Source organism: Panicum virgatum, chromosome 4N (genome assembly GCF_016808335.1).
Source record: "Panicum virgatum strain AP13 chromosome 4N, P.virgatum_v5, whole genome shotgun sequence".
In the NCBI taxonomy this organism is placed as follows: Eukaryota; Viridiplantae; Streptophyta; class Magnoliopsida; order Poales; family Poaceae; genus Panicum; species Panicum virgatum.
The window spans coordinates 35,984,020-36,055,102 of NC_053148.1; the positions used below are offsets into that span (position 1 = coordinate 35,984,020).

General features: G+C 44.3%; 3 protein-coding genes and 2 long non-coding RNA genes across 20 annotated transcripts; 3 read left to right on the forward strand and 2 right to left on the reverse strand.

Moving 5' to 3' along the window:
• Nucleotides 1-15,568: 15,568 nt before the first annotated feature.
• Nucleotides 15,569-17,310, reverse strand: LOC120670789. The gene is made up of 3 exons (XM_039950936.1): nt 16,724-17,310; nt 16,382-16,655; nt 15,569-16,224 (listed from the first exon to the last, which is right to left on the reverse strand). Exons 1-3 carry the CDS (start codon nt 17,219-17,221, stop codon nt 15,860-15,862), a joined length of 1,137 nt encoding a protein of 378 aa, XP_039806870.1. The 5' UTR covers nt 17,222-17,310; the 3' UTR covers nt 15,569-15,859.
• LOC120670790 lies at nt 16,065-17,843 on the forward strand. Its single transcript, XR_005673370.1, has 2 exons — nt 16,065-16,205; nt 16,276-17,843. It is a non-coding gene; the product is annotated as an uncharacterized LOC120670790 (long non-coding RNA).
• A 3,542-nt stretch (nt 17,844-21,385) lies between these two features.
• LOC120670792 (disease resistance protein RGA2-like) lies at nt 21,386-50,467 on the forward strand. Of its 16 annotated transcripts, XR_005673376.1 has the most exons (12): nt 27,438-27,588; nt 30,673-30,736; nt 30,814-30,955; nt 31,220-31,481; nt 31,553-31,775; nt 31,877-32,027; nt 33,813-33,998; nt 35,225-35,644; nt 41,030-42,165; nt 43,183-45,816; nt 45,931-46,036; nt 50,129-50,463. XR_005673376.1 is itself a non-coding variant. In XM_039950948.1 (10 exons), exons 4-10 carry the CDS (start codon nt 30,854-30,856, stop codon nt 41,339-41,341), a joined length of 1,656 nt encoding a protein of 551 aa, XP_039806882.1. In that variant the 5' UTR covers nt 27,477-27,588; nt 30,469-30,575; nt 30,673-30,736; nt 30,809-30,853; the 3' UTR covers nt 41,342-41,488. The 16 variants fall into 16 exon arrangements, 12 of the variants coding, with proteins under 12 accessions (XP_039806879.1, XP_039806883.1, XP_039806881.1 ...); XM_039950948.1 differs by lacking the exons at nt 43,183-45,816; nt 45,931-46,036; nt 50,129-50,463 and adding an exon at nt 30,469-30,575 and having other exon boundaries at nt 27,477-27,588; nt 30,809-30,955; nt 41,030-41,488; XM_039950950.1 differs by lacking the exons at nt 43,183-45,816; nt 45,931-46,036; nt 50,129-50,463 and adding an exon at nt 30,469-30,575 and having other exon boundaries at nt 27,477-27,588; nt 41,030-41,488.
• Nucleotides 50,468-54,451: 3,984 nt separating this feature from the next.
• LOC120670616 lies at nt 54,452-55,415 on the reverse strand. The gene is made up of 2 exons (XR_005673273.1): nt 55,256-55,415; nt 54,452-54,625 (listed from the first exon to the last, which is right to left on the reverse strand). It is a non-coding gene; the product is annotated as an uncharacterized LOC120670616 (long non-coding RNA).
• Nucleotides 55,416-55,837: 422 nt separating this feature from the next.
• LOC120670513 (patatin-like protein 3) lies at nt 55,838-57,643 on the forward strand. The gene is made up of 2 exons (XM_039950631.1): nt 55,838-57,034; nt 57,278-57,643. The coding sequence occupies exons 1-2, from the start codon at nt 56,764-56,766 to the stop codon at nt 57,337-57,339; spliced, it is 333 nt and encodes a 110-aa protein (XP_039806565.1). The 5' UTR covers nt 55,838-56,763; the 3' UTR covers nt 57,340-57,643.
• The last annotated feature ends 13,440 nt before the right edge of the window (nt 57,644-71,083 follow it).

A 71,083-nucleotide genomic window follows, 5' to 3' on the forward strand; every position in this document is an offset into this window, starting at 1 on the left:
ACAAAACGCTCCTCGGTCGCAGCCCGCTCTTGGGCGGCCTCTCTCTGTATAGCAGCAAGCTGAGCCTCATGGGCTCTCCTGGCTTCCTCCTGTGCGAGCCTGTCCTCTCTCTGCTGAGTCACGAGCTGCTGTAGAAGTGCGGTGAGCTCGGACGGCTGAGACACCTGGGACTCAGAGACTGTAGCAGGTGCTGGTGACTCTGGAGCTGGCTCTCTAGACCCCCCCTGCCTCGTGGTCGTGACTAGCTGGGGCTGCTGTAGGGAAGTACTCTACGTCCTCGGAGGAGTCTGACTCAAGCTCAGACCAGTGTATCTCATCCTCTCCTCCGGGAAGCTGTGCCTCGGCGGCAAGCAGTGCCTCGTCCTCCTGTGCCACACGGGCCTGTGCCTCTGGTGACAACTGTGCCATGGCAGCTCTCTCTGCCTGTCTGCCCCTCCTTCGGTCCTGTGGAGCTGTCGGTCGGTAAACTGGGAACCGGGGAGCCTCGTCGTGACGGTAGGGAGCGCTGATGGGTGACTCTGCTGGCACAATCATAGAACATATATAGCTGATCCAGTGTGCAAAGGGAAACTGTCGCACCACACCCATCCCGTCTGTGATCACATCCTCTATCTCAGCCAGAATAAAGTCAACTATGTCAAACGGCTCGTGAGTGAGGATGTGTAGAAGCAGGAGCTGCTGCAGTCCTGTAAACCCCTCTGGGTAGCCACTCCTCGGTAGCAAAGTCCTCCGGAGTACCATGTGTACTGCGTATGCCTCTGGGGTCAGCAGGCTGGGAACTCTGGCATAGGAGGCAGGGAACGGCTGGCGAAAACACTGAGAGATCGCCTCATGAGAAGGTGCAATCCCGCCAATCATCGCTCTGCGCGGTGGATCTGCATCTCCGTAAACCATCTCGTGCAGGGAGACGTCAACTAAGTCAACTCCGAGAATCCCTGCTATCGTCGCTCTCGACAAACCAAAGACCTGGCCTCCATAAACAAAGTGTACTGCTCGACGCTCGGGAGCAATCCAGGCCGTGGCATAGAAGACTCTGACCCAGTCCTCAATATATCTATTCTGCTCAATCTGGAGTAACCTGGGCAGGCCCCTGAAGTGAGCGAAGTGCTCTCTGACATCTGCTCCTCCTGCGGCTGTCCTCAGAGACACCCAGTCAAGCACTCTGTGCGGGAAGATCCTGTGACCCCGCCTCTGGTAGGTCTCGTAGAAACTGGCCTGAAGAAGCGTCCAGAACCTACGGTCGACTCGGCTGTCACGGGTCACGGGGAACCAGTCCTCCTCCTGAACACTCCACCTGAGCCTCTTGACCTTCGCCGCATTGGCCTTGGTCAAGTTCTGGAGCAGCACACCTGGCTCCAGACGCACAACAGTGTCCATACGGAACACTGCGCGCTCGGCCTCTAGGGCCTCGGCTCTACGAGCTGCTGCTGCAGCAGCTGTGGACCTGCGAGGCTCCTGTGGCTGGTGACCTCCTCGCGTCCTCGGTCCAGTGCGACGCTCGGTCGCTGGCGAAGTCTCTGCTACTGGGGACGTCTGCCGAGTGCGGCCAGACCGTCGTAGAGTCGGTGACTCCTGTGTGCTCTGCCCCTGAGACTGCTCAGACTGCTCTGCCTCTGAATCTGAATCTGCAGCTGTATCTGACTGATCTGACTCTGCTGCTGCTGCCGTCGCGGCTCTGGTGGCCCTGGCACCTCTCACTCTGCCCATACCCCTGCCTCTGCCTCTGCCTCTACCTCTGGGGTCCTCCCTGATCTGGAACGGACGAGCACGGCCTGATGCCTGCTCCTCGGCGGCCTTGGCCACCATCTCGGCCCTCTCGGCCTCCTTCTCTGCACGAGTCCGCTTGCGAGCGGGCTTCTCGACAACGAATTCCTTTCCCTTTCTCTTCTCGCGACCCATCTCAAACAGGCAATTTGTCGAGCACTTAGCGAGCGCCTGGCGAGAAGATGCAGCGGATGCGGCTGCGGCGTGGGTCTGCGGCGTGGATGGCGTGGAGGCGTGGAGCACGGCGGCGCTGGAGCACGGAGGCGCGCGCGGGCGGAGCAGGTGCGCACGGGCGGCGCTGGGCGAGCGCGAGGGCGCGCGGCGGCGGCTTAGAACGGCGGTTGGCGACCGTGGCGGCGAGCAAGGAGCGCGGCGGCGGCGGCTCGGTCGTGCAGGCGAGCGGCGGCGAGTGATGGCGGCGTGGAGGCGGCTGCGGAGTGGCGGCGGCGTGAGATGGATCGAGTCGGGCGGTGGCGGCGTGAAGGGAGAAAAGAAGCAGAGACCGGCAGCGCGGGCAAGAGACATATATGACAGATGGGACCCGCGATTTTCTTTAACACCGGTTGATCCGACGCATAGGGTTTGAACGACGGTTGATTGCGTCGGTGCAGTTTACCCGAGACTTCACTAGATATGTTTTTGAACGTCGGTTGAACTGATGATGCCAAAAGTGAACTCGTCGGTTGATTGATCAAAACGCCGGTTGATTGCTAGGTCTGGTCTGCATTAATGATCACCGGTTGATCCGATGCTCTGATTTTTGAATACGTCGGTTGAACGCCTAAAACTGCCTGAGTTGAGACCCATCTTTAGTAACGCCGGTTAAACCGATGGGTATAGATCCTTTGAACGTCGGTTTAACCGGTGAAGCCAAAAACCCCACACTCAGCTCACTCTTCTATGCTAAGTCCAATAAACTTATAAGATTCAAATAAACTCAACTTAATGGACTTGCATAGGTGACTTTACCCCTCAAAATAAATAGGATAGCACACTAGCTTAAATAATTTTTCTTTTCAAACACAAGGAAAAGCCGCAAGAGAGACAAAGCGCCAAATAAAATGTATGAGCCATGTCATAGGAATATTGAAGATAGAAAGCTTCAAACTCATCATGACATTGCTCACTAGGCAATAACGCACCTAACACTTTGCTCTTTTCACTTTTCATGAATTAAGATCTTGTATATGAAACAAGTCTCATTTTCATCAAGTGATCTCCTTTGTGACCCTTACGCATGCAATGATAATGCAAACTACAACCACATGCGAAAGTAAAATAAACATGAAGTGCACATCTATATGACAAGAAATGCATAACAAGAAATTAAGATCTACTTGTCAAGTTTGAACCCACGGGAAGCTTCTTCATGATGAGCCTTTCTACAAGCCTAGAGGAAAACAAGTGGACCACCACCTCTAGCTAAACCCTTGCTCATCACTATCTTACCATGGTTAGACAAGTGTCCTATATGTATGCATTTTTCTATATGACATGGCAACTTACATGACGTTTGCCGCATCTAACACATTAAGCTCATTCCTTAGCCTAACAAAGGTACTCTCGTCTAAAGGTTTTGTGAAAATATCCGCCAATTGCTCCTCGGATCTCACACCTTGAAGGGAAATGTCCCCCTTAGCTTCGTGATCACGCAAGAAGTTATGGCGAATATCAATGTGCTTTGTGCGAGAGTGTTGAACCGGATTCTTGGCAATTTTTACGGCACTTTCATTGTCACAAAGGAGTGGGATCCTATCTAGTTTCACACCAAAGTCCAAAAGGGTTTGCTTCATATATAGGATTTGGGCACAACATGCACCGGCCGCTATATATTCCGCTTTCGCGGTGGACAAAGCCACGGAATTTTGCTTCTTACTCGACCAAGAAACTAGAGAACGCCCAAGCAAGTGGCAACCCCCGGAGGTACTCTTGCGATCCACATGGCTTCCGGCAAAATCCGAATCCGAGTATCCCAAGAGATCTAAGCTAGCGCCTTTGGGGTACCACAAGCCTATGCTAGGAGTGTGCTTGAGATACCGAAGGATCCTATTCACAGCCGAAAGGTGTGATTCCTTTGGGTTAGCTTGAAAGCGAGCACACAAGCACACACTAAACATTATATCGGGCCTAGATGCGGTAAGGTAAAGCAAAGACCCTATCATAGAACGATAGAGGGATTGATCAACCGATTTACCGTCTACATCCAAGTCGAGATGCCCATTGGTTGCCATGGGTGTCTTGATTGGCTTGCACTCATCCATCTTGAACTTCTTCAAGATATCTTTAGTATATTTTTCTTGATGGATGAATGTCCCTTCCTTCATTTGTTTGACTTGAAAACCAAGGAAGAAGGTCAATTCGCCAATCATGGACATCTCGAATTCCCTAGACATCATGGTAGCAAACTCATGGCTTAGTAAATCATTAGTTGAGCCAAAGATAATATCGTCAACATAAATTTGACAAATAAAGAGATCCCCGTTGACGTCTTTTGTGAACAACGTGGTGTCCACCCTCCCGATCTTGAAGCCTTGCATGATTAGGAAGTCACGAAGCCTCTCATACCAAGCCCTTGGAGCTTGTTTGAGCCCATAGAGTGCCTTGTGCAACCTATAAACATGGTTAGGATTCCTCGGATCTTCAAACCCGGAGGTTGCTCAACATAAACAAGTTCGTTAATAACGCCATTTAAGAATGCACTTTTCACATCCATTTGATACAACTTAATGTTATGATGTGAAGAGTAAGCAAGAAGGATACGGATAGCTTCAAGTCTTGCGACCGGAGCAAAAGTTTCACCAAAATCCAAACCTTCGACTTGAGAAAACCCTTTTGCTACAAGTCTTGCTTTGTTGCGTACCACCACCCCATGTTCATCTTGCTTGTTCCGGAAGACCCACTTAGTGCCAATGATATTCTTGTCTTTCGGAGGAGCTTCGAGGACCCAAACTTCATTGCGGGTGAAGTTGTTCAATTCTTCTTGCATGGCCATCACCCAATCCGAGTCCTCAAGTGCTTCCTCTATGCTAGTGGGTTCAATACAAGAAACAAACGAGTGATGTTCGCAAAATGAAGCATGCTTAGAGCGAGTTCTTACTCCTTTGGAAGGGCTACCAATGATTTGTCCAATTGGATGATCCTTGGAGATGCGACCATGCTTCACTAGCGGTACTTGCGTGGATGCTTGTTGGGGTGGATCATGGGTGACTTGTGCTTGTGGTGGAACATTTTGCTCTTCTTGTTCTTGGACTTGGGGTGTTAGCGTTGGCACATCTTCTTGAGGTAGTGGATCATCTTTTTCTTGATCTTTATCCGCTTGGGGTGCCGTGGAGGTGCTTGGTGTAGATGAGGAAGGTCCTCCCCCTTGATCATTGCCTTCATGCACCTCTTCCGGCTTGATATCACCAATGGACATATTCTTCAAGGCTTCATCAATCTCCTCATCACCTACATTTTCATAGCCAACAACCTCCTCTTGGGAGCCATTAGATTCATCAAACTCCACATCACATGTTTCTTCAACTAACCCGGAGGTTTTATTGAATACTCTATATGCTTTGGAGTTTGATGCATAACCAAGAAAGAAACCTTCATCACATCTACTCTCAAACTTACCGAGCCTTTTCTTCTTATAGATGAAGCATTTGCAACCAAAGACTCGAAAGTATGAGATATTTGGTTTCCTTCCGGTGATGAGCTTATATGGAGTTTTCTTGAGGAGTCGGTGAGGATACACTCGGTTGGATGCATGACACGCCGTGTTGATTGCTTCCGCCCAAAACTTCTCGGACGTGCCATAATCATCCAACATTGCTCTTGCTAGGGTGATGAGTGTCTTGTTCTTTCTTTCCACCACTCCATTTTGTTGTGGCGTGTAGGTGGTGGAGAACTCATGCTTGATGCCCTCTTCATCGCACCATTCTTCAATCCTCATATTCTTGAACTCGGTGCCGTTGTCACTCCGGATCTTCACAATTGGGGAGTTGTACTCCCTTTGAGCTCTTCTTGCAAATGTCTTGAAGATTTCCGGAGTTTCACCCTTATCGCCTAGAAACATAACCCAAGTGTAACGTGAAAAATCATCAACAATTACTAGGCAATAGAGGTTACCACCAAGGCTCTTGTATGTAGTTGGACCAAAGAGATCCATGTGTAGAAGCTCGAGCGGCTTGGAGGTAGACAACATCGTCTTGATGGGATGATGTGTTGCTACTTGCTTCCCGGCTTGACATGCTTTGCATAATTTGTTCTTGTCAAATGTGACATCCTTCAAGCCGGTGATCATCCCTCTCTTGTGGGCTTTCTTGAGGTTGCTCATGCCAATATGAGCAATTCTTCTATGCCAAAGCCATCCAAGAGAAGACTTGGTGAAGAGGCATGTCATGGTGCTTGTTTGCTTTGAAGAGAAATCCACCAAGTAAATGTTGCCATGCCTAAACCCCGTGAATACCAATGACTTGTCTTTTTCATGAGTTACTACAACACCATTCTTGTCAAAGGCACACGTTAGTCCAAGATCACACAATTGAGCAATTGAAATAAGATTAAAACTAAGTGCTTCTACAAACAAAACATTAGAAATAGATAAATCTTTAGAGATTGCTATTCTACCCAAACCTAAAACTTTTCCCCTTGAATTATCACCATAGGTGACATGTTCATGATCTCCGGGGTCTTCAAGAGTGGTGAACATGCTATCATTGCCGGTCATGTGTTGAGAGCAACCGCTATCAAGTACCCAATGTTTTCCACCGGCTTTGTAGTTCACCTACACACATGAGAATCACTTTTGAGTTTTAGGAACCCAAACAAGCTTTGGGCCTTGCACATGTGTGACAAGAGCTTTTGGGACCCAAAGTTGCTTGGGGAGCTTATTCTTTGACTCCTTAGTGAGTTTGCCAATGAATTTGGCCTTCACCTTGCCCTTCACTTTACTCAAGAGAAAAATGTTATTTTGAAACATTGATGAGTAATTCTTGGGTAAATTAGGAAGAGGATGTGATGGTAAAGTGCACTCCCTAGTGTGGTGCCCGGTGACTTGGCAATGTTGGCAATATGAACCAACTTCCTTGATGAAGCTAATCTTGATCTCCGGAGAAGGAGTAGTAGCTATGTTTGGCTCCGGAAATGAACCAAGACCTCTCTTGCCATAGTCACGGGCATTGTTGAAGAGAATCTCCTTGTGGATGTATTCTCCTCTAGAGAGCTTCTCCACACTACTCTTGAGGCTTGCCACTTGATCCATCAATTCCTTTTCCCTAGGAGGTGCAAGCTCGGGCAAAGCATTAGTGGCATTTGCATTAATGAGTAGGTCATCACATGAAGTAGAAGCATTGACCTTCTCAATAGTTTCATGAGCAAAGTTCTCAAGACTTGGGTCAATTGCTTCATAGGCAAATTCATGTTCTTGATACTTGTGAGCCAACTCCCTATGCTCTTGTTTAAGCTTTTTGTGGCTCTCTTCAACTTGCTTAGCAAGTACAAGTGACTCATTGTGCTTTTTGAGCAAGTCATTGTACTTGCCAAGCAAATCGGAGTGGGCAAGCTCTAACTTGGCATGAGTGCTCTCAAGAACCTTGACTTTGCCCTTTTCCCTCTTGATGACGGATGTATACTCATTAATGAGGTTAGCAAACTCATTAGGGTCAAGCTCATCATCACTATCATCTTCAATCTCACATACCTTAGAGTTACCTTTGGCCATGAGGCACATTGGAGGTGGAGGTAGTGATGGTTCTTCATTTGTGAGGGCGATGGTGACGATGTCTTCTTCATCACTTGAATCTTCGCTTGATGAGACATCGGTCACCCACTCTTGTTTTTCCACCAAGAAGCTTCTCTTGGTGTTGCCCTTTTTCTTTGGGAAGAGCTTTGTCTTCTTGTCATGGCTCCTCTTCTTCCCAAGCTTCTTGTTCTTGTTTTTCTTCTCATCCTCTTCATCATCGCTTGAATCATGGCGATGCTTGCTCTTGTTATCCTTGTTTCTTTTGTCCGGCTTGGGGCAATTTGGACGGATGTGGCCTTTTTCTCCACAATTGTAGCAAATTTTGTTCTTGACATCCATTGGCCGGAACATTCCCCTTTTAGAGTCAAAGTTGAAACCCTTCTTGTTGATCTTGTCATTCAAGCGTGTGAACTTTCTCATCATGAGAGCAAGTTCTCCATCATCTTCAACATCGGATGAGTTTTCATGATGATCATCTTCTTCATTGCTTGAGCTTGAATCTTGCTTGATCACCTTGAGCTTGCGGGATTTGTTTGCCTTGGTCTTTAGAGCAATTGATTTGCTTGAAGTTGGCTCTTCGGACATACCAAGGATACTCATTTCATGAGCGCAAATTTCGCCCACAAGTTCTCCCACTTCCATTGTGTCAAGATTCTCCTTTTGAAGCATAGCATTGATGATGTTATACTTGGGCTTCGGGAGGAGCATGAGAATCTTGCGATTGATGGAGGCACTGTCAATTTTGGATATTTCAAGTGCATTAATGTCCTTGACAATGACATTCAAGCGAGAATACATATCATTGCAATTTTCATGAGCTAGCATTTTAAAGGAATCATACTTAGCTCTAAACAAGTGATATTTTTGCTCACGAACTTTAGTGGAGCCTTCATGAATTTCAATGAGCTCCTTCCAAATATCACTTGCTAAGTCCATGCCATTAACTATAGCAAAGACTTCCTCACTAATGGCTTCGAAAATTGCATTTCTAGCCTTGGCATTCCATTTTAATTGTTCAGTGGAGGGAGTACCGGTGAACCCGGTTTTTGTGGCCAACCACACCTCGGGGGCAATCGCATCAAGATATGCGGCCATGCGAACTTTCCAATAGGCAAAGTTCTTGCCCTCGAAGTGAGGAGGCGAACCACCCATCTTGGCCATAGCTCTAGGCGGTGAAGCCTAATGATCCAAATGAGCAACGAGGCTCTGATACCAATTGTAAGGATCGATGGACCAAAAGGGGGGGTGAATTGGGCCTTTTTCAATTTCTAAAACGAAGTAAAGCAATCTTAACCTATGCAATGCTAGTAAGGCACCAATTCACCAACCGGATAACTAAGCTACCTACACAAGCTAAGAGAGATAAAAAGAGAAGTGAAGCCTAGCAAGGTAGAGCTAAGTTATGATCTCTAAGTCAAGCACATGAATGAATTGCATGAAAGAAAATGCTTGAATAAAGAGAGTAGACAAGAGACGACCGGATTTTTTTCCGTGGTATCGATGTGTTGGCACACACCCCTAATCCACGTTGTGACACTCACAAAGAGTCTTGTCACCTCCCAAGTCACCGAGACGAGGGCGCTCACTAAGAGTCTCCGTTCACCATCCCGGCGTGGTGGAGATCAAGCCACGTACAATCTTCTTCTCCGGGCTCCCACAATCCTTGGCAAGCTCCGCGAGAAACACCTCGATCACCAAGATCGCCTAGGTGATGCCAATCACCAAGAGTAACAAGCTAAGGCCTTCACTTGAGCAAGAACCGATCACCAAGAACGGATGCACACTAGCTTCTCTCTACTCAAGTCCTTAATCTTGCTTCTTGATTGATTGAATGCACAAGTATGTGAATGATGAAGCTCAAGGTGGCTCTTGACTATATTATGAGTGTATGGATGTTGCCTGGTGTCAAGAGTGGGCGAAATGACCCATTGGAGGGGTATATATAGGCAGCTCACACAAATAGAGCCGTTGGAGAAAAGCTGCCAGAAAACTACGTAGCGCCGGTTAATCCGACGTCCCTCCAATAGTCATCGTCGGTTTAACCGGTGAATGTAAACTGCCCCTTCTGAAAACTAGCCGTTACAACTTGGGCAGATTAACCGACGTATCATCGGTTTAACCGGTGAGTGTAGTTGTCCACTGATCAACTAAAAAATCAAGTCTCTGGACAACTGCACCGACGTTAACTCAAACCTATCGTCGGTTTAACCGGTGAGTACAACTTCTGAATTCCTTTGGAAAACCATCTCACTGGTCAATTGCACCGACGTCCTGATTCAAACATCGTCGATTTAACCGGTGTATAGAACTTGAAATACCCTAGAAAAACCAACTCTGGACTAATGCACCGACGTTAAATTCAAACACGTCGGTTTAACCGGTGTATTGAATTTGTCCAGACTCTGCTGACTTCGTTTAACCGACGTATAGAAAATTGAGAGCGTCGGTTAAACCGGTGTATAGACTTTTTCTGTTTTTGTCTTTTCTGATTTGAGTCTTGAATGAAATCCAAATATTCTTGAGATATAGTTTGAGAACCACTTATTTGAACTTCTAAAAACCTGAGTGACCATAGTGTGCATCCATTTTCAAATGACCATGTCCATGCTCAAGTTACTTAGCCTTAACCCCTCTTAATAGTGCGATCACTACAAAACTATAAAACCTATACTAACCTAAGTGTCCTTCTCAACCTTATGACACTTAGGACTAGAAAGATCCTTAGTCTTGACATATAATTGAGTTGAATACCGAGATCGCCTTTTGAATAATGAAATTGAGGGGCCTCTTTTGACATATGACCAAATGAGCGATAAAGATCTATTAAGCTGCACAAACTCATTAGTCACAATAATGGTTGTCATTAATCACCGAAACATACCTTGAGGGCCTAGATGCTTACAGTAACCCTGGCTCAGTTTTGTAACTTTAGCTTGAGATGATGTGTACTCTGATGGTAGCCTATGGGTTAGATATATAGGAGATCCATAGGACCTCCTCAACTTCCCCTAGTAATGTGGGATTAAAGGTTTGCACCCTAGCTCACTTCCTTTATGCACCATGGGCCTTTGAGATTTATTTGGAATTTCTGAAATTATTCATGGGCCTAGCCCAAATTCCATCAATCCCCCACAGATCTCAAATACCCATCAAAGATTTTGCCTGTCTCTCACTACTGTTTATATACCAGTCTTTCAGCAAGGACTGTTAAGTTGAACTCTCGCTTAGAACTTCAAGCTACACTCATTCACAACTGGAACAATGGATTAAGCCTTGAATTGCAAGTTTTGTGTGAACAAGATTCACTCAAAGCCCGAACCAGTACACGACAGCCAGTAGCCTGCTCCGGGATTGGAGCATATACGTCGTACTCCCTGGTCTCTTCATGAGTTTACTAGAGATCACCCAAATCTCACAAACTGCGACGTTAGACAGTCAGACTCATATAGGTGTGGTCTTTCAAGAATGCTCTATAGGACAACACCTTTGCTCATTAGAGCCAACAGAAACACATTAAGTCAAATAGCCAACCTGCATTACAGCAACTGAGAGTATTGCATCTTTTCTTAGAGAGGGTTTAACCATTACTCTCCTCAGTTCACCATCAGCTTGTTCTCCCCAAGTCCTAATTCACGGGATCACCGATCACATAGGTTGGGTTACCACTGTGGCAACTTATACGGGTCTCATACCCATCTCCCTTGATGCACTATCTATAACATTCCGTGATAATCCTTTTGTAAAGGGATCTGCCAGGTTTTTGTCTGTTTGAATATAAGTCACACTTATCACTCCAGAGTTTCTCAACTTCCTGACAGACTTCAGTCATCTTTTAACATGTCTTGATGACTTTGCATTATCCCTAGCACTGTTCACTTTGACTATCACCGTTTGATTGTCACAGTTCATAAGGATGGCCGGCACTGGTTTCTCAACCACAGACAAGTCCATCAAGAGCTCATGCAGCCACTCTGCCTCAACAGTGGCTGTGTCCAAAGCATTAAGTTCTGCTTCCATGGTTGACCGCGTCAAAATGGTCTGTTTGCAAGACCTCCATGATATCGCACCACCTCCAAGGGTAAACACATACCCACTCGTGGCATATAGCTCATCAGCATCAGATTTCCAGTTCGAATCACTATATCCCTCAAGCACAATAGGGTGCCCAGAATAGTGAATTCCATAACTCATAGTACCTACTAGATAGCGCATAACCCTTTCAAGTGCATGCGAATGATCAGTACCCGGGTTTGACATGAACCTGCTCAATTTTCTCACAGCAAAAGATATGTCAGGTCTCGTTGCACTAGCTAAGTACATGAGTGAACCAATAATCTGTGAATATCTCAGTTGATCTTTGGCAATTTTCTTGTTCTTTCTCAACATCACACTAGGGTCATAAGGTGTTGGAGAAGGCTTGCTGTCGATATAGTCAAAACGGCTCAAGACCTTTTCCACATAATGGGATTGTGAAAGAGTAATCCCATTCTCAACCTTAATAAGCTTGATGTTAAGGATAACATCAGCTTCTCCCAGATCCTTCATATCAAAGCTCTTTGATAGAAAGGATTTGACCTCATTGATCACATCAATGTTTGTGCCAAAGATCAGTATGTCGTCCACATACAAGCATAATATCACTCCTCCACCCCCACCATAGTGATAGTACACACATCTATCAGCCTCATTAATGATAAAGCCCGCAGAAGTTAAAGTTCTGTCGAACTTCTCATGCCATTGCTTAGGTGCTTGTTTCACCCCATACAAAGACTTCAAGAGCTTACACACCTTGTTTTCTTGACCTTTCACTACAAATCCATCAGGCTGATCCATGTAGATCTCCTCATCCAACTCTCCATTTAAGAAAGCTGTCTTAACATCCATCTGATGAATGATAAGACCATATGAGGTAGCCAAGGAAATTAATGCTCGAATAGTGGTCAATCTAGCGACAGGTGAATAAGTATCAAAGAAGTCTTCGCCTTCCTTTTGTGTGTACCCTTTAGCAACAAGCCGAGCCTTGTACTTGTCAATAGTACCATCAGTCTTAAACTTCTTCTTGAATATCCACTTACATCCTACAGGCTTGCAACCATAGGGTCGTTCAGTGAGCACCCATGACCCATTAGAAAGAATTGAGTCCATCTCACTTTGGATTGCTTCTTTCCAATCATCTGCATCTGAAGATGCATATGCCTCTGCAATGGACGTGGGAGTATTGTTCACAAGGTACACAGTGAAATCGTCACCAAAGGATTTTACAATCCTTTGTCTCTTGCTCCTTTTAGGAGCTTCACTGTCATCCTTCTCTAGGACATGCTCATGTTCATCGGATTGTTCAGAAGACTCGATAGGTGATGCAGGTTGAGGAGTTATCTCTGTCGAAAATCTAGAATTGCTATGCATATCTTTCATAGGAAAAATATTCTCAAAAAATGTTGCATCACGAGATTCCATAATAGTATCAACATGCACATCTGGTATCTCAGATTTAACCACTAAGAATCTATAAGCAATGCTCCTCTGAGCATATCCTAGAAAGACACAATCCACTATCTTAGGTCCCAACTTGCGCTTCTTTGGAATAGGTACATTAACTTTCGCTAAGCACCCCCACGTGCGCAGATAAGAAAGTGATGGTTTTCTCCCATTCCACATCTCATATTGAGTTTGATCTTGATTCTTGTTTGGAACTTTATTCAAGACATGACACAAAGTCAATACAGCCTCCCCCCACCATGCCTTAGAAAGACTAACTGTGTCTAACATGGAGTTAACCAAGTCAGTCACCGTGCGGTTTTTCCTCTAGGCAATCCCGTTTGATTCGGGAGAATAGGGAGGCGTCCTCTCATGAATAATTCCATGCTCCTCACAGAATTCATCAAATATTTTGGGAAAATACTTGCCACCACGATCTGACCTTAGACGCTTGATCTTTCTCTCTAGTTGATTCTCAACTTTAGCTTTATAGATTTTAAAGTAGTCTAACGCTTTGTCCTTAGTTCGCAACAAATAAACATAGCAAAATCTAGTCGCATCGCCAATTAACGTCATGAAATATCTTTTCCCACCTTTTGTCAACACACCATTCATCTCACATAGATCAGAATGTATGAGTTCTAGAGGTGCCAATTGTCTTTCCTCAGCAGCCTTGTGAGGCATCCGAGGTTGCTTTGATTGCACACAACTATGGCACTTAGAACCTTTGGCAATGGAGAATTTCGGAATTAAACACATGCTGGAAAGCCGAGATATCAAACCAAAATTAACATGACACAAACATGAATGCCAAACACTCGCATCATGGCTAACGTTGCCACAAATATGGTTCACCGACTTATTACAAAAATCAGCAAGAAAAAAGCGGAACAAGCCACCGCAATCATAGCCTTTACCAACAAATTGTCCATGTTTCGACACGACAAACTTATTGGACTCTAACACTACCTTAAACCCGTCCTTGCATAGGACTGACCCGCTGACCAGATTCTTATTGATAGTGGGCACATGCTGCACGTTCCTCAGCTGCACGATCTTCCCCGAAGTAAACTTCAGATCTACCGTGCCAACACCATGAACAGAAGCATGTGAGCCATTCCCCATTAGCACGGAGAAGTCCCGGACGGTCTGGTAAGAAGAAAACATAGAGATGTCAGCACACACATGAACATTAGCACCCGTATCAAGCCACCAACTCGTGGATTGAAAAACTGAAAGAACTGTAGGTAAATTACCGTACCCATCTCCAGTGTTGCTCATGGTCACCATGTTGGCATCCTTGGACTCATTTGCTTTCTTGGCCCTGCGGTCTGCCCGATCTGGGCACTCCTTGGAGAAGTGTCCAAGCTTACCACATGCATAGCACTTTTCCAAAGCCTTGTTCTTCTTCTTGAAGGTAGTGGTCTTGTTAGGCTTGTTGTTCCCTTTGTTCTTGCCACGTGGGAACTTCTGGACCAGGTTGGCGCTGGACTGACCTTGATCTTCTTTCTCAGGCACGTCCTTCTTCCGAGCCTTCTCCTCAACATCAAGAGTCGCTATCAGATTTTCAACTGATATCTCCTGTCTCTTGTGTTTCAGAGTTGTGGCGAAGTTCCTCCACTGGGAAGGCAACTTTGCAATAATGCATCCAGCCACAAACTTGTCGGGAATAGAACACTTAAGGAGATCAAGATCCTTGACAATGCACTGCACCTCATGCGCCTGTTCCACCACAGAACGGTTATTCACCATCCTGTAGTCATGGAAACTCTCCACGAGATACAGTTCATTACCCGCATCTGTTGCATCATACTTTGCAACCAGAGCATCCCACAGCGTCTTCGCCTCTGTCTCATCAATGTACACACGGACTCATCCGTCTGATAGATTGTTAATGATACATCCAACAAAGAGATTGTTGGCCTCATCGTACTTCTTCTGCTCTTCAGCAGTAAGTACGCCCTCACGCTTGCCAAGTCTCATGTCCCAGATGTGCATAGCAGTAAACCAGAGGCGAACCTTGGACTTCCAGATCTTAAAGTTCACGCCAGTAAACTTTTCTGGCCTCAGTGACTCAGCGAAACCAGCCATTGTTAAATCAACAGATTGCCTATAATAAGGTTTTTGGATTGTTGGAGAAATAGACAACTGTAAGTTTAAATTCCGAACTAGATTTATCATGACGAGAATTAAACCTAGCATGCATGACTCTAACATACTAGAAAATACGTATATCATAAACATGATCTTAGAAAACATGATTATGAAATAGATCTGATCACAAAATGCGTACTATGCGGGAGCCGCCGGGAAGACGAAAGGCGCAGACGAGACAAAGATGGTGCGTCGAACGGAGCGCAGCAATCGGCGTTGCAGACGACGGTACGCCGCAACTCCTGACTTGGATGGAGGACGAGCCGTGGCGAAGAAGATGAGCAGTCGCACTCAGCGCTTCCCAAAAACCTTATTCGCCCTCTCCTGGTACAAGATCACAAGAGCGAGCGGTTCCGGAGACCTGCTCTCCTATTCGCCGGTGCACGCCGTCGTTTGGGATGGATTAGACTATGATGGTGGCGCAGCAGCGAGAAAGAGGCAAAACTCTAGGTTTGTAACCCTAGCTCAGTTTTGTAACTTTAGCTTGAGTTGATGTGTACTCTGATGGTAGCCTATGGGTTAGATATATAGGAGATCCATAGGACCTCCTCAACTTCCCCTAGCAATGTGGGATTAAAGGTTTGCACCCTAGCTCACTTCCTTCATGCACCATGGGTCTTTGAGATTTATTTGGAATTTCTGAAATTGTTCATGGGCCTAGCCCAAATTCCATCAGTTCATGCCTCAGCACCTTGCTCTAAGGCATCAACAATCTTGTCGGCCACATGCTTCACCTCCTCAATAAGAGTAGCAAACTTCTCTTCGTCGCACTCGAGGGGCATACCTTCTCCAAGTGGCTTCAAGTTCGCCTCTGGCCAATAAGATTTGACTAAACCTAAAACATGCGATACTGCCTGGTGGTCTCCGAGAGTTGGTGATCTTTTGTGGAGCTGCCTGCAGTCGCTCCAACAAAGTCCTACCCTCTTCAACACTCCCCTCAGGAGGATCCACCATGTCGACCACTGCCTGTGCAGCAGTCTTCAAGTCGGCAAGTTCCTTGTTGCAGATATCTTTTTCAGCTACCAAGTTTTTGATCTGCTGCATGCACTGCACCAGCTGCACATCTGCATGCTCCATGATCTTGGTAAGCCTCTCTACTTCACCTGGGCAACGGTACACAAGAATCTTTAAGTTAGTCACCGGTTCTTTTTTAGTTACAACTTTTTTAGCTCTGCGTGGTTGCGACAAGTATAAGTACCAAGACAGATGTACAGGTTGCTACTCGACTACAGTCAAGGGCTAGCAAGCTAAAGGAGTTACCTTTATGATTCTTCACAATCGACTTGTTTTTCTCTTGCAAAGACTGATTTCTCTCTTTGAGAGCTTTGTTGTCCTTTGCCAGGGACTCTATCTCTTTCTTCAGCAGCTCCTTCTCCTGGCGGCGCTCAAACTCGATCGTGTCATGTTTGTTCCACAAGTCATCGACCTCTTGGGTCTTCTCCTTAAGCTGGCTTTTCTTGTCGACCATCAGCTGGAGCCCTTCTTCAACTTCTTTTAGCTTCTGGGACTTCACAGTTGACTGGTTGGCAAGTTCCTGCACACACGAGGACATATGAACTACGGTGCCAAACACAAGATAAGTACTCGATGAAAGGCACTTACGGTTAAAAATGTCTGACATTCCTTTATATTATCTTGAAATAACTTCATTTTTTCCGCCAGCAGCATAGAGTCTTCATTCAGATTTGCATATATCTTTGGCAGACGCTCCAGAATTTCTTCAGCACTTGCAGCACCTTGCTTTTCAGATATTGATTGCTGCATGGCTACAATTTCTACTCCATCAGTGTTAACGAGTCGAGCTATTGGGAGATGGCAATCTGAAAAAGGCCACAGAATTGGCTCACCTACTGAGATCTCTGATGCATCAATCAGAGCATCATCACCTTCAGGCGCTGCTGGTGCCCCTCCTTGGTCACCTCGATCTGCTCCAGTTCCAGGAGTCTCCTCAGCAGAAGCCTCAGGCAGAATCTGATCTACTTCAGCTAGAGACTGCGTCGTGGGTACTCCTGTGGCTGGTGCAGGCCTGGGGGCTGGCGAAGCGAGGGCCTGTGCAGGCTTACCCAATCCTAATTCAGCTGCTACGCTGTACATGCTCATAGCAAAATCAAGCGTACACACAAGAATGAACGACGAATCAAGGCAACATAAGTGGCTTGTTTTTCAAATTGAAAGATAAGTAAAGATTTGGAAGATAATGATTGAAGACTGATTTGACCGTCAGCCTGATTATTCGATTCAACCTAAGGCTCGGGGGCTACTCCATATGGAGCGCGAGTTCATCGCGCACCATACAAAAGAAGATGATTTAGGGCTTGAGCACCTCATAGCCTCGACGCAGCCAAAGAAGTACTCGGAAGACTATTCGAAGCACCCGAAGGACTCCAGAAGCACTCGAAGATGACTTCAGAAGTACTCGACGCCTGCAGTACTTGACTACGAAGAGCTCGGGGGCTTGTCAGACCCAGGACAGCGGGACTGCTCACAAGCGTAGAATGTTCTAGAGTAAGGGATAGCACATGACATGTACCTTATCCTCTTGTAACTACCCGATTAGGCGTAGAACTAGTCGACATACGAGGGAAACTATTCGACTCAGCTCGAGTAGGACTTCAGGTTAGTATTCGGCTAGGATTTTCATATAACCCTATCCCCGAGACTATATAAGGGCGGCCAGGGACCCCTCCAAAACATGCAATCTCTAAGGCAATACAAACCAACACACATGACGTAGGGTATTATGCTCTCGGCGACATGAACTTGTCTAAAGTTTCGTGTTCCTTGCACGGCGACATGAACTTGTCTAAAGTTTCTTGTTCCTTGCACCTTCGAGTTCAGATCTCGGTGAGCCCCTGCCTAAATCCTACCAGTTCGGGGGTATGCCTCGATGCGCTTAGCGGTTAAACACCAACATATAATCTCCTGAATTGCTGAAAAAGATAATGTGTCTATTGTCAACTTCTTTGAGATGTTCCTGTCTGTATTGCTCCTTAAACCAATAACTGTAATAATTTGCATCACATTACATGTCAATTTCTGCAAGTAGTAGTGCCATTTTAGAAGATATTATTCTCAGCAAAATTATAAATTTTAGCACCTATTTTAATCTATCTTTTAAACTATTACCGAAGCGTTAGCACGGGTAGTGTACTGGCCAGTTTAAATGGACGGTGAACATTGAGAGAGAATGTGTAGCATTATTAGTTGAAAAAAGAAAGAGATGAGGTACAGCTCTACTGGCCCACGTGTGGCAAGCAGAAAATAAGGGACGGTGAGTCTAGAGTCATAAAAGCCGTGTTTGGTTTGGCCCGAAAAAAATTACGTGAAATTTTTTTTCATCTCTGACCAGAAGTTTAGAGTAATAAATAAAGTCTAATTCAAAAACCACCTCCACAACCCCACGTGCAAATCGCGAGACGAATCTAATGGGGCCTTTAACCGCATGTTAGGTTGCCAAAACCGATGAACTTTTTGCATCTTTTGCACCAAAACCGATGAACTTTATGTACCATCACACAACAATCGAAACAACTTTATGTCCTTATCCATGGTTAGGGCGTTGTTTGGTTCGTAGTACCCAAACTAGTGCTAAAAAATTTTTATATGGTGGTAGTAGCTACGCTCAGTGGAGCGCTACCAGCCCGCGTTCGATTCCCGTAAGCAGCGTGGGTGTCGCACCGCGGGACCAAGCGGGTGTGTATGGATGTGAGTGTGTACGTGAATTTGCTCGGTAGTCTCATCTACGTTTGAGCACACGGTCAGAGTGGATGTCCATTTGAATTTTTACATGACGCGCAGTGCTCTGGTAAATTTTTTTAAAAACAGATTCCCTCCATTGTATGTGACCCATGAAAAGAAAAAGTGTTATATAAAGAAAATATATCTGCAAAAGACAAACAAGCACTGATCCATATATGTTCCTAGTATAGATTCCATCCGCATAGCACGCTATAAAAATCACTTTTCCGCCGCGTTTAATTCCACGACGCGTTGTCGTTCGGCCAACGCTCGTTCGGCGTCCAAAGGTTGCGGTCAAATCAACACCACAGCTTGCCACCAGAACCGGATGCTTTGTCGTCCTTGCAGCTGCTTTAATCAGTCTACAACCACAGTCAAGTCAACATCATGTATTGCACAGCAGGATGCTTTGTCCCTGCACCTGCCTTTATCTACACCCACAGTCCATTCCTCTCCCCTGGTCACTCGGCTCGCTTGCTTTATCCTCGTCTTCCATCGGCAGCTTTGCCTCTCACCAGCCTCCAGGCCCTCCAAGAAGGTCTTATTCAGGTCGGTCTGTTCATCAGAACTTATTATTTCTTACTGCTTTCCCAACAATTTGTCCAAAAAAACTCATAAAACTTTAAGGATTAAGAATTCTTTACTTTTCCCATCTGCGCCTTCCAACTTGTGTGAACTTTAAGACTTTAAGGATTTGGTTGCCCTATTAATTAACCTTAAAGATATAAAACGTGTTTTAGGATTCTGACTCGAGACTTATAACACTCAATCATATAAGTTCTTTGAACATGCATGTGTACACGGGACAGCTAGATTTATGCCACTAGATCAGTTTTCATGTGGAGAAATGCCAACTATATTTTAAAAATTAGGCTCATGCTACTATAGTTCAAAACTTGTTAGTCTTGCGCCATTGCCGGTGGCATAGAACTAGCAATTCAAGCTAAATATTTAGACTACGTTGTTAGGCTTAAACCATTGAGGTGACAAGATCGAGTCAAACAAGTTCCTGACCCAATGGCATGACCCAAATTATTTGAAATCTAATGGCCCTAGCATAATTTTTAAGGTAAATAATCAATGATGTTCTTGGGTGATGAGTGAAAAGTTGGTGAAGGTGCATCCCATACAAGGGTGGCTTAGAAATTGAAAACTGATTAAGGGCACAAAGATTGCTAGGTTTGAACTTAATAGATAATATGGTGCCTAGGGTAACCACCCAGCGGATAGTTTGGTGCTCCCGAAAGTCTTGAGTCTGCGTCCGCGGCCAGGCCGAATCGAGCTTGATTTACTCTGATTCGAGTTAGATTTCTTCCAAAATTAACTTAGACCGGTTGCCCTATTATTTATACTTAGGGTTAAGGCCGACTGAACTCCCTCAATCCAATCAAATTTTGCATGCATCTACTTATTTTTTTGCTTTTACTTAAATTCTAGGATTTGTAGTTCTTAAAAGATCATTCGTGTTCTTTCATGAAAATGGAGAATTCTTTGGTGGTTTGCGACCACGAAATGGGACTCACACTGCTAGAAAATCTAACATTTGTACCGTTCAGCAACCCCCGTTTAGTACCGGGCGGCTGACCGGTACCGCTTGGTCGGTACTAAATGGTGTGCCATTTAGTACCAGTCAAAACGCCCGGTACTAAAGTGACCGTTTAGTACCGGTCTGTGTTACCGACCGGTACTAAACGGTTTTGCACCCAAAAATTAAAGGAAAAAAGGGATGAGCAGCTAGGAGGCCCCGCACACGCGCATTTAGTACCGGTCAAAAACCTTAATTAGATTGGTCTCGCGAAGTAGCGCAGAGATTATTAAGTTAATTTTTTAAATTATTTTTATCTAATATCCTAATTAATGGTCAAAATTGACTACAATACCTGTGCTACAAAACCAGCCGAGGGCTCGGTGGTTGTAGCTACGCTCAGTGGAGCGCTACCAGCCCGCGTTCGATTCCCGTAAGCAGCGTGGGTGTCGCACCGCAGGACCAAGCGGGTGTGTATGGATGTGAGTGTGTACGTGAATTTGCTCGGTAGTCTCATCTACGTTTGAGCACACGGTCAGAGTGGATGTCCATTTGAATTTTTTCATGACGGGCAGTACTCTGGTAAATTTTTTTAAAAACAGATTCCCTCCATTGTATGTGACCCATGAAAAGAAAAAGTGTTATATAAAGAAAATATATCTGCAAAAGACAAACAAGCACTGATCCATATATGTTCCTAGTATAGATTCCATCCGCATAGCACGCTGTAAAATTCACTTTTCTGCCGTGTTTGGCCACAATTCCACGACGCATTGTCGTTTGGCCAACGCTCGTTCGGCGTCCAAAGGTTGCGGTCAAATCAACACCACGGCTTGCCACCAGAACCGGATGCTTTGTCGTCCTTGCAGCTGCTTTAATCAGTCTACAGCCCAAGTCAACATCATGTATTGCACAGCAGGATGCTTTGTCCCTGCACCTGCCTTTATCTACACCCACGGTCCATTCCTCTCCCCTGGTCACTCCCCTCGCTTGCTTTATCCTCGTCTTCCATCGGCAGCTTTGCCTCTCACCAGCCTCCAAGCCCTCCAAGAAGGTCTTATTCAGGTCGGTCTGTTCATCAGAACTTATTATTTCTTACTGCTTTCCCAACAATTTGCCCAAAAAAACTCATAAAACTTTAAGGATGAAGTATCCTTTATTTTTCCCATCTGCGCCTTCCAACTTGTGTGAATTTTAAGACTTAAAGGATTTGGTTGCGCTATTAATTAACCTTAAAGATATAAAACGTGTTTCAGGATTCTGACTCGAGACTTATAACACTCAATCATATAAGTTCATTGAACATGAATGTGTACACGGGACAGCTAGATTTATGCCACTAGATCAGTTTTCATGTGGAGAAATGCCAACTATATTTTAAAAATTAGGCTCACGCTACCATAGTTCAAAACTTGTTAGTCTTGCGCCATTGCCAGTGGCATAGAACTAGCAATTCAAGCTAAATATTTAGACTACGTTGTTAGGCTTAAACCATTGAGGTGATAAGATCGAGTCAAACAAGTTCCTGACCCAATGGCATGACCCAAATTATTTGAAATCTAGTAGCCCTAGCATAATTTTTAAGGTAAATAATCAATGATGTTCTTGGGTGATGAGTGAAAAGTTGGTGAAGGTGCATCCCATACAAGGGTGCCTTAGAAATTGAAAACTGATTAAGGGCACAAAGATTGCTAGGTTTGAACTTAATAGATAATATGGTGCCTAGGGTAACCACCCAGCGGATAGTTTGGTGCTCCCGAAAGACTTGAGTCTGCGTCCGCGGCCAGGCCGCATCGAGCTTGAGTTACTCTGATTCCAGTTGTATTTCTTACAAAATTAACTTAAACCGGTTGCCCTATTATTTATACCTAGGGTTAAGGCCTACTGAACTCCCTCAATCCAATGAAATTTTGCATGCATCTACTTTTTTTTTTGCTTTTACTTAAATTCTAGGATTTGTAGTTCTTAAAAGATCATTCGTGTTCTTTCATGAAAATGGAGAATTCTTTGGTGGTTTGCGACCACGAAACGGGACTCACACTGCTAGAAAATCTAACATTTGTACCGGTCAGCAACCCCCGTTTAGTACCGGGCGGCTGACCGGTACCGCTTGGTCAGTACTAAATGGCGTGCCATTTAGTACCGGTCAAAACGCCCGGTACTAAAGTAACCGTTTAGTACCGGTCCGTGTTACCGACCGGTACTAAACGGTTTTGCACCCAAAAATTAAAGGAAAAAAGGGATGAGCAGCTAGGAGGCCCCGCACACGTGCATTTAGTACCGGTCAAAAATCTTAATTAGATTGGTCTCGCGGAGTAGCGCAGAGATTATTAAGTTAATTTTTTAAATTATTTTTATTTAATATCCTAATTAATGGTTAAAATTGACTACAATACCTGTGCTACAAAACCAGCCGAGGGCTCGGTGGTAGTAGCTACGCTCAGTGGAGCGCTACCAGCCCGCGTTCGATTCCCGTAAGCAGCGTGGGTGTCGCACCGCGGGACCAAGCGGGTGTGTATGGTTGTGAGTGTGTACGTGAATTTGCTCGGTAGTCTCATCTACGTTTGAGCACACGGTCAGAGTGGATGTCCATTTGAATTTTTAAATGACTGGCAGTGCTCTGGTAAATTTTTTTAAAAACAGATTCCCTCCATTGTATGTGACCCATGAAAAGAAAAAGTGTTATATAAAGAAAATATATCTGCAAAAGACAAACAAGCACTGATCCATATATGTTCCTAGTATAGATTCCATCCGCATAGCACGCTATAAAAATCACTTTTCCGCCGCGTTTGGCCACAATTCCACGACGCGTTGTCGTTCGGCCAACGCTCGTTCGGCGTCCAAAGGTTGCGGTCAAATCAACACCACAGCTTGCCACCAGAACCGGATGCTTTGTCGTCCTTGCAGCTGCTTTAATCAGTCTACAACCACAGTCAAGTCAACATCATGTATTGCACAGCAGGATGCTTTGTCCCTGCACCTGCCTTTATCTACACCCACAGTCCATTCCTCTCCCCTGGTCACTCGGCTCGCTTGCTTTATCCTCGTCTTCCATCGGCAGCTTTGCCTCTCACCAGCCTCCAGGCCCTCCAAGAAGGTCTTATTCAGGTCGGTCTGTTCATCAGAACTTATTATTTCTTACTGCTTTCCCAACAATTTGTCCAAAAAAACTCATAAAACTTTAAGGATTAAGAATTCTTTACTTTTCCCATCTGCGCCTTCCAACTTGTGTGAACTTTAAGACTTTAAGGATTTGGTTGCCCTATTAATTAACCTTAAAGATATAAAACGTGTTTTAGGATTCTGACTCGAGACTTATAACACTCAATCATATAAGTTCTTTGAACATGCATGTGTACACGGGACAGCTAGATTTATGCCACTAGATCAGTTTTCATGTGGAGAAATGCCAACTATATTTTAAAAATTAGGCTCATGCTACTATAGTTCAAAACTTGTTAGTCTTGCGCCATTGCCGGTGGCATAGAACTAGCAATTCAAGCTAAATATTTAGACTACGTTGTTAGGCTTAAACCATTGAGGTGACAAGATCGAGTCAAACAAGTTCCTGACCCAATGGCATGACCCAAATTATTTGAAATCTAATAGCCCTAGCATAAATTTTAAGGTAAATAATCAATGATGTTCTTGGGTGATGAGTGAAAAGTTGGTGAAGGTGCATCCCATACAAGGGTGGCTTAGAAATTGAAAACTGATTAAGGGCACAAAGATTGCTAGGTTTGAACTTAATAGATAATATGGTGCCTAGGGTAACCACTCAGCGGATAGTTTGGTGCTCCCGAAAGTCTTGAGTCTGCGTCCGCGGCCAGGCCGAATCGAGCTTGATTTACTCTGATTCGAGTTAGATTTCTTCCAAAATTAACTTAGACCGGTTGCCCTATTATTTATACTTAGGGTTAAGGCCGACTGAACTCCCTCAATCCAATCAAATTTTGCATGCATCTACTTATTTTTTTGCTTTTACTTAAATTCTAGGATTTGTAGTTCTTAAAAGATCATTCGTGTTCTTTCATGAAAATGGAGAATTCTTTGGTGGTTTGCGACCACGAAAATGGGACTCACACTGCTAGAAAATCTAACATTTGTACCGTTCAGCAACCCCCGTTTAGTACCGGGCGGCTGACCGGTACCGCTTGGTCGGTACTAAATGGCGTGCCATTTAGTACCAGTCAAAACGCCCGGTACTAAAGTAACCGTTTAGTACCGGTCTGTGTTACCGACCGGTACTAAACGGTTTTGCACCCAAAAATTAAAGGAAAAAAGGCATGAGCAGCTAGGAGGCCCCGCACACGCGCATTTAGTACCGGTCAAAAACCTTAATTAGATTGGTCTCGCGAAGTAGCGCAGAGATTATTAAGTTAATTTTTTAAATTATTTTTATTTAATATCCTAATTAATGGTCGAAATTGACTACAATACCTGTGCTACAAAACCAGCCGAGGGCTCGGTGGTTGTAGCTACGCTCAGTGGAGCGCTACCAGCCCGCGTTCGATTCCCGTAAGCAGCGTGGGTGTCGCACCGCGGGACCAAGCGGGTGTGTATGGATGTGAGTGTGTACGTGAATTTGCTCGGTAGTCTCATCTACGTTTGAGCACACGGTCAGAGTGGATGTCCATTTGAATTTTTACATGACGGGCAGTGCTCTGGTAAATTTTTTTAAAAACAGATTCCCTCCATTGTATGTGACCCATGAAAAGAAAAAGTGTTATATAAAGAAAATATATCTGCAAAAGACAAACAAGCACTGATCCATATATGTTCCTAGTATAGATTCCATCCGCATAGCACGCTGTAAAATTCACTTTTCCGCCGCGTTTGGCCACAATTCCACGACGCGTTGTCGTTCGGCCAACGCTCGTTCGGCGTCCAAAGGTTGCGGTCAAATCAACACCATGGCTTGCCACCAGAACCGGATGCTTTGTCGTCCTTGCAGCTGCTTTAATCAGTCTACAACCACAGTCAAGTCAACATCATGTATTGCACAGCAGGATGCTTTGTCCCTGCACCTGCCTTTATCTACACCCACGGTCCATTCCTCTCCCCTGGTCACTCCTCTCGCTTGCTTTATCCTCGTCTTCCATCGGCAGCTTTGCCTCTCACCAGCCTCCAGGCCCTCCAAGAAGGTCTTATTCAGGTCGGTCTGTTCATCAGAACTTATTATTTCTTACTGCTTTCCCAACAATTTGCCCAAAAAAACTCATAAAACTTTAAGGATTAAGAATTCTTTATTTTTCCCATCTGCGCCTTCCAACTTGTGTGAACTTTAAGACTTTAAGGATTTGGTTGCCCTATTAATTAACCTTAAAGATATAAAACGTGTTTTAGGATTCTGACTCGAGACTTATAACACTCAATCATATAAGTTCTTTGAACATGCATGTGTACACGGGACAGCTAGATTTATGCCACTAGATCAGTTTTCATGTGGAGAAATGCCAACTATATTTTAAAAATTAGGCTCATGCTACTATAGTTCAAAACTTGTTAGTCTTGCGCCATTGCCGGTGGCATAGAACTAGCAATTCAAGCTAAATATTTAGACTATGTTGTTAGGCTTAAACCATTGAGGTGACAAGATCGAGTCAAACAAGTTCCTGACCCAATGGCATGACCCAAATTATTTGAAATCTAATAGCCCTAGCATAATTTTTAAGGTAAATAATCAATGATGTTCTTGGGTGATGAGTGAAAAGTTGGTGAAGGTGCATCCCATACAAGGGTGGCTTAGAAATTGAAAACTGATTAAGGGCACAAAGATTGCTAGGTTTGAACTTAATAGATAATATGGTGCCTAGGGTAACCACCCAGCGGATAGTTTGGTGCTCCCGAAAGTCTTGAGTCTGCGTCCGCGGCCAGGCCGAATCGAGCTTGATTTACTCTGATTCGAGTTAGATTTCTTCCAAAATTAACTTAGACCGGTTGCCCTATTATTTATACTTAGGGTTAAGGCCGACTGAACTCCCTCAATCCAATCAAATTTTGCATGCATCTACTTATTTTTTTGCTTTTACTTAAATTCTAGGATTTGTAGTTCTTAAAAGATCATTCGTGTTCTTTCATGAAAATGGAGAATTCTTTGGTGGTTTGCGACCACGAAAATGGGACTCACACTGCTAGAAAATCTAACATTTGTACCGTTCAGCAACCCCCGTTTAGTACCGGGCGGCTGACCGGTACCGCTTGGTCGGTACTAAATGGCGTGCCATTTAGTACCAGTCAAAACGCCCGGTACTAAAGTGACCGTTTAGTACCGGTCTGTGTTACCGACCAGTACTAAACGGTTTTGCACGCAAAAATTAAAGGAAAAAAGGGATGAGCAGCTAGGAGGCCCCGCACACGCGCATTTAGTACCGGTCAAAAACCTTAATTAGATTGGTCTCGCGGAGTAGCGCAGAGATTATTAAGTTAATTTTTTAAATTTTTTTATTTAATATCCTAATTAATGGTCGAAATTGACTACAATACCTGTGCTACAAAACCAGCCGAGGGCTCGGTGGTAGTAGCTACGCTCAGTGGAGCGCTACCAGCCCGCGTTCGATTCCCGTAAGCAGCGTGGGTGTCGCACCGCGGGACCAAGCGGGTGTGTATGGATGTGAGTGTGTACGTGAATTTGCTCGGTAGTCTCATCTACGTTTGAGCACACGGTCAGAGTGGATGTCCATTTGAATTTTTACATGACGAGCAGTGCTCTGGTAAATTTTTTTAAAAACAGATTCTCTCCATTGTATGTGACCCATGAAAAGAAAAAGTGTTATATAAAGAAAATATATCTGCAAAAGACAAACAAGCACTGATCCATATATGTTCCTAGTATAGATTCCATCCGCATAGCACGCTGTAAAATTCACTTTTCCGCCGCGTTTGGCCACAATTCCACGACGCGTTGTCGTTCGGCCAACGCTCGTTCGGCGTCCAAAGGTTGCGGTCAAATCAACACCACGGCTTGCCACCAGAACCGGATGCTTTGTCGTCCTTGCAGCTGCTTTAATCAGTCTACAACCACAGTCAAGTCAACATCATGTATTGCACAGCAGGATGCTTTGTCCCTGCACCTGCCTTTATCTACACCCACGGTCCATTCCTCTCCCCTGGTCACTCGGCTCGCTTGCTTTATCCTCGTCTTCCATCGGCAGCTTTGCCTCTCACCAGCCTCCAGGCCCTCCAAGAAGGTCTTATTCAGGTCGGTCTGTTCATCAGAACTTATTATTTCTTACTGCTTTCCCAACAATTTGCCCAAAGAAAAACTCATAAAACTTTAAGGATTAAGTATTATTTATTTTTCCCATCTGCGTCTTCCAACTTGTGTGAATTTTAAGACTTTAAGGATTTGGTTGCGCTATTAATTAACCTTAAAAATATAAAACGTGTTTTAGGATTCTGACTCGAGACTTATAACACTCAATCATATAAGTTCATTGAACATGCATGTGTACACAGGACAGCTAGATTTATGCCACTAGATCAGTTTTCATGTGGAGAAATGCCAACTATATTTTAAAAATTAGGCTCATGCTACTATAGTTCAAAACTTGTTAGTCTTGCGCCATTGCCGGTGGCATAGAACTTGCAATTCAAGCTAAATATTTAGACTACGTTGTTAGGCTTAAACCATTGAGGTGACAAGATCGACTCAAACAAGTTCCTGACCCAATGGCATGACCCAAATTATTTGAAATCTAGTAGCCCTAGCATAATTTTTAAGGTAAATAATCAATGATGTTCTTGGGTGATGAGTGAAAAGTTGGTGAAGGTGCATCCCATACAAGGGTGGCTTAGAAATTGAAAACTGATTAAGGGCACAAAGATTGCTAGGTTTGAACTTAATAGATAATATGGTGCCTAAGGTAACCACCCAGCGGATAGTTTGGTGCTCCCGAAAGTCTTGAGTCTGCGTCCGCGACCAGGCCGAATGGAGCTTGATTTACTCTGATTCGAGTTGGATTTCTTCCAAAATTAACTTAGACCGGTTGCCCTATTATTTATACTTAGGGTTAAGGCCGACTGAACTCCCTCAATCCAATCAAATTTTGCATGCATCTACTTTTTTGTTTGCTTTTACTTAAATTCTAGGATTTGTAGTTCTTAAAAGATCATTCGTGTTCTTTCATGAAAATGGAGAATTATTTGGTGGTTTGCGACCACGAAACGGGACTCACACTGCTAGAAAATCTAACATTTGTACCGGTCAGCAACCCCCGTTTAGTACCGGGCGGCTGACCGGTACCGCTTGGTTGGTACTAAATGGCGTGCCATTTAGTACCGGTCAAAACGCCCGGTACTAAAGTGACCGTTTAGTACCGGTCCGTGTTACCGACCGGTACTAAACGGTTTTGCACCCAAAAATTAAAGGAAAAAAGGGATGAGCAGCTAGGAGGCCCCGCACACGCGCATCGTCCCAAGTCACAAGTCACGCGAATTTCACGCGTAATATGCGCGTGCGCGGTCCGTGGGAATCGAACTCACGACCTCCAGCCTCGCGCGAGCCTTCCTTGCCATCCCACCTATGCATCACTTGTGACTGGATGGGAGATGCATTCCTTTTGAAGTAACCCCTAGAGAACCATTTAGTACCGAGCCAATCCACCGGCCGGTACTAAATGTCGCATTTTAGTACCGGCCGGTGTTACCGGCCGGTACTAAATGAATGTGCCATTTTAGTACCGGCCGGTAACACCGATCGGTACTAAAATGCGACATTTAGTACCGGACGGTGGCTTGGCCCGGTACTAAATTGGCTCTGAGGGCTTTCAAATTTGGACCCAGTATTAAAATGGCATCGGGGCAAGTTTAGTGCCGGCCCAAAGAATGACCGGTACAAATAGCCAGAGACGAATGAGCCTTTTTCTGGTAGTGTCATCTCAACAAATTGGCCTTCTGGCCGGTTTCTATCTTTACCGCCGGCGCCACTATTCATCACTGTCATTGCTGCCTAGGGGCTTGTCCACCGTAGGTCTGCTGTCGCCATCCTGACCATTGCCATCAACTCATCACTCATGACCATCAAGAAGTAGGGATGGAATTCGGATAGGATTCGGTGGAATCGGATCCGGATAGCTGTTTTGCCATAATTTAAATCAAATACGAATACGAATTCGGATATTCTCGAACGCAGATGCAAAACGGATGGCTTAGATTCGGATTTACCATCGGATATTTACTCAATTTAACTCAAAGTGAATATCCTTAAGCACGAGTATACAAACAAATAACATATCTTGTGAAAACATTTTACCAATAACTATTTCAATAATTAAATATATATAATTAATAAAAACAAATAAATAATACAATAAATATATAAGTATTTATCAAGAAACAAATACCCAAATTATATAAAGAGTAATTTCATCATAAATACATAAAGTAAAAAATTGTAAATTAATATGATTAGCCATATTAAATTTAAATTAATTAACATTAATCTTTATATGTTATTAGTAATATTAAACTAATATCATTGATAATTACTCAAAAAGATAACTTTTAAATAATTTTAATACAATATTAGTAATATTAAATTAATATCATTAGCCATAGAGAGAATTTTTAAGAAGTTTTAAACGATGTACTATTATTAGTAATATTAAAATTAATATCATCAGTTATAGAGATAGGTTTTTTAATAGTTTCAATGATGTAGTATCATTAGTAATATTAATATCATTTGTTATTAGTCATAGAGATAACTTTTAGATAGTTTTATATGGTATTCAAATACGGATATTGTCGGATATTTGCGAATACGTATGTGGAATCGGATAGAAAAAGTAATGAAAATCATATTCTGATATATCCATTTTAGTACCATATTCAATTCGGAATATGGATACCGTATTAACATTTTTAGCTGATACGAATTCGGATAATTCGCATATCCATTTTCACATTTCCATCCTTGACAAGGAGTGCCGCGCTCCACCCGCTATCATTCACGCGCTCTGTGTGCACGTGTCCTGTGAGCATCCACACCCTGTTGCATTGGGCCAAAAGAAGTGTTTGCTACTGCTTGCATTTATTCAAGCTGCAAAATTTTGTAATAACGATCGAGCATCACTGTCAGGTGATTCTGTTCCTAGTTTCCTACTATTTTGGGATGTCGATGGACGCGTTTTTGCTATCCAATACATTGCTTCCAACTGCTAAAACGTCCTAGAGGACACTACAATCGTATGGTGATTGTATCCATCAGGAAATAAAATCCACTTGTGTTTGCAATAAACCGGTCTCTGCTATTCTCTTTAATTTATCCATGATATGACTGCAGGAGCTTTGAATGATCACCCCAGATAGTAACACAGGTGAAGGAGATTGAGCAAGCAGCTGTTGATGTAGGTGAAACGCTACTACTCGTTTCTTCGTATAAGATTAGCATGTTCTTGATTTAATTAGCTATATTGCAGAGCAGCACCAAACAAGAAGGGCAGCAGTTTACATTATATGCAACAATGGAGCATCCAGATCTTACATTCCGACTATTAGAACAAATTACAGATAAATTCTCTGAGGAGCGAAAACTTGGCCAAGGCGCATTTGGAACAGTTTACAGGGTAAGATTGTCAGCATATGTATAAACCCCAGCTTATTCTCAGTTTAGTGTGTCCTCCAAACTATACACCTCCTGCACGGCTGCACCCCATGGTTTGCCCATAACAGCATGATGGTCAAATACGAACCACCCCCCCCCCCCCCTTCCTATTTATGTTGGCGCACCATGACCATATTCAGTTGTACCAATATGTCACAGCAAACTACAGAGGAACAGCACTAACTAACATTTCGTCAGTCAAGTACTTATGATATATCATGAATAGGGGGTACACAAAAATGGTGAAGAGATTGCTGTGAAGATGCTTAGAGATAAGGACCCAGGACTTGACGACACACGTTTCGAAGATGAGTTTCATAAGCTTAGAATTCTCACTCATCCAAACATTGTACGGTTAATTGGCTACTGTTATGAAACTCATCGTGAATATATAGAGCACGAGGGAGTACCGGTACTTGGTGAAAAGATATATAGAGCACTCTGCTTTGAGTATTTGCACAATGGGAGCCTTCAAAACCATCTATCTGGTATGCTGATGCTTCATCTTTTTTTTTTTACTAGTTTGGCCCACTTCATAAAACTGGATTCACTTGTGCAGATGAATGGCATGGAATTGACTGGCACACACGCTATAATATCATTAAGGGGACTTGCGAGGGTTTAAAATACCTTCACATTGGGTTAAAAAATCCTATCTACCATTTGGATCTCAAACCTGGGAATATATTGCTTGATAGAAATATGGTGCCAAAACTTGCTGATTTTGGTTTGTCCAAGATCTTGGAGCAAACTAGGAGCACTGACGGTATACATGGAACACTGTAAGTTCAACTCCTAGGAATGCATCTTCTTTTCTATGAGGCTGATCGAAATATACCTACAGCTTGTTCATTGTTTGTGCTACATTTATGATGCCCTGCAGAGGATACATGCCACCGGAATATGTGGGCAACAATATTCGCTCAACAAAGTTTGACATATTCAGCTTAGGTGTTGTAATCCTGGAGATAATAGCAGGGCCTACAGCCCGCACCAGAATTGGCGACATTAGTCCCAAAGAATTTACGGGTCAGGTAAGAAATCTATGTTTCTTAATCTAGATCAATGATCACTATTATTATCATACTAGTCTATCAACCCATGCTCCCGCACGGGCTAATAATTTGAGAGACATAAATATTAAAATTTTAGATAAAATAATTAGGCCTCATAGCTAATAATCAATTTTTTTAACCATGAAGTGTTATTTTATCTGTTAAATATTATAACACAGTACTTATAGAAATAGATACAATACACATACATATATGTACTTATCTTTTACTTGAATGTGATAACTTTAATTAGTAATTACAATTTTTCATCCACAATTATTGTTTTTTTATTTGCATTGTGCTTCCATATAGATTTAATTGAACCCTTAGATTAACCTATGTGTTTAATTATAGAAATCGTCATTCTCATCATTTCATCCATGCATATATCATGGTGTACATGGTGACACACATCATGCATATATACCTTAAGTTACTATTTTTTTATATTAACAATGATAAAATTAGGTAATATAGAATCACATATATATTGGTGTACTTTAGGATTTTTTAGTAGTGAGGTAATTTAGATTCAGATTTAGGAGTTACTTTAGGCTATTTTATTATAAAAACATACGTGATTTGTATGTAAATTTAGGGTGCCATTTTAAGTTATTTTTTATAATGACATAGGTGGGTAATTTAAATAAAGTTTAGGGGGTTATTTTAGCTTATTTTCCATAATGGTAAAGGTGGGTTATTTTTTAGAAAACATAATAGATCCAATGGCTATGATGATTCAAACTACTAGATTGATGACCGGATGTTTCTAATTTTTATGAGAATTTTTAAGATTTATCTTTTTTTTAGCGTGCTTTCTGAGGACTAGCGTGGAGGCTATAAAAGGGGCCTCTAATTAGTAATAGAAAGATAGGTATAGCCATATAGGTGTGGCATTTTGATACATGGAAAAGATCTAGAGGGTTGGGAATGGTTGACAGGGGAGATAGAGCATTTGGTGGCAGGTGGGCGGCGTCAGGGCCTATGCCAGCAAGGAAAATCCTTGCTATCACCGGTGAGCCTAGGAAGTGGGTACCGAAAATGTCTGCTTCACATTCTAGACCGATTAAAGGATTCACATCTGAGTTCACAATGTAAACCAGACGGATTCATGTTGCTTAAAGATGTATTAGTTCACATTGTACAATAAAAGCTTGCAAAGAAGGCTCATCTCTCAAAGGACACCAATTGATTGTGAATATTTGACAAATCGCATTACATATAAAACGTCTGCATTCTTTTTCAACACTTCACAATGAGATTAGACTAAGGCCAGATAGAATGATTCACGACTAAGTAGTGATTTTGGAGGGCTTGTGTCCAACAGTCAGAATGATAGCCACCTGCAGTACCGCTATCTTAGATGTCTTTTTGTCCCAACGTTTTGTAATGTCCCATTGGTATTGATCCTTCTGCGGTACTGAAGACTTGATGAAACCTTGAGCTGGCTTGATATGTCCAACGGCCTCTACACCTTGGTGTATATAGTCCCCTCCATGGCCTTAGATCCTAGTAGGAGTAGGTGTCACACGCTAGTACGATTAGCAATTCTAATAACACATTTGTTTGAGTCCTAAGACGAGTAGGATTTGAGTCACATTTACAGTACAAACGGCTTGATAGCCCTTCTCATGCCCTTATCCCAATCCTACCATGCTGTAAGTTCAATATATAGTACTTAAAAGCATCCAACATCGTGACCATAGTATGTTATATTTTACAATTATAGTGTCACAGTACAGCTTCTGCATTGTGATTTTACAGCTACAAGCCAATTGGAAGATTAGGTTGCAGAAAGCATGGAGCGGTTCATCACTAGAAGCATATTGCCAACAGGTAAATACATGCATTGACATCGCATTGAAATGCATGGAGTCTGACAAGGATAAAAGGCCAAATATAGCAAATGTCGTTCAACAGCTGGATGAGATTGAAAACGAGATTGGCAAGGTAACTAATACCATTATTTTTTTTTACTATTTATAAAGTCAATATTATGGAGGTATAATAATTATAGGGATTTTAAGGGACACCAATCAAGCACACAATTCATACAGGTCTGGGCTTCCTGTAGCAAGGATAATATAGCCATGTGTTATGTTTGTGATAGGATTATATTGTATATACGGATTAAAATGAACTGCTAAGCCAATAGTCCTTGTGAGATGTGTTTATTCTGGCTTCAGATGAGAGTTGGGATGGGCTATCGTCCGTGTGTTGTGCCTCATCCCACCTTATATTTTGTCACGCCAATGGAGAGGCATGTTTGTATATATGTGGAGTTCTAGGGTTTCTTCAGAATTTAAACATATCCTTCCCTTATCTCATATATACTTGTGGATGTTAAGGAAATGAACATACTTATAGATCCACAGTTATGCCTATGGTGGTAATAGTATCCACCATGCAGGCTAATATAAAGATTAATGCTCAGTGCATATAACGTATCAGGGATCCCAAAGACATGGTTAAATCATAATTTATCTTTCATTATTGCCATTTTGTTTTGTGTGAATATTATAAATGCACTTTTGTTAGTAAAGACTGGTGAATATTACAACCCTATAGTTCTCAGGAAAAAAAAATGTACAGTCATATCCTCGCTGTATACAAAGAGGGGGTGAGCTCGAGTGGCTCCTTGAGCCCCCTCCCACGCCGGCAACCCGGGTTCGAGCCCCGGGGTTGGCACCGTTGCCCCTCCCAGTGAAAAAAAAAGAAAAGAAAAAAATATCCTCGCTGTATTTCCCCCGGCTCATTAGGGATGTTATTCCACAATATAAATGCCTCCAGTGATTCAAGAGTAATAATTAATTGGCAATTTTTTTGTTGCCTGAACCTGCTAATGATAATGTGGCCTATATATACGTAGCTTTAGACTTCTGCACTATATGTGGAATATAAGTTGTCCTAGACTTCTGAGACTTGTATTAGAAGAGCTATCATATCATTAACTGAATGGTAGCGTGATCATCATACTCTCTGATTGTGGTGAACATGTCTAAAATAACATAGTTAGAATTGGGCTGATTATTATCTAACAGGAAATAAAGGTTCAACTAAAATGTTCAACTATATTTTGTTACTAATTAAATTTTGCATTATGATCAATTGCATTCTTTTTTATTCTTTTACATGTGAAACTTAATGGCATTCTAATCTCTTTCTGTTCATTGCAGAGCGCCCTCCTCAGCGTCCAGTCAGTCGACCTCCAGTTCCAGTTGAACCCAAGCAATTTGACAATCTCGTCCTTGCTGCGTCTAACAAACAATACTGCTGCCCGAGTTGCATTTAGGCTGCTCACCATGAATTCAGAGTATTTCTTGAGTCCACGTGGTGGTATGGTACCTCCAATGTCCAGCTGCGCTCTTGCTGTGACCACCACGTCCGCCCAGAAGGCACCGGAAAACTGCAATGGGTACTTCACTCTTGAGAGTATCATAGCGGTCGATGAGGGTGTACAGTATGGAACTTGTGATGCTGCAGACAGCTATAACACTTTCTTTACGGAAGCCCATAACGATGGCCGTGTAGCCCAACAGGTGAAACTGATGGCTTTCTACGCTGAACCGCCTGTAGCAGGAAACTCTACAACTGAGGTGAGTTCCCTTGAATTAACTCCATAAATTCTGCCAGTAACTAGTAGCAAAGTTAGTATTTGGTTAGAGGGTAAGAGCAACTCCAGCCCAGGCTCTCATTTGGGCCCCTACTCTAAATTTTGAGAGTTTAGGGAGAAAACAAACTCCAGCAAGCCTCCTAGATGGGCTCCTATTTTAGATGGACTCTCAAATTAGCACCCCAAGTCCCTAGGAATAGGAGCCTCCCATCTCCTACGCTCCGGACCGCCCCCACGCGCCACCCAGCGGCGCGCCGGCCGCCGCGCCTCCAACTCCGCCCAGCGCTCCCTCCCCTGCCGGCGAGCTGCTCCTCCGCGGGCGAGCTGCGCCGCGAGCCCCCCCTGCCGGCGAGCCTCCATGGCGCTCCTCCCCCCCACCCCTACTCGCACAGCCGGCCTCCTCCGCCCGCCGTCGCCGTTCTTCGCCGCGCCCGCCGGGGAAGCTCCATCTTCCTCGCGGCGGTGGACGGCCGGCCGGAAAGCAGCGCCCGCCACGGGTCCATGGCGCGCCGGGTGCCACGCCGACCCGATGCACCCGGCACTCCGGCTCCCGCGCCGCTTCCCCAGCACGACCTCCTACGCCCGCACCGCCGGCCTCGAGCTCCGGCGATCGAGCCGCCGGCCATGCTCTCTAGAGCCCCCGCTGCCGGCCCCGTGCTCCAGAGCCCCCGCTGCCGGCACCGCGCTCTTGCAGCACCCCCGCCACCGGTCACTATCCCCAAGCTGCAGCACCCCCGCCACCGGCCTCAAGCTCTGGCGCCCACGTCGCCGGCCCCAAGCTCCGGTGCCTGCGAGTGGAGGAGACGGATCTTTGTGGAAGTGGTGCACCCCGTGCTGCTCGGCGCCGCCCACTCCTCCACGCCACCGCCGCAGGCCGGCCCGGCGGCGCTGCCCCTGCTCCTCCATGCCGTTGATGCAGGTCGGGCCGGCGGCGCCGCCCTGCTCCGCCGCGAGAGATCTATTGGGGAGAGAGTCGAGAGAGAGGAGCACAGCGCGCCCTCGCCCACCAGCATCATCGCGCAGGCCACCCTCGAGACCGCCGTCGGCGAGCTCCGCGCCGTCGTGTCATGCCTCTACACGTCCGAGGAGCCGGCCGAGTCCGAGAAGTTGGTGCTCAAGATCGAGCGCCTCTGGCGGGAGGCCGGCGCCGAGCAGGCCGTCCTCGCCTCGCTCGCCAGGCCCGCCGTCATCAACGGCTTCGTCGAGATCCACTTCAACTCGGTCAGCGCCCAGGTGCTGCAGGTCACCGTCTTCCTCCTCGCCGAGCTCGCCTCCCGGGACGATGCCGTCGTGCAGACGCTCACCAGGGTCGACCAGGGTCGACTTCGACGTCGACTGTCTGGTGGCCCTCTTCAAGAAGGGCCTGGTGGAGGCCGTGGTGCTCATCTGCCTCCTCGCGCCCACGCCGGAGCAGCTCGTCGAGATGGACATGGCGGAGGCGCTCGTGTCCACCATCCACCGCGGCGACGAGGACCCGCTCAGGATGTGCACCAACCCCAAGGCCGCGTCGGTGATCCTCCTAGCCAGGTCCTCGCCGAGGAGGGCGGCGGCGGCACGGACAGGGACAGGGACAGCTCCACGGCGCCGGTGCCAAGGTCCGCGCTCCTGTTGGAGAGGTTCATCCGGAGTGTGGCCGCGAGCCTGGGAGCCGAGCAGGTGCTGGACGAGAGGCTGGCCGCCATGCGCATCCTGCTCCGATGCATCTGGGAGGACGGCCACTGCCGGAGCAGCATCGCCGAGAGGAATAGGGGCCTCTTTTGCAGGCCCGACTGGAGTTGAGGCTCATTTTGGGCCCTCATTTCTTGCAGGCCAGCTCCTAAAATCGAATGTAGGGGCTTTATTTTCCAGGCCCGACTGGAGATGCTCTAAGGTAGGATGGGATGGCTTCATCCCACTTTAGGACATTGCTTGGCCCACTGTCATCCTCGCAGGTGGGATGGTTGTATTCCATTAATTTTGTGTAACCAGCATCTGGCTAGCGGAATATTCTCACATGAGAGCCATCCTTCCGCACCTTATCCACCAACCAAACACATAAAAATAAAAAAAATAAAATTGATGATCCCCTCATCCCATGAACCAAATACACCCTAGGTGATCCGAATATCCGATTGCTGGTAGTTGTGGCTAGGTGAGAGAAAAAAAATGCCGGCCCATAGAAGAATACGCAAGTTCAACCCTGTGTGTACAACTGAACTGAAACCTCTTTCTACCATAAGCTCCCGTAGTTTTTATCTCAACCGTCTAGGTAAATGGTTTATCTACCCAGAACCACCTGGGCAGTAGGAGGGAGGATGAGTCCGAACCATCGCCAGATCGGAGCCAGGCAAGGGCCTCAGGGCTGTTGACCCTGCTGTCCTCATTTGGACACTACAGCGAGCCCTCGAGCATATGAATGAAATCCTTGTCCTCAGTAGTCCTCACTCGAGGGGATGACAGCTTAATTAGTCCTCGTTGATGTAGGGGTCATGGCCATGCTTATCTTCCTCTGATAGAGATGACAATGACCACGCTGACCGAAGCCACAAACTATTGAACAGTAGAAGAGGCAGTGGCGGTAGATTCTAGAGTGCCCATGGGTGATGGATTGGTTGCCATTTCATGCAATGGTGAGGCAGGGCTTTTCTGGACGTCCAAGGGAGGGAGATGAGGGGGATCTATAGGACAAGGACAACCGTGATAAGGGAGGTTGAGGGCCAAGGCCAGCTTGGAGGGAGGCGAGTGTCGATGTTTTATTGTCGTCACCCTACTTTTGGGGTGGTAAACATTCTCGTGAGTCTAGTTGTGGCTGAACCATCCAAATTAATCTGGTCAAGTGTACTAACCAACACCATAAAGACAATCAGGGCTAACTCGCACTTCAAAAGGAGTAACTGGGCAGTCTGTCGGATAGTATCCCGATAAAACCACCTGAACTAGGATCGAACAAAGCATACATAAAATCCGCACAAAGAGATTACAACATTTCACAAATTTTACAACATAGAGTCTGGTACCGAAATAATATTACAAACCGACTTCAAATTCATAAATCGAGTACTTCAGAGGCATCGAGTACTTTAGAGTTCAACTGCAGCGGAAAAAATAAACGATAGTTCTACTCGACGATACAAGATATCATGATGAAACATGTACATGATATCACTCGGCATTGTCATCGTTAGTCGGGGTCGTATCCCACTCCACCGACCAACCAGGAGGCAGAGAACACGGCCAAGCCAAGTTAGCGATCATATCCTCAAAAGTATTGCCTGAAAACAGAGCCACAAGTAAGGCTGAGTATACTAATACTTTGCAAGGCTTACCCGACAATGGGTATACTTAGCCCACTATCTTGACATGCAAAACTTTTGGCTTGAGGGGTTTGTTTTGCCGAAAAGCAACTAAAAGTAGATCTTTAATTTCCGATTTTAGCCTCCCGATTCTAATTCAGTTAAATAAGCAACTATCCAATAGCATACATGATGGAAAAACAATTATCTTTCATCATTCAGCCATATAGATCGTCATCCATATTCTACTTCTTACTCTATGTGGTAAAAAGGTCAAGCAGTCTCATTGGCCGTGAGAAGCGGACGATTTGAATCGAGTTTCTTAACCTTGCAAGGTACATCTAATGCACACGTCACGTGGTTACTCTCAGAGTCACACATGCAATTTTTCACCTTTCTTCCTAGCTTGTGGATTAGGGCCACCCCGCTCAACTATAGAGTACGCAGACTCTGCACCCGCATGTGCGCACATGTGAACCTAGTTTAAAGAGGATGAGGGTGCCGTCCACTCCCCGGTCCAATTGGGTATTTAAGCTTACCGATTACCATATTCTCGATATGTGGTTAGTAGGTTCAAACGCTTAACCACCACTACCACACATTGCAGCCTTAGCATTTTTCACTAAACAGACGGGGCCTCAACCATGAACATCGTACCATCGCCCTGCCCGTAGATCTTATAGCCGCAGTATGTAGTAGACATTCAACTTCTATCTTCTCACGAACAGGGTTACCTAGGATCATACAACTAAAGTTCCATTCAATTTCTGTAAACTTAAATGCACAAGTATATATGAAACATAAATTGCATATAATTGAAAGTAGTAGGATTCATGCTCTGGGGCTTGTCTTCCTGAGCGTAACTAGCCTTGGGCTCTTCTGAACTTTGGTTCGGATCTTCGACTGCTTTAGTTAGATTAATCAGGGCTTCACGCTGCTCACTCTCATACTCAGGCACCAACTCGTACGTTCTGCTAGCAAGAGTAGTCGATTCTATATGAAATGCACATGCATGAGCGTGATGATGGTAAAAGATAAACAAGGATTTCACTATAAAGTTGTTAAGCATCTTATATACACTTCATTGGACAATCGTTTATAGGGTATTATCTAACATAAACTAGTTCATAAAGAAGCTAGGGTGGGTAGAAGTATTCAACTAGTGAGCAGAAGCACTCGACTAGTGAGCAGAGGCACTCGACTAGCAAGTAGAAGTACTGGACTAGCGAGTAGAAGTACTGGACTAGAAAGCAGAAGTACTGGACTAGTGAGAAGAAATACTCGACTAGTGGGTAGAAGCACTAGACTAGCGAGCAGAACCACTCGACTAGTGACTAGTGGGTAGAAGCATTCGACTGGTGGGTAGAAGCACTCGCTCGACTCATGGGTAGAAGCACTCGACTGGGGGGTAGAAGTACTCGACTAGGAGCTGGGATGGCGAGGGTGGTACTGGGAAGCTTCAAGAGGCCGAAGGGAAGCCGTTCCAGGTCTCAGGCCAGGCGGAGGAAGGGCGGAGACGGGGGCTTACCGTGAGGGTGCTTGGCAATGGTGGGCGCCGGCAGTTGAAGGGGAAAAAAAGCAACCCCTTGTAAAAACATTAGTTAGAAAGACGACTGAAATCACAAGATAAAATTTAGGGGGAAATTTAGGTTCTGTTTGGACGGAGCCGAAGCATGCCGCGCCCAGACTCTGGTCGCTCCGCAGATGCGGCGGTCGATTCGTGAGCCACATTCTCGGCAAGCTGCGGCACACAAATTGAACTAGCATGCTTTGACGAGTTGTGGCGGCGCCGAACTTCACGTAACCAACCAAACGGCTGCCTAACTTGCGCGCAAAAATTGTGGCCAGCTGTGGCGTGTTGTGGCTATGAACCAAACACATTGGGCCTAACTGCCTATTGACATGTCAAGAAACTAGTGGGTAACGTGGAAAGTTTTTCCTTTTGCAGTACAAACACGCTGCACAGTTTTCTTATAAGTTGTAGGAAGTTTAATATTAGCGCATTGGGCGATGAATGTATAACTACTTTTGTCGTATCTGCTATTTAAGACACTTTAATTTCTTAATGCATTAACAAATCAAATGAAATCCTGCAGGTGGCGAAGGAACCGAAGAACAATACATATCAACAGCTGGATTTTACCATGATGGCAGGCCCTGACTGCAATGAGCAGGAATTTTATGATATACGTGAGACCTCTTCAGATGTTATAGAAGAACTCATTGTTGGGAGGACTGATGAAAAAGAAAAAATAATGACTTCTTTATTACAAGGTGACAGCATGAGAGATAGCATCACCACTGGGGATCTCCCCCCCGAAGTTGTTCGGAAAAAAAAAGAGATAGCATCACCATCCTTCCTATACATGGTATTGGAGGCATTGGCAAGACAACATTTGCAAAAATGATTTACAATGACACAAAATTCAAATATTACTCTCAAGTATGGGTCTATGTGTCCCCAAGATTTGACTCAAATAAAATCGGTAACTCCATAATTTCACAGCTCACTGAAAAGGAGAGCCAACTAAATGAGAAACAGTTGATACGGACACGCCTCAAGAAGCTATTAGCCGGGAAGAAGATTTTGATTGTTTTGGATGACTTATGGGAGGATGATCCATATAAATTGTTTGATTTGAAGACTATGCTAATGCTTGGTGAGACAGGCAACATAATAGTTATAGTAACAACACGTGATGAACACGTTGCTATGGAAATTGGAACCATTGAGCCATACAAGATAGAACTCCTGACAAAGGAGTTGTGCTGGGAGATAATAAAACAAAAAAGTGGTTTTGAAGCTAGAGATGACAAAGAACAGATGAAGGATATAGGAATGGAGATTGCCTCGAAGTGTGGAGGTGTACCTTTAGCTGCTCAATCTCTTGGATACACATTGCGGTCCAAGGATTTGAATGAATGGGAGAAAGTTAATGATAGCGATGTTTGGAATGAACCTACTTCAAGGAATGGATCTTTACAAAATCAAGTGCTTGCAGCCTTGAGGTTAAGTTATAGTGGTATGGATCACCGCCTAAGGTCATGCTTTACCTACTGTGCAATCTTTCCAAAAGGTCACAACATAATTAAAGATGATCTAAGTCACCAATGGATTTCACTGGGGTTCATCAGGCCAATGAAAGCACCCTTCAAGAAGCACCAGCTCAGTGAGAAGTACATTGCCAAGCTCCTGGGAATGTCTTTCCTTCAACCTTCAATGTCACCGCCAGTGAGTTATTTATGTCAATCTCCAACCTTTAAATTCATTATTTCCTCAAAAGAATTGCAAGGAAACTCATGTAAAGATGTAATTTAGTACACTGTGACCAACAAATAGTGACCATAGACAATAAATGGCGTATCTATATATAATTACAGAACAGTGAACCCAAGCTCATAAGGGAAAAAACTGCACTAGGGAGGACAAGATAGCCTGACCCATAACATTGTGTGTATGTGCGTGAGTGTATGCTCATGCGCAGCTGGATAGCCCTTGCATAATCTTCTCAGTTCCATGTCAGCACTCTGTTTAATTGAGATGTAGATGTTTAAGGGCTTATCTATTTCATTAAGAAATTAATTTGGGGATCTAAATGATATCAGAGGGAAAAAAAGATTAAGAATCTTGGGTGTAATCTCACACTTTGTTATAGTTTGTACTTCATTCTTGAACAAAAAAAATATATTAAGTACATTTAATGGATTTTTCCTGCTATAGGCTTTAGTAAGAACAAACTTGAGGGGTTCCTATTCATAATATACCTGCTGGTAACCTGAGAAATGTACAAATATTATGTTCAGTTTGTTTTGGACAAATGTTCCTTATCTATCAATAAACATCCACACAAGAAGGCAGTATATCTCTGTATTAAGAAAAAATATAGAAGTTTATTTTGTCACATCAACGTGGATCATCAACAACCACACACGACCATGGAAACTACAAATTTTGCAATTTTATCAACAGTAATATATGGGTGGCAAACAATTTCAATACACTATAGTATATTTTCTTGTGTGACGATATATTTCCTACAGTTTTTAAGGGAAACCCAACAAACTCACTCCCCACAGCATTTAGGTACTTATAAAAATACACAAACTGTTGTTACTTTAAAACTAAAGATGGATGAGAATAATCTTTTATGCTGTGGTAACAAACTAGTTGTAATGCACTTTAATTTTGTTGCTACGTGCACACTAATATAAAAAATAATAGAAATTTAGAATCCTGACACAAGTATAGACTTTGTCGCAGACTTCTGGAGCATATTATGAAGGTATTACATTCTTTACCATGCATGATCTGGTGCATGACTTCGCGAGATTAATATTGGACGATAAAATTTTGGATGCTAGTAAAAAAGGCAGTACTCGGGGAGGCAGCTGCCGCCATGCATTGCTCACTGATTGTAGCAAACCGTTGGGATTATTCTTGACTTGTCCTGACAGTCTAAGGGCACTGCGTTTTCTGGACTGCGGTAATATTGAATTACGTGGCGATACGTTCTCATCTGCAACGTCCTTGTGCATCTTGGATTTAAGTGAATGCCGCATAAATCAGTTGCCAGATTCTATTGCCCACTTACAGCATCTGAAGTATCTGAACGCGCCAGGTATTCGTGGTAAATATATCCCGAACCATATTACGAGGCTCTTGAAATTAAACTATCTAAGCATTAGTGGGTCTTCTGAAATATTAGCATTGCCCGAGTCGATTGGAGAAATGGAGGAACTGGTTCATCTTGATTTGTCAGGTTGTTCAAAAATAAGAAAACTGCCAGAACTGTTTGGCAATCTTAAAAATATGGAACATCTGGATCTTTCAAAATGCTCTGATGTTACAGGAGTATCAGAACAGCTGGGTAGCCTCATGAAACTGGAATATTTGGACGTATCATACTGCAAAAATGTTGGAAACTTACCAAGAGCGTTGAGCAGCCTCACAGAACTGCAATATTTGAATTTATCATTCAGCTCATACTTAATGGGCATCCAAGATAGCCTCCTTGGGGACGAAGAATCATACAAGTATCCTGCAGAAAATATTTCAAATCCTGCAGGCGGATCCGGGATAGTTGGTATTGTTGAGGCAGAGATCTTGGGCACCCTGACCAAGGTCAAATATTTGAAGTTATGTATAGATGGATTTTCTACATTATTGCTTCCAAAGCTCCCTGAGGCTTTGGGAAGCTTTAATGAACTGAAGTATTTAGACTTATCAGGTTCTTCTTCACTGTATAAATTGCCATCATCATTTGGGAAGCTCCACAGTTTACTACATATTGATTTGTCAGACTGCTATCGTGTTGATGGTGTACCGGAAGCCTTGACTGGCCTAAACAAGCTCAGATATTTGAATTTATCAAATTGTTCCATCGGTGTAAATGAAGAACTGCCGAGTCTAAGAGGGCTACAAGAAGCAATTGCCAATCTCACTGAACTACGCTATTTAAACTTAAAAAGTTGTCTTGAAACTATATGTGGTGACCAACGAGTAGACGAAAGCAACGCTTTCCTGGGTCACATCAGTGCTCTTTCCTATCTAGAGCACCTGACGCTGTCAAGAAATGGGAATCTTTACAGTTTACCCGAAACTTTTGGTAAGCTCAGAAAGCTGCATAAGCTGGACCTCTCATATTGTTGTAACCTCAGGAAGCTGCCAGTAAGTATATCTGAAATCGGCAGTCTGAGGTTTCTGAATACGGATGGTTGCCGCAGTTTTGATGAGTCCACGTTACCTCAGTTCAGAAATAGTTCTTTCTTATTACCTCACTTTGTGGTCCTTGCCGATGATGGTGAATCTAGCAGCAATATTATTAAGCTCAAGGATGAAAATCCTCCTATCTTGGAGATAAGCAGGCTTGAAAGAGTCAAGTCTTCTGCAGAGGCACAGAGGATAAATTTGTCGGGAAAACAAAGTATTGGAAAAATAAAATTTGTATGGACAAAAGGTGCTGAGAGATTCGTAGAGGACATTGAAGTTTTGAAAGAACTGATGCCACCAGCCTGTTTAGAATACTTCGAGCTACAAGGTTACAATGGCATAAGGTTTCCACCCTGGGTGACGAGCATTGAGAGTTATTTACCTCGTATCATCAGGATTTCCATTACGGAGTTGCCCAGCTGCACGACCTTACCACCACTCGGTCAATTAGCAAACCTTCAAGAGCTGCATATCGAGCAAATGGACAGCATTACCAAGATTGATGGGGAATTGTACGGCTGCGGGGGAGCTTTTCCCAAACTGACAACCTTTCGTTTACTAAGAATGGAAAATCTGGAAGAGTGGAACACAGAACACCCCTGTGGTGAGGATGGTTCACATGTGCTCGTGTTCCCTATATTAACCCTTTTGGCAATAAGTGGCTGCCCCAAGCTGAGGATTAAACCGTGCCTGCCTAGAGGTGAGTACTTCTTGGACATAAGGAGTTGTGATGACCTGCTATCACCATTGGAAGAGAGATACCAGGTACCTGAATCCTCCTACCCTGCTCCGAAAGGCCTTTTTGTGCATTACTGCGAGCAGCCTCTGCATGAGTGGAGGTTGCTCCACCAACTCCCTGGGATCAGTTACTTGAGCATCGAGCATTGCAGTGACCTCACATGCAGCTCAACAGAGATCATTCGATGTCTCTCCTCCCTCGAGACTTTATCTGTGACAGATTGCGAAAGCATTACAGCGCTGCCAGACTGGTTGGGAGACCTAACCAGTCTCATGAGACTTGAGATAATCAATTGCACTGGCATCCAAACATTGCCAGAGAGCATAGAGCGACTCACCAACCTCCAAGAGCTAAAAGTTTCAGGCTGCCCTGACCTAGTGCAGTGGTGTGAATCAGAGAAATCTATGACGATGCTATCTCACATCAAGACTAAGGTATATACCCCGCCATGAATTTAAGCAATATAGGGCACACTTATATTCTCGTTGAGGACTGTTCTTTTATGAATGCTTTGTCGGTTTACTTTCTTCCAATGACTGTTTTTTCAGGAAACTAGAAAACGCAAGCTTACCTACAGTTTAGAATCCTATGGAAAGGCCAAGGAGCAGTAGTAGTTAGTACAACTCTGAACATCTCCCTTGTTTTTGAAGATCGGTACTAATATACTTCTCCTCCATTCTTCAGGCATCTTGTTTGACCGAAAAATGAGGTTAAAAAGCTTAGTTAACTATACCATCGCTATATCACCTAGGCATCTCCACACTTCAATGGGGATACCATCAGGGCCCATCGCTTTAACTCCTTTCATCCTCTTCAAAGCCTCCCCGATCTCTGCTTCCTGAATTCCCCTCACAAAGCATCTGTTGGTATCGTCAAAAGAGTTATCTAATTCAAGAATAGGCCCCTCATTCTCCCCATTAAACAACTTGTCGAAGTACTCTCACCATCAGCCCTTGATCTCCTCATCCTTCACTAGAAGTCGATCTATCCCATCCTTGATGTATTTGATTTGGTTGATGCCCCTTGTCTTCCACTCATGGATCCTAGTCATCCTATAAATGTCCTTCTCCCCTTCCTTCGTGCCTAGCCGCTGATACAGGTCATCATACGCCTTACCCTTTGCTACACTCGCAGCTCGCTTTGCAGCCATTTTCGCTAATTTATAGCCCTCGATGTTGGCTGCACTCCTGTCAAGGTGGAGGCGCTTGAAACATTCCTTCTTCTCCTTAATAACCCTTTGCACCTCGTCATTCCACCACCAGGTGTCTTTCCCTTCCTGTTTGCCTCCCCTACTCACGCCAAACACTTCTGTGGCCACCTTCCAAACACATATTGTCATCTTTAGCCACATGTTGTCTGCATATTCTCCTTCTTCCCAAGGCCCCTCACCTAGTATCCTCTCCTTAAATGTTTGCGTCGCTTCCCCTCTAAGCTTCCACCACTTCGTTCTTGCAATCTTGGCATATTTGTTCCAGTGGACACAAACCCAAAAATGAAAGTCTGCCACCACAAGCTTGTGTTGAGGGACAACATACTCCCCAGGTATTACCTTACTATCTAAGCAATCCCGTCTATCTTCCTTCCTAGCATGGATAAAGTCGATCTGGCTCGAGTGTTGTCCACTATGAAAGGTCACAAGATGGGATTCTCTCTTCCTAAAAAGGGTATTCGCTATCAACAAGTCATAGGCCAACGTGAAGTTCAAAACATCATCCCCCACTTGACTCCTGCTACCATACCTAAAACCCTCGTGCACTCGCTTGAACCCTACATTAGTTGCACCCACATGGCCGTTGAGATCTCCTATGAGGAGTTTCTCGCTGATAGGCACAGTAGTGACCATACTATCTAGATCTTCCCAGAACTGCTTCTTGGTGCTCTCACTAAGGCCTACCTGAGGGGCATAGGCACTAATCACATTCACAACCGAATCTCCAACTACCATACGGACCAGGATAATCTGGTCGCCTCGCCTTCTAACCTCTACAACTCCATCCTTAAAGCTCCTATCGTTCAAGATACCGACACCATTCCTACCCGATGTTGCCCCCGTGTACCAAATCTTGAAGCCAGTATCCTCAACCTCCTTCGCCTTCTGGCCCTTCCATTTAGTCTCCTAAACTCATAGAATATTTAAACACCTCCTAATTGCTGCGATAGAATTTTTGATGAGTTGCTTAAAATTAGAAAAATTAAATTGTCTCATACTATGCTGTCAGTTGATGATTTAAAACGACGTGCTTATTATAAGTGGCACAATTCTTATTCACATGCCACAAATGATTGTAATATTTTTCGTAGACAAATACAATCGGCCATCAATTAAGGACGAGTAATTCTTCATGCAATGGAAATTGATAAAAATCCTTTCCCATGCACAGCCTTGAATTGCAAAATCCTAAGGTGATAATTCGGCCGGATCAAGCTGAAAAAGGCTAAAGGAAAAAATGTGATCATCGGTGAGGAAAGGTCTAATAAAAAGATGCCTCTGTAGACGACCAATGGAGCTACATTGAAGACTTCGTCGCTCGGGAGGCAAGGATCCAAGTGTTCTAATTCTGGTGGAACCGGTCGAACCGACCTAGCCGGTCGAACTGCCTCTGAGGCCGGTCAGACCACCATTGCCCAAAAACTGAGGAATCAATAGAAGGAACAAGAGCAAAAATCTTCACCAAGACCACAAAGGCAACCAAATTCTGGCCAAGCGCAGGGTAATTATATTGTTACACCATACTCATTTTTTGGGCCGATTATGATGTGGTCTTGTTCATATCCTTATGTTAATATACTTTATAAATGGATTACCAAAACTCTAACTTTGAGACTTGAAAAGTTAGCTGATAAACTGATCCTGCAGACCCAATCTGCCTTCCTTAAAGGGAGAAATATCATGAATGGAGTTTTGGCACTACATGAAATTCTCCATGAAACTAAAACAAAAAGAGGGACTGGAGTGGTACTTAAGCTGGATTTTGAAAAAGCTTATGACAAGGTCAATTGGAATTTCCTCTTTGACTGTCTCAAATTGTGGGGGTTTAGTGAGGTTTGGATAAGCTGGATCAGGGCAGTGGTTACTGGGGGTACAGTATGTGTTAAAATGAATAATGAAGAAGGACCATACTTTGTAAGTCACAAAGGGGTCTGACAGGGAGACCCCCTGTCCCCAATACTTTTCAATTTTGTGGCTGATTGTTTGGCCAGGATGGTCAGACAAGCTCAAGTTAATGGTCTGATCTATGGTCTTGCAGAGAATTTGATCCCTAATGGAGTTGCCATCCTACAATATGCTGATGACACCATTATTTGTCTCAAAGATGACATTGTAGTTGCTAGAAATATGAAGCTCTTGTTATACTTGTATGAGGTCATGTCAGGACTCAAAATCAACTTTGCTAAAAGTGAAATCATCATGATTAATGGTGACAATGATAAACACTTTGTTTATGTAGATCTTTTTAATTGTCAAACAGGCATGTTCCCTATTAAGTATCTAGGAGTCCCAGTGAGCCCCGGAAGACTGCATGTTAAGGACTGGACTCCCTTGATTGAGAAAAATGAGAAAAAACTCTCCTCTTGGAAGGGAAGTTCCCTGTCTATTGCTGGAAGGCTAACCCTGATAAATTCTAGCCTTTCCAGCACTTTCATATACCACATGTCTATGTATCAACTTCCCAAGACCATAACAGAGAACTTTTTTCTGGCAAAGTAATGGAGTCAAGAAAAAATATCATTTGACCAAGTGGTTAGTGGTCTGCAAAACAAAAAGAAAAGGTGGTTTGGGCATTAAGAACATAAAAAAATGAATGTAAGCCTGCTCTGTAAGTGGTGGTGGAAATTAGAACATGAAGAGGGCTTGTGGCAGACAATTGTTAAGGCCAAGTATATGAGTGGGAACAACCTGATTACTTTAATTAAACATAAGGTTGATGACTCTCCCATTTGGTCTGATCTTCTTAAAATCAGACACATCTATTTAAGAGGAAGATCAACGAAAGTTAAAAATGGCAAACACACTTTGTTTTGGGAAGAAGCTTGGTTCAAACAAAAGCCTTTATGTTCTTTATATCCTGTACATTATGAACTCTGTTTGGACAAGTATATAATTGTTAATCAATTTGTGTTGAGGAATGCCCAATTAAACTTCTCACGTTGGTTACCCACATTTCTGTTCACTTCTTGGACCTCTCTGGTGGATGAAATCTATTCTTATCCTTTCGAAAATGAGAATGATGTTATTTTCTGGAAGCTGAATAACAATGGCAAATTTTCCACAAAGTCAGTTTATGAATTATTAACCAATGATGACTCTAGTCTTTCTTTCAAGTCTATTTGAAAGCCAGAATCCCTCATAGAGTAAAGGTTTTTCTGTGGCTTTTAGAGAATGGAGTTATGCTGACTAAGGATAACCTATTAAAAAGAACTGGACTGGGGATCCTTCATGCTATTTCTGCTCTTCTAATGAATATATTGATCATTTGTTCTTCCTTTGTCCCATTGCAAAAGTCACTTGGGGCCTGGTGGCTCTGTGCATAGGAGCTAACAACCTCCCTGGAAACATTACACAATACAAATCTTGGATTGATCATTGGTTACCAGGTGGCCAACCTGTGTACACTTTTTGTGTAGCAGCTGTTTGCTAGGCCATCTGGAAACGTCGAAATGAGGCCTGTTTTGATAAAAAAGACATGCTGAAACACCCCACTGATATAATGCTTTTCGCGTGTGCGCTCATGTCTTTCTGGGCAGGTTTATATGGGACCGATATGCAGGGAAAGATTTTGGAAGGTGTGAAGATACTAATCTCTTGTGTCCACAAGGTGATGGCTCAACAGATGCGTCCCCCGTCTCGCCTGCTGTTGGATGGTCCTACATTTGCCCCAGACAAAACTGATGAAGCATCCGAGGAGGAAGCTTGACCCTGCCGTTGCTTTCTGGGTAGCTCGGTGTTTAGTTGCTATCTCGTGTGTTAGTTTTGTCTTGTGTTCTATCGCTTCTTGGAAAACTAGGTTCTGAACTTCGGTCTGCTGGTGTCCCGAGAATGAATGCCATGCTCCAGTTCTATTCAGTTTGAACTTTTACTCTGTCCCCCCTCGTTGCTGTAATCTTGTGTTCGAGGTGCACTCGTCCAGAATGGTATTTCCGTTTGTTAATGGAAATGGGGTTTATCCTCGATTTAAAAAAAATCCTTATGTTAATATGTGGATGCAACCTTACATTCACTACAAGAAATTCCTTAATCGATGACAGAATAATTTCATCACAGATCACCGAAAAACCATTACGAAACGGCATCTATGATGTTTTTTCATACCGTCATGTATTAAGCGTCACCTATTAACCCTCGTGATGTTTTCACAAAAACATCACAAATCGACTCAATCTGTGATGTTTCTTAACCACCATAGATTGGCCTTAAGCCCACGCAACCCAACCTAGGCCCAGTGTTTGTGATAAAAATAAACGTCATAGAAATAGTCATAGATTGTATAGCCAAGTGATGTGGATGATGACATGGCACTTTGTTGCTGACGTGACTATGATATGGTCTCTAATTATGATGTGAACGATGACACAGCGTCTGACATGGATGAAGACGTGGCTGATGACATGGATAATGACGTGGCGGTTAACATAACCATCGAAGCCTATTTATTAAATGGGCCAAATTTTTATCGACGCACTAGCCCATTGAATTCAGCGAATTCAGCCCAGGCTTCCAGAAAAACCATTCCAGCCCAGAACAAGAAATAAAGGCCATTTTCAAGATTGGCAGAAACATCAATGTCACAGATTACCAGTCACAGCATTCTAAAAACCTACACAAAACAAAAGACCACAAGCATTTCATCGTGAATTGGAAAGGTAATAAAGAGTCGTGGATCGATGAAAACTATTAGTCTCCTCTGGGCCACATGGAAGGGAGGGAAAGGAAGGTGGCCTGCTAAGGGAAAGAGAGGAAAATGAGGAGTGGGCTGAGCTGGGCTGAGAGGAGGCTGGGTTTGGGTTAAGAGTGGAGGGAAAAAAGAAATGATTTGATCATTTTTGTATAGAGATTTTGAATGGGATTTGAAAGGATTTTGAGAGGATTTGAAAGGATTCAAGAACCTATGATACTCTAAAATGCACATGGTGTATTTTGATGCAATGTTTTCGAAAGGATTTTTGAAAAAAGGTGTTTGTGGCACACAAACAAGCAAAGCAATTTATTAATTTGTTGGACAATTTTAAAGGTTCAAATTTTTAGTTTTTTTCTAGCATGAAGGAAAACACAGGGTGTTACATGATCCATAACGATTTTATAGAACGTCACTAGGTAGTGCTCGCCGCCATGCTAATCCATGACGAATTTTGTTGAACGTCACTATGTAATGGGCAGAATTGAGACGAATTTGAAAAAAATAGAAATTATCACAGATGGTGCACCATTTATGACGTTCTCTGAATCCGTCACGAAGAATCCATCATGGATTAATAGGTTTCTTGTAGTGATTATGCAATATCCTATTTCATATGCTAATTGGGGAGCACCACAACGACTGATTATTGTTAGTAATGATCAGGTCAAACAAAGTGCATCTACTGACATTAAAACATGTGATGAGAGCAACAAACAGAGGTGGTGTCCCTCAGGCTTATCTCGCACACAAAAGAAAAAGCTGCAGCAACTACGGAAACAAAGATCACTGGAGCGGCAACCTGAAGAGAAGCCTAGCTCAACACGAATCAAGGAGTGGAAGCCTAAACAAGTATCTTCAGCTTCATCTTGAATATGATCTAGGTATGACCGATGCACTGTTTATCATCGCTCTTAAATAATTTTGGTCTGCAAGAATATTTTTTTCGCACTCAAGCTTCACCAAAAAATAGGAGGGCATATGTTGACGACCAAAATTAGCACCAGCCGGTTTGACCGGGTTACCTGTAGCTGATCCGGCAATATGGGCCGGTTTGACCAGCGTGCCGGGGCGGTCTGACCAACCTAGGCCCAATCCGAGTAGAATCAAGGAATTTATGTAGATCACGACTTGTAATAGGAATTTCTTGTGGGACTGAGAAGAATAACAATCCAATCGATCAATTATACTTTAATCTTTTTATCTTTTTTACTTTTTCTCTTGCCCAACTTTTCCAACCTTAAACCTCTATTCTCTCCTTCATCTCGACGGTGACTAAAGTCATTCTAGGTGGCCTGCCGACCCTAGAACAACCCTAAATGTACCAGCCCTGATGGGGCCCCTCCCGGGTAGGTGTTTGTAATTTACCACGGCGTGATCTGAAGAGCCGGTCTGACCGCCCTTCGCAGAAACGCTCCAAATCTGTTTGCGATCCGCAAGCTCTAGTGCCTATAGGTGTGTTGACCGGATTTTGCGTCAACAGATCCTCCTTTACCTTGGCTGGCTTGTTGAAGAAGGGACAAGAGCAAAACCTTCTCTGATCTCGTTGATTAATTAGACCTGCTACGGATGATGACGAAAAATCGATGTGCAGTCCGTCCATATCATGATTATCCAAAACCAGTTTTGATAACCACTAAAAAAAAGTATTGAAAACAATGCCGAGGACCCGTTTTTACTAATACGTGCTTTTTCGGTTTTGCCGAAACTGGGTTTCCTTTGCACGGGAGTTAGTTGGGTGATCTAAACAAGATTTTAGGTGCGGTTACAGAAAAGCAAGTTTTACGGAAGCTAGTTGACAGGACCAAGATGCCTAGGAGGGGGTGAATTAGGCTCTAACTAAATTTCCTTGCAGAAATTAAAACTTACACACAAGCCTAATCACCCCATGTGCCTAAACCTTAGAAAATGTGACTGTTCTAGTCATTCCAAAGTTTTGCAACCAAGTTCCAACCCTATACTAGCATGGCTATTCTAAGAATTAAAATTGCGGAAAGTAAATTGCCGAAAGTAAAGAGAGGGATAGAACGCCAAATTTTTTGCGAGGTATCAAAGAGTCGGCACTCTCCCCTAGTTCTCATTGGAGCACCCGCGCAAGGGTACCAAGGGAACATTATTTCCATCACTAAGAACTGATGAAAGGTAAAAGGATAAGGGTTACAAACCTCACGGCATTTAGATGCCACAGAAGACGTTCCTCTTGCGATTGGAGGCAAAACCAATGTAATTCCAATGACAACAAGAAGGTCCTAGAACGACATCATTCCTTCCAAAGGCACCGTCATAGTCTGCCATCAGCACAAGAGCAATACCAAAAAAAAAAACAAAACTTCAGCTCTATCGCCAAGCCCAAAGCTAAGTAGCCATTCAATCGTATCAATCCCACAGGTCAAAATGTTAATATGATGCATAATCCCGCATGTACCAACCAAATCACCAAACGGGAACCAATTATGCGCAGATAAAACAGAAAAGCAAGCATATGAAATCGAACGTTCCCCGAATCCAAATCTGATCGCCATTGCTAAACCTGAAAAGCGAGAGCAACGCCCAACGGGATCACTTCCTATCATGAAGCCATGGCTCTATGACAAACAAACAAGAAGGTAATAAATCATCAAGCATTGTGCATAAGAGAAGGGAAGCAGGACAGGCTACCTAATCATTTAACTGGAAAGGTAAAAAATTGGACATAAGTCAAATATAGATAAAAATTGTTCAATGAAAACATGAGAATTATATCCGGATGGTGAAAACATGCATGGCAAATATCTTCATCCTTCTCATATTCAGTAAGCCAATAATTATATCCAGGGGCGGACCCAGCTTTTCACGAAGACTCGGGCCAGACGAGTGGAAGAAGCTCTGCTCTGTGGATCGGGCTTCTTTTTCTGGGCCAAAACAAGCTGTAGCCTGTGGACTGGGCGGATCGGGCTTCTTTTTCTGGGCCAAAACAAGCTGTAGCCTGTGGACTGGGCTTCTTTTTCCTGGGCCACGACTAGGGCCACGGCCTGGGTGGCCCTAGTGGCAGGTCCACCACTGATTATATCCATTTCCAGAACATGATCTAAAATAGAAATGCAGATATTAGGATTCGAGGAACATGAGAACCAAAACTAACCTGTAACTACTGCAATGGAAAAGGCAAATGAATTTGTAGATTTTGATTGCTGTATGCATAATTTACTACTTAGGCAGAAAAATTACTACTTGGGAAGAAAAATTATTCCAGGACTCATGTACCACAAATAATAACTTAAGAGAAGAAAACTCATTCAGTCAAACAGATCATTGTACTTAGGTGCTTTGAACTGAGCACATAGCTGGCCACCACACAATTGAGGCATCTCTGCAAAAGTAAGACCCAGACGATTAATGAATGATTGGTTTTTCATTTGTGAAGGATATCTCCATATTTGAGAAAGATAAAGCTAAGAACAGGATATTAATTCTAGCAAGATGTAAAAATGATTCCCTAGCTAATTCTAGCAAGAAGCAACATCGAAAGATCGAATTACATAGGGGTTGCTGGAAAAACAGGACCCAGGAATCTCACATGGCAATATCACCCCAGAAGCAATGCTAGCTGATCAACCACCTGTATGGCTCTCTTTTTCTCTAATCTAGTCGCTCCTATCTTTCTTTTTCTCTAACATCTATGTCAAAAACTTCACCGAAGCATCGACCAAGCAAAGATGCTAGAAACAAACTCAATAAGATGGCTTGAAAAAATACCCAGCTTGTCCTCAGAATGTATATACCTTTGCTGCAACTTCACTACTCGTGTGTTCTGGTAGCACCAGTTCATGTAGCTTTTTTTTTTCCGCGACCGTGCTCACTAAGAGAAGGAAAATAGAATACAGCAGGTCTCCTTTAACCAAGTCAAGGCCCCAAGCGATTAAGCTATTACATGCAACAAATTTTGCGACCTTAGTTCATGTAGCTACACATGAATTGTATCGAACTTCAATTCGCATACCTGGAACTCGTGAATCACCGGCAGCTGCGGAGGATGAGGGGCGCAGGTAGGCTCCCGGAGAGGAGGAGGGCGGGAGGGGGCCGCGGAGGAGAGGTGCGCGGTTGCTCGCACCCCAGCTTCGCGAAGCCCGGCGATCTGCAATCGGCTCGCGCCCCGGCGGCGCGGCGGAGGAGTCGGAGAGGAGGCGGCGGATGGAGAGGAGGGAAGGGCGACGGGGCACACGATCTGCCAGCAGCTCGAGCCCCGGCGTTGCGGCGGAGGAGGCGGACGGAGAGGAGGGGAGAGCGAGGGCTACGGAGGTGGCAACGATGGCCAGACGTGCAGACGGCGGACGGGGAGGAGAAGCGAGCATCGGGGATGGGGAAGGGATGAGCGTGGTGCCTGGGGGAGGGGCGGGACGAGTTCTAAATAGCCGGCTATAGCTTCCGCTAAAGACGGCTATAGCCTCTAGGAATGACAACCGCTATGACATTTAGTCCGCTAAAGCCAGCTATAGTCCGCTAAATGCCGGTTATAGCTGGCTAAACGCCGTAACCTTGATCTTGCTAAATGGCTTAGCCGGCGATTTAAAACCATGGGCGGGATCAGCCGGTGCATGGGAGATGAGATGCGCCGGATCACTCCGGGATCGCGATCCGCGGCGAGCATTGATGGGAGCGGGATTTGTTGGCGACGGCGGGTACGGCGAGCGGGTACGCGGAGAGCGTGGTTCCATGGAAGGCGGAGAGCGTGGTTCCATGGAAGGAACGGAAGGCACCCGGTGATGGCGGCGGTTTGGGGCGGGTACGGCGGGAGGGCAAGGAATCGGCGTGGTGAGAAAAAAACTCGAGATTTGGCGGAATCATTTTGCTTCTCTGTTTTTCCGGTCCTCTTTTTCTCTGTCAAACTTTTGATCTTACTCGTGAATCCATCTGTGAGGAATATGGATGCCTAGATCTTGACAAAAATTGTATCTCAAAGTTTCATCCTTTAAGGTGGTGAGCTGCGCGAGGCAAGGTGGGGCGCCCGTGGCGGCGGTGCGCTGGCGGCGGCGAGCGGCGAGGCCGCTGCGCGAGGAGGGCCTCCAAGGTCCACTCCTTCCCCGCGCCGCCACCGACGTCCGCTCCCGCCAATGGTGCCTGTCCTCCGGCCCCGGGACGCCGGTGCGGGCGTTCCTCGACAGCGGGTGCGTGCGGGTGCTGGCCATTGACGGCAGGGGCGGAGCTAGACGCAGCAGCCACCGGTGTTAGCCTCATTTGAGGATGGTGTCAGCGTAGTGAATGAATAGTATTGAACAATGTTTTCTCATTGATTTTGGATGAAGTCATCGTTGTCAGCTGACAACAACGAGAACACATAGCTCCGCCCCTGATCGATGGCTACGGTGCGGGCGCCGAGGACGCTCTCCTGGCCGCCGCAGCGCTCACGAGGCTCGAGCCCGGGCGGGAGCAAGCCGGGACCCCGTCGCGCGCGTCGCCGTCTTCTTCGACTTGGCCGCGGGCGCCGGCGCGGGGGGCGTGCTGGCCGTGATGCTGTTCCTCAGAGGCCCCCACGGGCGGCCGCGGTATTCGGCCCATGAGGCGCTCGCGTTCGTGGCCGCGAGCATCGGGAGGAAGTGCTGGGGCGGCCAGCGCGGGCGGTGGGCGAAGCTGCTCCGCGGCGAGCGGACGCTCCGGCGAGTGTTCAACGACGCGATGCTGAGGGACACCATGGCGTCACTACTCGTGCCCTGCTCCGACCTCGCCACGGCCGCGCCCTCCGACGTTGCACCGGCCAGGCGTCACGGTGCCCATATCTCAGTTCCGACCCTGCCCCCTACTTATTGTGCTGGATTAGCTCATGAAATTGCCTAAAAATTAATAGTAGTCGGTTCGTGTGTTGTTTAATTTTTGTTTGCGAATACTCCATTCTTGACTTCACTAATCTTTGTGCTTCTCCCACTGTGATTATGAGATTGTGATCAGATGAGTGGAGGTTCTTCAATTCCACACCTTACAGTATCAAACACAACTAAATCTGTCTTGCTTCGTTTGTCAATCTCAGAGGATGGAGAGAATGCCATGAAGAAGGTGCGCTACACAACAACGAGCAGTTGGATCTGGTGAAGGAGGAGATTGGTGTGTCGTCATTGTTCAGTCACCCCAACCTATTGCCGCTTCTTGATAATGCCTCAATAGCCGAGGTAATCTGTTCTGCTTTTTTTTTTATACTTTGCATAGAAGTGAACTTTGTTTCAAAATTGTGCACCATTCTTTTCTCCTCCGATGCATATGCTTGATATGTTAGAAATGGATTACAAATAACTAAATTGCTGCTGTACCCCCCAAGTGGCTAATTGCATCTCTTTGTGGTTCTGTATTAGTTTAGAAAATGAAGCTGTCTCCTTGCCAATTTGAAATTTTTTAGAAGATGCAGATACTACTTGGTTGTGAGCATTAATATTATCAATTTTTGCCTCAAGTTGCTCAGTATGGACCTTGGAGAAGCAGGTTTGTCCAACCATTTTCTATCCAGGTATGCTATAAACTTTATTTACCTGAAATCTGTCTAAAAGTAAAATGTATACAAATGCTTCTAAGCATCCTTTAAAATGAAAAAGAAATCTAAACTATTTTAATTCTCTAGCTAATAACTGAAATCAGAACTAATAATTGCAAGTCCTTCTCATAGTAGAGGAAAGTGGATCTTTTGTTGCATTCAAGTGATCAATTAAATTTGCATTAGGCCTGTTATTGTTTTTCTGAAAATTACTGTAATAATTTTTAAATTATGAAACGGTTGGCTCACAGCAGTTAAATACGTTTTCTGCACCATGAGCTTGGCTAGGAACATGGAGACTTGGTTTTTGACAATGCAGGTCTTAGAATTCAGATAGTTGACTTCCATCATTTGATTTGTCAGACTATTTGGAATGCAAGTCCTGCTCATTGAAGATCTAAATTTTATTCATATTTGTATTTTAGGGTGCGGATGTTCCTTCAAGATGAAGGTGATAATATAAAGAGGGAGGTGACGATGAATATGAGAAGATATAGATGATTGGAATGCCTATTGAAGCATCTGATGGAGGACAGCATTAGTATGCATGGTGTTGGAGAACTATGAAGGTATATTAGAATTTCCATATTGTTTGCTACATACAGATACTTGGATATAAACAGAAGATATAAACATGCATGTAACTTGCTCTCTATGTTTTGGGAAAGAAATAAGATACATGGGAAAAACTAATATGGTAGTTGATTTAGAGCCTTTTAAGATATGGTAATTGATTGCCTCTATATTTAGGAAATAAATAAATATAAACAATTTATTAGTAATTGAATAATTGCAACTATATTTTTTTATGGATCAATCAATAGGGCGTTACCATATGAATCATGATTGAGAGGGGCTTAGTTCCATATGAGATATTGATTGTATTTTAAAAATTCCTTAATTACAATGTGTACATCTTTGCTACAAAAATAAAACTATTATCTATTGACTTTTTATCAATGTAAATTTTGTTTAATGAATTTTTAAAATATGTGCGTGCCGCACATGGGCATCTGCTAGTACATGTACTGACGTCCTAATGATATCATTAATCTAATTAAATGTTAAGTGCAGAAATTGATCACCAATCCTAATTTCTTCATAACACTCCTCCTTGATCATTTTTTCTTCTTGTGATCTTGTAATCAGTTTGCTTTTCTTGTGGTCTTGTAATCAATCGAAAAACTCCTTGAAAATCCTATGGGAAAAATCAGGAGATGTATGGATATATCATTAAAAAACTCCTTAAACTCATTTGAAAAAATATGAGAAAATATTGATATGACATATATGTTGATATTCCATTAAAATTCCTTTAAAACTCAGTAGGAAAATATAAGGAGAAAATGATATGGAAAACCTCAAAAGGAAAACTCATAAATAAGTTTGAATGTATTATGATTTGTAGATCATATCTGAACTAATTCTCCCCAAAACTCGACAGAAAAATATGAGGAGAAATTATATCTTGAATATCTTCTTAAAAACTCTCGTGAGAAAATAGAAGATATAATATATGTAATATGTCTCGAATATCCCTTTAAAAACTCCGGTGGGAAAAATTATATATTTGACATAATATATAACTCCCCTAAAAACCTTTCGGGAAAATGTAAGAAGAATCTTTGGAAAACCCTGTGAAAAAAATCAAAATAATATAAGTATACTAGACAAAACTCCTTAAAACCCAGTGGAAGAAAATAAGGAGCACATATTACAAGACCACAAGAAGAGTAAATTGATTACAAGACCACAAGAAGAATAAATTGATCAAGGGGAAGTGTTATGAAGAAATAAATTAGTGATCAATTTTATTAATTAACATTTGATTAGATTAATGATATCATTAGGATGTCATCAGTTAGTTGCTAATTACATAAAGGGGTCATTCCTGAAGGGGCATGTCCCTTGGGGAACAGTGACCATTTGGCCCTCTTGGGCTTGTATAAAAGATGTGATCATTATCTCAATCAAGAGTATCAATCATTCACTTCAATTCATTCAATTCCTTTCATCTGTACTTTCAACAGTATGCTACGCACGCTGTCGCTTTTGATCGGAGCTCCGATGAGCCCTTGTGTTCGAGTTTTTACTCCATTTTCATGTGTAGTAAAAATCAGGAACCGTCCTGATTGCAAGTCTATTTTAATGCTCTTAAGTTCCTTATCGGGAAGTCTGCGTCTCCGGCGTATCTGCAGCTCCGAAGTACTCCAGATAATAAAAAGTCGCTCGTTTTCATGTTGTGACTCACTACGTGAAAACCCAAAATAGGTAACATGGCATTGGTAATGGGCTCATAAAGCCCGTTACAAGCTATGTCAACAGTAACGGGCCTTGGTAAACGCATGCTACAAATAAGCCCAGCAGGCCATACCCAACCTAACCACTATAACAGTGGTAACGGGCCACATTAAAAGCCCGTTACGAATGATGACTCACTGGTAATGGGTAGTAACAATGTCTGTTACCAATAACATTGATAACGGGCCACATAAAATATCCATTATCTTAATTGGAGCCCGAATCCGAAATCTTAATTTATTCCAGTTTTAGTCCGAATGTCCCCCTCCGCCGCATCACGAGCCCCTCTTGCTCTCGCTCTCGCTCCCTCTCCTCCTTCCTCTGCTTCACCGCCGAGCCCCTCGCCCCACTCCACTCTACTTCCTCCACTCCGGCCATGTCCTCGCCATCCCATCCCCTCCCCGGCCGCCCTCCTCTCCACTGTGTAGGGGCCCGCAGAGCACATCTAGGGTTTTGCCTCCCTATGTTCTTCGTGGCCAGCCACTGGGGTTGCCCTCCGCACGACCGCTGCTGGGGACGAGAAGGCCCTCTCGCGCGCGTCGCCATGGAGGGGCCCTTCTCGCGCGTGTCGCCAGCCGGGGAGGAGGCCTCTCGCGCGGCCACCATCCCTGCGTGAACGCTAGGGCAAGGAGGCCCGCACTGCTGCTCCTCGTGATGACGCCTATAAGTATCGAGCTCTCCCTCTCCCATCTCCTCCTCTAGATCCCCCATTCCCCTTCTCTGATTGGATCTAGGGTTTGGCTGTTTGGGCCATGGATGAGGTGGCTGAAGAGGTGTGGGTCCGCAATGAGGAGCAGCGCGTGGGTGGCCTACAAGATCCATGGCACGCAAGAAACTATGATACTCGACACTCGCGGCGCTTAGGGTGTACACCTTCTTTCTGTCGTGCTTTTTTCATGAGTTGGCCTCTTGTACTGTTAGATTTAGAATATGCAGACCTTGATGGATTGATCAGTATTACGATTTCCTCTGTATGGTTTGTTTACTAGTAAATTTGTCCACACAACATGCTTAATTTTCTAATTTCTATCTCCTTCTATGTATTATCATTATTCAGATGGTTCTCCAAGCATTAGGAATGGACATTAGCTTTGCTGGTAGTCTCTTTAGATTGTTTAGGTAGCTAAACATACCTAACATTGACTAGGTAATGGATACCTACACTTGCAACTTCGTGATTTGAAAATACATAGGCATAATTACAAAAGTTACATTTGTTTGATTTCATGGCATATTGTATTTATGAGAGCAATTAATGCTTCTGTGTCAGCCATTGTTCTTGTTTGTAAAAATGCATCACCTGTTCTCAGCAGATGAACTATCCGTTTTAGTTGATGCTCAAACTTCTGTTACACAAACTGTTGACACGAAATGATCACACACCAAACCCGAGAGCCCCGTACGCCAAGCTCGGATTGCACTTGATTTAAACCAAGGCGTGCCAGTCAATTTGACTTGTAAATTGACAAGGAAACAGCAAACCGTCAAATACGAGAGTGTATCGGTTGGATTTCCGAATAACTCTCACGCGTCGTATCGGCAAGGCTCTGCCGATATAGAAAACGACAACAAATCGGGCATGAAAAGCGTGTATTAAAAGCGATCTAAAAGGAATCGGCAAGGAGCTGCCGATACCGGTTATGCAACAGACGGCTAGATCTAGAACCGACACGTGCCAGAAAACAAAGTACAAATCCACGAATGTATGGATCTGAGCAAAGCTTAGCTTATAACCGATCTAATCAGCTTTTCAAGATTTATCATGATAGCCAGAGAACTAACAGCCGATTAAACAGATTACTAAGCCGGATAAATTGTGAATAGATCTAAACGAGAAAACAGCGATGCGCCCGAGATCAAAGCTTAGATAAATTCGATAACTTTTTGAATAGATATGAACGATGCCACAGCGTTACGCCCGGAAGCTAAAGCTCAGATTTACTCGGTAAACAAAAACTTACCAGCAAACCAAGTCGCTCAAATGTGAGGCGTCCTTGATCGGCTTGAATGAACTCGTGAATAGTAAATTGCAGAAAAAGTAGAGTTTTGTTTGGTGCATGTGTATCAATCTTTTACAATGACCGGGGGTTCATATTTATACCCCACGCTAACAAAGTCCTAGCCGATTACAGCAAACATGATTCTAACATAAAAAACAAAATCTACTTCTAAACAAAATATTCCCTGCCAAACCGAAGCCAAAATATCCGGTCAACTCTGCCTTCCCTCGGTCAACATGACTTCCATCAGCGACGTACGATCACCCTGCCCAATCCACCGTTACTGCCCAAACAGAGCCTTTTCTCCTTTGCAACACTCAACCTTGACACGTGTTAAAATTTGGTGTCAACACATGCCCCCCAATTTCGGAGTAAAAACGTCCTTTTACTTTGAAATTAAACCTTGTCATGATTACGCTGCCGAACGGTCTTCTCATCAATGCAGGCGGCGAGCCAAAAATCTCTTCTTTGCCCTTCATCTTTCGCCTTCCCGTCCACATAATTGGAATCCGCCGATTCACCTTCCATCTTTTTACCCACACGCTCCTCCTAATTAAATCCAGGGGTAAAAGCCGTACCAGTATTCTGCGGCCGATTCATCTTCCTCACTCTGGATCTATAATAGCCTAAATCGGCATAGTAACTTCTTCATCGGCCATAGCTTTCTCTGCTTCCTTCTTCCTTCCTTAGCCAAAAACCCCAGTCTTTCTCTTCTCCTTCCAGCAAATGGCGAGCAACAAACGTGCCGGTGAGGGCTCTTCTGGTGCGCCTCCATCTCTTCGCCATCGTCATGGGTAGGACGCTCTCTCTCTTCTTCACCAATGCTGCATTCTAGATTCAGATCTATAACTGGTTCTTGACTTCTGCAGGGACTATGACGCCGACCTCCCCGCCAACTTCCATGCCCTGGACGAGGGCACCCAGGGGCTCATCCGCGACCTCCTCCACCAGAGGGATGAGGCTCGCTGCCAGCTCGACGCGGCACAGACCGATCGGGTCGTCATCCGCGGCCAGCTCTCCAATGCCGATACTAGGGTCGCCAGTAAGCCTTCTTGCCATAGCTCTTCCATTGATCGCTTTGGTTTCTTGCTTCTAATTTTCTTTCTTTCAGACCTGATGTCGCAGGTCCAGACCCTCCTCGATGCGCCCGGAGTCACAATAGACTCGGTTAACGCCCGGGGAAGCACCGTTGCCGTCCGCCTGCGGAACATCCCCAGCCGCGTCACGGAGGTCGCTGGCTACGGGGCCCATGAAGGCGCCGCCAGGGCCATCGCCGTGGTGTCGACCATGTCTGGGGCTGATTACTAGTAGTTCCAGCTGGTCTTCCCGGAGTGGGGCACGGTGCGGGAGGAGTTCGAGGAGCTAGTTGACGACCTCAACATCATCGCCGATGCCATCATCGACAATGTTAGTCTGGACGCGGTGGTCAGAAATGTCTTCGGCGAGGAGTAGATTAGGTTGTTGTAGGAATGTAACAGCCTAATCGGTTCCTTGTAAATATAATCAACTGATTTTCTGTACAATCGGTTATGCATCTACCCATACACATGGGTAGTATTTTTTCAAATATTTTCCATTAAGTGCTTTGGAAAATTCCTCTCCTTCCAATGTCTCCAGAATATATGCATTTCTAGGAACACATCTGTTAACTTTAAATGGCCTTCCCATGTTGGGGACCATTTGCCGAATCTGGGATCCTTGGTTCCTATAGGCAGAATCAACTTCCACACCAAGTCCCCTTGGTCAAAAGTTTTGCCTTTGACCTTCTTGTCATACCATCGGCCCACTCTAGCTTTATTTGCTTCATCATTTATGAGGGCGCTTAGCCGATGACCAGCCAAATCTTCCAACTCATCTTTCATCAGTGCCATATAATCATCGGCTGTTAATTGATCCTGAAATGTTACACGTCTAGAGCCATGTCTTGTCTCCCAGGAAAGAACTGCTTCATGCCCGTATACCAACTGCTATGGCGACACTTTAGTAGCCCCATGACAAGCCATTCTGTAAGCCCATAAAGCTTCATTAAGTGTGGTATGCCACTTTCTTGGCTGCTCGTCAACTTTCCTCTTAATCAACTTAATGATCCCCTTGTTGGATGCTTTTTCTTGGCCAATTGCTTGGGCATAATATGGAGAAGAATTCAACAATTTGATTCCCATACTCATGGCAAACTCCTCAAATTCCTCAGAAATAAACATACTACCTTGATCGGTCGTAATGGTCTGTGGAATACCTAACCGATAGATAATATGTTCCTTTGCGAACTCAATCATCTCTCTGGATCTCCCTGGTCGTAATGCTTGATTTCTTCCAACGCCTTTTGTTGTGCTTCTTGTTGGCATTTCTTAACGTCGCCACCAGGAGGGGTTAGTTCCCGGTAACGGCGCCAGAAATGCGTGTTGACTTTCCTTGGCGTAATCACTAGGAACGGGGGTGTTAAGCCCATCCCTAGCAACTGCACCAAGGACTGCCACTCTCGTGGTATAGTCTATACAATTAGAGATGGGATCCGCAAGCGCACGGATATACCATTGTAGCATTTCACCCGGAGAGTAAGGGTATCATTATTTATATTTTCCCAATGGATGGCAGTGGCAAAGGTACTGTACTTAACATTAATCATGACATTGTTCCTCAAGCAATAGGCAAAACTCTAGCAGGGGTAAGCCATGATATAAAAGATAAATCAGGGTAATGTGACACGATCACACATCCAACACCCAAGGTAGAGAGAGAAAAGAGAAAAAGAACAAAAGAACGAACTAAACTATCCTATGTTAAGTTAGCTTGAGCTTAGGCTAGGTTAGGTGTCCAAGTGTATCTATTCAAAGCAAGGGTTATGTTAGAACATGGTTAAGGCTGCAGACACCAGGAAAAGGGATAAGGGGAGAAGGTCCTGCACTGGAGAACATCCAGTCCTATTACCTCTTTATGTACCTCCTACACTGAACCCGAACGTTGGGGACTTCGCTAAACGCAACAACTATTGTTACGCCGGACGGACATGGCTGTCATATCATGCCATCTACCCCTTTCACACCGTGGAGCACGGGAATATCCACTGGATCCCGCATACCCGAGCACCACGCTCGTGTATGAGGTCACTACTCTAATGCCCCTAGGGCTCCCACCCTTCAGATGGTCAAGCAAAGCACTAGAGCAAGCCCGAAAGCACAACGAACCATTATCCAACCCCCGAACATCTAGCCTAACCATTCTCATCACACAACTCATGATGAACATAAGCATGGGTTGATAAACTATCAAGATAGCATAGCAACCATGATCAAACTCTATATTATGAATAGAGTACTGACAGAAAGGATACAAAGCCATACCGAGAGTCGATGATCGCTCAACGACTCCGAGGACGACTTGATTCGCTAAAGGAAAACTAGCCTAGCTCCACTACTCTAAACTAAGAGCAAGAGAGAGACTTGAGAGAGAGAGAGGGTGTGAAATGGTGTGTGTGTCTTGTGAGGGGTGAGAGGGGGCCCTATTTATACTAGTGAAGGTCGGTTTCCCGCCATCTGCACATATGGAAGGTGATCAGGAGGAGTAGGGGGCACGCCACGTCGAAGTGCACTTGGACGGGATGCCATCTAGGTGCGGCCGACCCCTAGGGTCGGCCGGCCCCACACGTCAGCCGGTCGTCCTCATCTTCTTCTGAGACGCTGACTTGTGGCCCCTGATCTTATCCACGGGGTGCATTTGCCTTGGCCCACCCGTTTCCTCTGATTTGTGGGCCCTCCTTGTAAGTGGGTGACGCCGATTGCGATCTTCTGTGTAGTTGCGATCTTCGTGTTTTCCTCTTATTTCGCTCTTGCTCATCTGAAATCTTACAAACTCCAAAATAACTGTGGAACTAGGTTAGTGAAACATAAATGTGAGTAAGGTGTATAGTTTTCCTTTATTATTGAGTTTAGTTGACGGTCAGAAATGGTACTTCACGACCGTCAACAACTCTCCCAAGCTAGCCCTTTGCTCGTCCCGAGCAAAGTTTTAGACTTAGGTTGTTGATCATGAGTTGTTACAATGTCGCATTCCTGACGGATACCCAAGGCACAACAAAATGCTTTTTACCTTGATTTTGAATAAGTTGGTCTTGTTCTTACCTTTCACCTTACTCCTATGGGCTTATAGCATCACCTCGCCTTTGGCGGTTGAGGGCCAGAACAGTCTTGTAGAGTGCTAATTTCTTGCCCCTTTGCTCAGCCATCAATCCGGAGGTTTTATAAAAAAAAATTTGAAAAAAAAAATGTGTAGTTCCTCAATGATCTCTCGAATCGCTCATTTATGCATTATTCCTCACCAAGGCCTATTTTTGTGCCTTTCTTTTCCATCCTACTCCTAAGGCTTCTTTTTAGTGGTGCTGTAGGTATGGAGGGTAAAAAGGCAAACTTGCTTCTCATATTTTGCTAAGTCAAAAACCGGATCCAAAGGAGAAACAAGTCATAAACCTTGATCAAGATGTGCAAGTGTGTGGATATGTGTATGTTTGGTGGATGGTGGATGATGGATGAACTCCTTTGTATGAACCATCTCTCTTGTTTCTTTTTCTTTTTCTTTGGATATGGGCTATCTCTTTTTTTACAAGCCTTGTGGGCATGTGGCATACCTTCTTTGGGTATGCATCTTTTTATTTCCAACATGCCGAAGCATGTGGCATACCTTCTTTGGGTATGCATCTTTTTTTTTTGCATAGCCCCATATCCTTCGTCTAACTTTATGAGAGAGATGTCATATGGTGACTTGGAGTTCTTATTTGGTGGATGCATGAATGGATATAGCTAACTTTCAGTGTAGAAGTGTAGCATGTGGTAGTGGACGTGTACGTGATCTTGATCATGGGAGTATGAAATGAATCTCACTAAGGGTCACAACAATTTGACAAAGCTCAATGAGAAAATAAGTTGCATATCTGGAAAGACTTTTGAAACTTGTAACTCATATGGCTTTGGATAGAAATTTCATATCATTGAGGAACTTTATTTTATTTTTGTATTTTTGAAAACAAATACTTCGGATATCAAGCATCACGTAGGAGAGGATTATAACAACTCTACTTAACCATATCATAGCCCAAAACAACCTAGACTCGATTCTGCTTTTTGCTACCCACAAGTTTCAAGCTTAAGGTTTGAACATTAGCCACCAAACTCAAAACTAGGTAGAGCATAAGGTTGTAACTAGGCATACGAAAGAAATTGATAGAGCAACTATTCATCATCTCAACATAGAAAACTACACATGCTTACTACACATATTAAAAAGCAAATAAATATTTTTAGGTTTTTTAAGTTTTGCAAATTTTTATTTGGTTTTAGTTTTGCAAATTTTTATGGATTTTCTAGGTTTTGCAAATTTTTATTTTGTTTCATGTGAGTTTATGAAAGCGGTAAAGATAGAGCTTGATACAAGTTACCTCTCGTGGGGGGTCCCTCCCCCAAGCTAGCTTCAGGCTCACTGCTGTTCGTTGGGATTAAACCCAGCCCAACGGTAGTAAGCTCTCCACTCCTCCTGTAGCTGTAACTGCTGCTACTCCATGTTGTGGATCCTCTCGCCTGTGTGTCGCTGCCAGTCCTGGGTGGACTAGATGTGCTGGCCCAGCGACTCGTCGATGTTATTGGTGTGGACGTTCAGCTCGTCCAGATGCTGAGTGAGAGAGTTGAACCCTCTGGACGAAGCTGAATGTCGGGCGGTGGGTGGAATCCCACTGGACTGGAACTGATGGACCGGTGCCCTAGGGCCTACCGTGCCCACTCACTGGAGCTCGCACTCTGCCACATCGAACCACCAGCCTCATGTTGATGTGAAGGCTGTATTTGTGGCGGCTGCATCTCTTCCCTTCTGGCCCTGCTTCTCGTAATCCTGCCAGGTAAACCAGAAACACTATGCTGACGGGCTACCTCTTGTGGAATAAGAGGTATGGTTAGCGAACGACAGTTATACAAATGATATCCCGCATTTGGCAACGGAATTTCATTTGAATAACCTAACAAAAAGAAAATCAAGGAATCATTCGGGCCTTTCTTGAGTATGTGGCCTTGAACCAAATAAAACTCATCGATCAAGACACAGTCATCCTCAATGAAAGGAATGGGGTTCCCCTCTAAGATTCCCATGTTTGATACGATGCATGTCACCCAAGAAGTGCACTCAATAAGACCCGTCATTCTGAAATTTGTAAGCCATTGCTTAACCATTGCTCTTGCGGGGGAGACTCGGATCTTGTTGATCATGTTGTATAATATTTTTAACTCATCGTTCCACACTGGTCATGGATCATCTCTTGGAAAGAGAGTGATGGCCACCCACTTGTGCATTAAATGAAGAGTCAGATTATGAATGTCATTGCATAGAGATGCAAACTTGCCATGAACAATTTGACCCGAAATCAATCCCCAAAACTCGTGTCGATCAAAACCGCGGCAAGATTTTTCAAGGGAAACTGGCAAACGGTCACTAAAACCAAGGAGGTGGCTGAAATCTCACCAAGTATAATAGTATTCGAACCCAAAGAATCGAAAACGAACGCCATTAGCCTCCTCCCGTACTGTGCAAAAAAATTGGATGGTGAGGAGACGAGAACCATTCTCCTCAACAGGCACAAAGCCATCTCATCCGACCGCATGCCAAACATTAGCGAAGTCAACGTCCATACCTATTTTCTCGAGGAGGTCCGGGTCGAAGGCTCTAGTATGACCAAAGCTCCGACGCTTGATCATGGCGTAGGCTTGATGTTTGCGATCGCTTCGCAAGTCGAGGTACGGTGCGTCTTCATCATCAATCTCCATGTCCTCAGCTTACGGTTCTACAACTTGCTCCTCCATAAGTTCGTCTTGTTCATCTTGTTCATAGTCCATCATTGTTGGTGTTGGTGTAGGCTCGGGAGAATGACGGAAGCTCGACCCACCCCAAGATTGGGATGAGCTTGACCCCGTCATCTTCTTGAAAGCTCCGAAAATTTTCCGTCCTACACCCTTCATGCTTGCCACAAGAACGAGCGAGAACGAACCAAGAACAACTCAGTTCGGGTTACGTTAGTGAAACGAAAAAGAAACTCGTACCTAAAAGTTGTTCCTCCAAGTGTCTGGTTGTTCTTGCAGCAAAGAAATGAGAAAGAGACATTTCTTGAATTCAAACTTGAGCCAAAATCCAATGAAAACCCGAGCAAGAATTTGTGAGAGGGAGTGAGAGTGAGAGAGTGAGCATGAGAGCTTCACACCCCCTTCTCGGCCTCTATTTAAAGGCTATTTGCAGCATGCACCCAAGGAATGGCCGGCCACAACGGTCATGTAGCCGTTGGAGAAGGTGGGGCCCAGGAGCCGTTGGCCCTGGGTCGACCGACCTGTGGGGTCGGCCAGCCCCAGGGTGGGGCCCCTGGTGCCCCCTTTGGCTAGATTCTCTTTCAACGGTTATATGCTTTGAAACTCTAGTTCATGTTCAGAACTTTGCTCGCAAAGATGTTCAAAGGATTTTGAAACTCAAAAAATATTTTGGTATTTTTATAAAAAGAAAAAGGTGCTAGGAAAAATTCCAGCATGCAGAAAAAATATTTTTGTGCTTTTGTTTTTAAATCATGCAGTGGAGAAAATTCAAAAAGATGGAAAAACCAAATGACAGAAAAATTAAATATGAGATAAGTACCATTTACCTATGGCGAGGACGCGTCATTTAAAGTCCGACGTGCAAGACTCTTCTTCGGCGTTGTTTACCAACGTTCGGCCTGCCCTGGAGAATTGGACGAAGCCGTACTCTCGACCTTCCGCCACATCTTCTTTGATCTTCTTCTTCTGGACGTGTTCGGCTGTGGTTCCGGCTAGGGGAGTGGTTCACCCCAGAGTGCTTGCCCTTCGCTATCCTGATGAATCAGGAAGCGCCGCTCCTCCCTGTGTTTAAACCTGAAGAACATGTCCTCCTTACTGACATGGAATCGGATTTCCGATGTCGATCCTTGCCTTGGCGGCCCTTAGGAATGGTCCCCCAAGTATGAGGTGCATTCCGAGGTCACTCTCCATGTCCATTACCGTAAAGTTGGCAAGGATGAAGGAACCATTAACTCGTACAAGCATATTTTCTACCACCCTCTCAGGGTATCGAGTTGTTGAATCTGCAAGCTGCACGAGAATGGATGTTGGGGAAAGAGCAGGGTACTGAAGTTCTTCGAAGATTACCTTGGGCATTATATTTACACTTGACCCCAGATCGCAAAGGCATTGCTCATAGTGTTTGTCGTAGATCGAGCAGCTGATCATGGGGACCCCTGGATCTTCCTGTACTGCTGCCACTAGGCCATCCCATGAGTCGTTCCTTGGGGGATTATGCCTACCTACATGGTTAGTTTGTGATGACCGCCGAGACGGGTTACCCCATCCAGTGGACACCATGTTGACATTCTCTACGGGAGCCTCGGGTTGCCCCGGGATCTTCCCGTTTTCAACAGCAGGTAAAGAAGCAGGAATTTGTGCATGTTGAGTTTCTATCATTTTATTGAAACTTAACTGGTTTTTAAGTGTTTAAGACAAAGTTTCAATTTTAACACTCAAACTTTCCAGGGTTTTATCATTGGCCAAAAGCTTTTTATTTATATTTTCATTTAATTCTCTTAGGGGAGGTTGGTTCGAATTGAAATTCGAATTGAAATTGGAGTTATATTTGTTACCTCCCTGGAATGGTGGACGCGGCTGGTTCCACCCCTGGCCTCCTTGTGGTGGATGATACCCATTGTTGTTGTTGAGGTATGCGCAGTCTTCACTGGTCTCGGGACAGTCGTTCCCCGAGTGTCCATCGTTGCCGCAGACTTCGCACGTGAAGTGCGAACCCATGGCATAAACGGGAGCCTGGATCTACTGTTGGCTCCCTTCTCCCAACTTCTTGATCAGGAGGTCCAGCTTCGCGACAATCATATCCATCTCCTTGATGGTATGCATGCCCTTCATCCGGGGTTGGAGTCGTTCTTCGCTCCACCCCTGGTTGGAGACCATTTTCTCGACCAAAGCTTTGG

Bases quoted from the DNA above. Each gene is read 5' to 3' on its own strand.
- LOC120670789 (XM_039950936.1), bottom strand. From the start codon at position 17,221: ATGAGCATGTACAGCGTAGCAGCTGAATTAGGATTGGGTAAGCCTGCA. The intron at 16,656-16,723 runs GTAAGTGCCTTT...TCGTGTGTGCAG, and splicing joins AATGTCAGACATTTTTAACC to GAACTTGCCAACCAGTCAAC. The intron at 16,225-16,381 runs GTAACTCCTTTA...ACCGTTGCCCAG, and splicing joins GATTGTGAAGAATCATAAAG to GTGAAGTAGAGAGGCTTACC.
- LOC120670792 (XM_039950939.1), top strand. From the start codon at position 41,338: ATGATTTACAATGACACAAAATTCAAATATTACTCTCAAGTATGGGTC. The intron at 42,166-43,182 runs GTGAGTTATTTA...ACACAAGTATAG, and splicing joins AACCTTCAATGTCACCGCCA to ACTTTGTCGCAGACTTCTGG. The intron at 45,817-45,930 runs GTATATACCCCG...CTGTTTTTTCAG, and splicing joins TATCTCACATCAAGACTAAG to GAAACTAGAAAACGCAAGCT.
- LOC120670513 (XM_039950631.1), top strand. From the start codon at position 56,764: ATGCTGTTCCTCAGAGGCCCCCACGGGCGGCCGCGGTATTCGGCCCAT. The intron at 57,035-57,277 runs TTCCGACCCTGC...TGTCAATCTCAG, and splicing joins TCACGGTGCCCATATCTCAG to AGGATGGAGAGAATGCCATG.